General features: G+C 37.4%; 1 protein-coding gene across 2 annotated transcripts; it reads left to right on the top strand.

Annotated features, from left to right (window-relative positions):
• Positions 1-11,698: 11,698 nt before the first annotated feature.
• On the top strand, positions 11,699-50,426 carry GC (GC vitamin D binding protein). 2 transcript variants are annotated; one of them, XM_017665021.3, is made up of 13 exons: positions 11,699-11,903; positions 22,958-23,027; positions 23,556-23,688; positions 25,386-25,597; positions 26,703-26,835; positions 27,139-27,233; positions 30,528-30,657; positions 31,681-31,883; positions 32,481-32,610; positions 33,112-33,209; positions 35,171-35,303; positions 41,419-41,473; positions 49,872-50,426. In XM_017665021.3, exons 1-12 carry the CDS (start codon positions 11,846-11,848, stop codon positions 41,446-41,448), a joined length of 1,425 nt encoding a protein of 474 aa, XP_017520510.1. In that variant the 5' UTR covers positions 11,699-11,845; the 3' UTR covers positions 41,449-41,473; positions 49,872-50,426. The 2 variants fall into 2 exon arrangements, with proteins under 2 accessions (XP_017520510.1, XP_017520509.1); XM_017665020.3 differs by lacking the exon at positions 49,872-50,426 and adding an exon at positions 44,932-45,088 and having other exon boundaries at positions 11,700-11,903.
• The last annotated feature ends 10,522 nt before the right edge of the window (positions 50,427-60,948 follow it).

Consider the following 60,948-nt stretch of genomic DNA (forward strand, 5'->3'; position numbering starts at 1 on the left):
TTTCCTTTGTTCTTATACTCCACACATGAGTGAAATCATTTGGTATTTCTCTTTCTCTGCTTGGCTTATTTCACTGAGCATAATACCCTCCAGCTCCACCCATGTTGCTGCAAATGGTAGGATTTGCCCTCTTCTTATGGCTAGGTAATATTCCATTGTGTATATATACCACATCTTCTTTATCCATTCATCTACCAATGGACATTTAGGTTGCTTCCAATTCTTGGCTATTGTAAATAGTGCTGCAATAAACATAGGGGTGCATCTGTCTTTCTCATACTTGATTGCTGTGTTCTTAGGGTAAATTCCTAGGAGTGGAATTCCTGGGTCAAATGGTAAGTCTGTTTTGAGCATTTTGATGAACCTCCATACTGCTTTCCACAATGGTTGAACTAATTTACATTCCCACGAGCAGTGTAGGAGGGTTCCCCTTTCTCCACAGCCTCGCCAACATTTGTTGTTGTTTGTCTTTTGGATGGCAGCCATCCTTACTGGTGTGAGGTGATACCTCATTGTAGTTTTAATTTGTATTTCCCTGATAATTAGCGATGTGGAGCATCTTTTCATGTGTCTGTTGGCCATCTGTATTTCTTTTTTGGAGAACTGTCTGTTCAGTTCCTCTGCCCATTTTTTAATTGGGTTATTTGTTTTTTGTTTGTTGAGGCGTGTGAGCTCTTTATATATTTTGGACGTCAACCTTTTATCGGATCTGTCATTTACAAATATATTCTCCCATACTGTAGGGTTCCTTTTTGTTCTATTGATGGTGTCTTTTGCTGTACAGAAGCTTTTCAGCTTAATATAGTCCTACTTGTTCATTTTTGCTGTTGTTTTCCTGGCCCGGGGAGATATGTTCAAGAAGAGATCACTCATGTTTATGTCTAACAGGTTTTTACCTATGTTTTTTTCCAAAAGTTTAATGGTTTCATGACTTACATTCAGGTCTTTGATCCATTTTGAGTTTACTTTTGTATATGGGGTTAGACAATGGTCCAGCTTCATTCTCCTACATGTAGCTGTCCAGTTTTGCCAGCACCATCTATTGAAGAGACTGTCATTTTACCATTTTATGTCCATGGCTCCTTTATCAAATATTAATTGACCATATTTGTCTGGGTTAATGTCTGGAGTCTCTAGTCTGTTCCACTGGTCTGTAGCTCTGTTCTTGTGCCAGTACCAAATTGTCTTGATTACTATGGCTTTACAGTAGAGCTTGAAGTTGGGGAGTGAGATCCCCCCTACTTTATTCTTCTTTCTCAGGATTGCTTTGGCTATTCGGGGTCTTTGTTGTTTCCATATGAATTTTTGAACCATTTGTTCCAGTTCATTGAAGAATGTTGCCGGTAGTTTGATAGGGATTGCATCAAATCTGTATATTGCTTTGGGCAGGATGGCCATTTTGATGGTATTAATTCTTCCTAGCCACGAGCATGGGATGAGTTTCCATTTATTAGTGTCCCCTTTAATTTCTCTTAAGAGTGACTTGTAGTTTTCAGAGTATAAGTCTTTCAATTCCTTTGGTTAGGTTTATTCCCAGGTATTTTATTCTTTCTGATGCAATTGTGAATGGAATTGTTTTCCTGATTTCTCTTTCTATTGGTTCATTGTTAGTGTATAGGAAAGCCACAGATTTCTGTGTTTTAATTTTGTATCCTGCAACTTTGCTGTATTGCAATATCAGTTCTAGTAGTTTTGGAGTGGAGTCTCCAGGGTTTTTTAAGTACAATATCATGTCATCTGCAAATAGTGACAGTTTAACTTCTTCTTTACCAATCTGCATTCCTTGTATTTCTTTGTTTTGTCTGATTGCCATGGCTAGGACCTCCAGTACTATGTTAAATAGCAGTGGGGAGGGTGGGCATCCCTGTCTAGTTCCCGATCTCAGAGGAAAAGCTTTCAGCTTCTCACTGTTTAGTATAATGTTGGCTGTGGGTTTATCATAAATAGCCTTTATTATGTTGAGGTGCTTGCCCTCTATTCCCATTTTGCTGAGTTTTTATCATGAATGGATGTTGAATTTTGTCAAATGCTTTTTCAGCATCTATGGAGATAATCATGTGGTTTTTGTCCTTCTTTTTGTTGATCTGGTGGATGATATTGATGGATTTTTGAATGTTGTACCATCCTTGCATCACTGGGATGAATCCCACTTGGTCATGGTGTACGATCCTTTTGATGTATTTTTGAATTCAGTTTGCTAATATTTTGTTGAGTATTTTTGCACCTACGTTCATCAGGGATATTGATCTGCAGTTTTCTTTTTTGGTGGGGTCTTTGCCTGGTTTTGGTATTAGGGTGATGTTGGCTTCATAGAATGAGTCTGGAGTATTCCCTCCTCTTCTATTTTTTGGAAAACCTTAAAGAGAATGGGTATTATGTCTTCCCTGTATGTCTGATAAAATTCTGAGGTGAATACATCTGGCCTGGGGGTTTTGTTCTTTGGTAGTTTTTTTATTACCGCGTCAATTTCTTTGCTGTTAATTGGTCTGTTTAGATTTTCTGTTACTTTCTGGGTCAGTCTTGGAAGGTTGTATTTTTCTATGAAGTTGTCCATTTCTCCTAGGATTCCCAGCTTGTTAGCATATAGGTTTTCATAGTACTCTCTAATAATTCTTTGTATTTCTGTGGGGTCCGTCATGATTTTTCCTTTCTCATTTCTGATTCTGTTGATGTGTGTTGTCTCTCTTTTCCTCTTAATAAGTCTGGCTAGAGGCTTATCTATTTTGTTTATTTTCTCGAAGAACCAGCTCTTGGTTTCGTTGATTTTTGCTATTATTTTATTCTTCTCAATTTTATTTATTTCTTCTCTGATCTTTATTATGTCTCTCCTCCTGCTGACCTTAGGCCTCATTTGTTCTTCTTTTTCCAATTTCAATAATTGTGACATTAGACCATTCATTTGGGATTGTTCTTCCTTCTTTAAATATGCCTAGATTGCTATATACTTTCCTGTTAGACTGCTTTTGCTGTATCCCACAGTAGTTGGGGCTTTGTGTTGTTGTTGTCGTTTGTTTCCATATATTGCTGGATCTCCATTTTGAATTGGTCATTGATCCATTGATTATTTAGGAGCATGTTGTTAAGCCTCCATGTGTTTGTGAGCCTTTTTTGCTTTCTTTGTACAATTTATTTCTAGTTTTATGCCTTTGTGATCTGAAACGTTGTTTGGTAGGATTTCAATCTTTTGGAATTTACTGAGGCTCTTTTTGTGGCCTAGTATGTGGTCTATTCTGGAGAATGTTCCATGTGCACTTGAGAAGAATGTGTATCCTGTTGCTTTTGGATGTAGAATTCTGTAGATGTCTATTAGGTCCATCTGTTCTAGTGTGTTGTTCAGTGCCTCTGTGTCCTTACTTATTTTCTGTCAGGTGGATCTGTCCTTTGGAGTGAGTGATGTATTGAAGTCTCCCAGAATGAATGCATTGCATTCTATTTCCTCCTTTAGTTCTGTTAGTATTTGTTTCAGATATGTTGGTGCTCCTGTATTGGGTGCATATATATTTATAATGGTTATATCCTCTTGTTGGACTCAGCCCTTTATCATTATGTAATGTCCTTCTTTATCTTTTGTTACTTTCTTTATTTTAAAGTCTGTTTTGTCTGATACTAGTATTGCAACACCTGCTTTTTTCTCTCTGTTGTTTGCCTGAGATATCTTTTTCCATCCCTTGACTTTAAATCTGTGCATGTCTTTGGGTTTGAGGTGAGTCTCTTGTAAGCAGCATATGGATGGATCTTGCTTTTTTATCCATTCATTCTATTACTGTGTCGTTTGATTGGTGCATTCAGTCCATTTACATTTAGGGTGATTATTGAAAGGTATGTACTTATTGCCATTGCAGGCTTTAAGTTTGTGGTTACCAAAGGTTCAGGGTTAGCTTCTTTACTATCTTACTGTCTAACTTAACTCACTTGTTGAGTTATTATAAACACAGTCTGATGATTCTTTATTTCTCTCTCTTCTTATTCCTCCTCCTCCCTTCTTCATATGTTGGGTGTTTTGTTCTGTGCTCTTTTTAGGAGTGCTCCCATCTAGAGCAGTCCCTGTAAGATGCCCTGTAGAGGTGGTTTGTGGGAGGCAAATTCCCTCAACTTTTGCTTGTCTGGGAATTGTTTAATCCCTCGTTCATATTTAAATGATAATCATGCTGGATACAGTAGTCTTGGTTCGAGGCCCTTCTGTTTCATTGCATTAAGTATATCATGCCATTCTCTTCTGGCCTGTAGGGTTTCTGTTGAGAAGTCTGATGATAGCCTGATGGGTTTTCCTTTGTAGGTAATCTTTTTTTCTCTCTGGCTGCCTTTAATACTTTGTCCTTGTCTTTGATCTTTGCCATTTTAATTATTATGTGTCTTGGTGTTGCCCTCCTTGGATCTCTTGTCATGGTAGTTCTGTGTACCTGTGTGGTCTGAGAGGCCATTTCCTCCCCTAATTTGGGGAAGTTTTCAGCAGTTATTTCTTCAAAGACACTTTCTATCCCTTTTTCTCTCTCTTCTTCTTCTGGTACCCCTATAATACGGATATTGTTCCATTTCGATTGGTCACTCAGCTCTCTTAGAATTCTTTCATCACTCAGCTCTCTTAGAATTCTTTCACTCCTGGAGATCCTTTTCTCTCTCTCTGCATCAGCTTCTCTGTGTTCCTGTTCTCTGTTTTCTAGTCCATTAATGGTCTCTTGCATCTCATCCATTCTGTTTTGAAGTCCTTCCAGAGCTTGTTTTATTTCTATATTCTCCTTCCTTAGTTTTTGCATATTTCTCTGCAAGTCCATCAGGATAGTTATGACTTTTGTTTTGAATTCTTTTTCAGGAAGACTTGTTAAATCTATCTCCCCAGGTTCCTTTCTCAGGGAAAGATTTAGCAGATGCTGAAGCTGTCTGGGTTAGTCTTGTCTGGATCATATTTTTTTGCCTTTTCATGTTGATAGGTGCTATTGACTGTCAGCTGGGAGGGCCAAACTTTTCACTTGCTACTGGCCTTTCTTTACTGGGACAACTGCGACCTCTAGTGGCTTGTGTTGGGTAATTGCGTGTAGACTGGTTCTTTGTGTCTTGCCCGGCCAATATGGAAGAAGCTCCCTTGCTGGGGGTGTGGCCAGCCTTAGGCTGCTTCTCTGCTTTTGCAATGCACCAGAGGGGTAATGGACGGGGGGCTATTTAGCTGTTTACCTCTGTGAGGGGTCTCAGAGCTGTTGCCCAGGGGGTTAGTGCACCCAGTTTTCCCTGTAATTTCCAGCTGCTGGACTGTGACCTTTGTTTCCGTCCAGCTGTTGCATCCCTGTCCCTTTAAGAGTTTCAAAAAGCACTCGCTTTTCTTTGTCACAGGGGCATCAACTTCGGGACCCACTCAGAGGTCTTGCTGCCCTGTGTCTCTAGTTTCCAGCCCTCCACGCATGCACTGTGTCTGCGCTCTAGTGCAGATGGCTAGGGCTGGGTGTTTAGCAGTCCTGGCTCCCTCTCCCTCCCCACTCCAACTCCTCTCCCACCGGGAGCTGGGGTGAGCGGCACTCGGGTCCCACCAGGCCGGGGCTTATATCTTACCCCTTTCACCAGGCGCTGGACTCTCACACGTGTGGATGTAGTCTAGCTGTTGTCCTGTGTCTTCTGGTCTCTCTTTTAGGATTATTTGTATTTTCAAAAATATATGTTTTTGGGACTGTCCTACTCATGCCACCATGTTGGCTCCTCCCTAGAGCTGAAGATTTTAACACCTATCTCTGTTTTCTTGCCCTTTCCAACTTCTAGAGGATGCCTGCATTTTGGGGCTTATGGACCCTTTCATCTTCAAAGCCAGCAGTCACACCTCCCCAAACTCTGCTTTCCTCCTCACATCTTTCCGACTTTAATCTTCTGCCTTATTCTTCCACGTTGAAGGGACTCTTGTGATCACATTGGACCCAACCTGGATAATCCAGGAAAATATCCATATTGTAGAGTAATCTGATAAGCAATCTCAATTTCCCCTTGCCATGTAGGTAATATTCACAGTTCCAAGGATCTTGGATTAAGACATCAGCATCTTTTGGGGAGGAGGGGAAGGAGGCATTATTCTGCCTATCACAATTAGTTTCACAAAATTTTTTATTTCTTGTCTTTTCACTTGCCCGTAAAAAAAAGGAAATTCATGAAAACCAAGATAATCTAAGATTCTTCTTGGAGAAAATGCATTATCTAATATTTTAGCTAAGGTTACAAAATTGTGAGAAACACACTGGTTCATACTTAATAAGTAGGCAAAAGAGAACAGCAAAGCAAGGCTTTAATGGTGGTCTTGCAAGATCTGGTGTCTGGTAAGCAGGCATACTCAGGGCGGTTACAACAAGGAGGTTATTCCTTAGCACGTGAGTCCCTCCTCTGGCTCCTCATTGGCTGAGTACTACAGGGTTCACATTCTTTCCCAGACATCACCTAAGCAAGTTATATCCATATTAGGCTTTCTTTACATTTGTCTTAATTTTTATTGGCTGGTTCAAAACTTTTTCTGCATTTTTCTGAAGTGACGCACAGCCTGCTCTTCCTCAATCTCCCTCCCCCTCCCAGCAAGAGTGACTCCCTGGTACATGTTCTGACATGTAGGCTTCCTGTAAGTCCCCTTTTGTTAGCTGTTAATTCCTCTGGGAATGAATAACATTTAGTTTTATTCCATTTGTAACAAATATGAGCCTGAAAACTTTTAAAAACCCATATAATCCAATTTAAATATCACCTTCATTTAGTCACCTTGCTATCCTTTGCTCTTTAGAGTCTTGCTTATTAGGGAACGCATAGGAACAACATTATTAGAAACTATTAATAAAGGTTAACACAGTCTCTGAATACTAACACATTTTGAGACCCCATTCTATTCTTAGAAAGTATTTTAAAATGTGGAAGAGAAATATCATGTACATTGTGAGCACATCAATGTGTTCACAATGAACATTGTATTATAAATGGGTTCATTTTCTCATTCCTTTCTTTCATCTTCTTTCTCCCCCATATTCTCATTTTCTCTTTATCAGCCTCTGCCTCTATAAATGCTGCCAAAGTATACTACCATTGACAATGCTATAAAAGAGTAACTGCACTGTTTTAATACTCAGATCTGTTTTAAAAAATTACTTGGCTCCAGTGTTGGAAAATAGCTGAGCAATAAATTCCTATAAATTTTTTATTAATTACCTGAACCTAGACATCTTTTTTCTCAAAAAAGCTAAGAATGTCTGACAGTTCACTAGTTATGATGAGATACTCATAATAGTGATATAGAATTTTTTATTCCATCAAACAATAGAGGCAGAAAGAGGTATTGTCCAAGGTTATTGATGAAAACTCATGAAACTTGTTCCTGAATTCCTTTTTCTTTCTTCTTTTTCCAAACAGAAATAAAATTGTTTATTTCTAGTCTGAAAAGGCATTCCTCTTAAATATGGTTCTTTTCAGTGACATATTTCTTTATGAACATGTTCTTGGGAGAGTTATGATTTAGTTAGCAGTTTATCACATAAGACTTCTTAAACTAATACAGCCTTGGTAGATGGAACCTGGTAGTTTCTCTAATTTGAGCTCAAATTTTCCTTTTAAAATAAATGAAGCCCTCTTGCTTAATAAACCCATTTATGTTCATTAGACTTTCTAACTCCTACTCTCTATTGAATATATATAATAGACTCTTTTGTTTTAATACAAATGAGTCATTTGTAGATTTACATGAAAATCCAAGTAAAAGCAAACGGATTGGCTTGTTCATCCCAACAGTGATTCATTCAAATTTTACCTGGATCTCAATGAGCAAAAGCAAATTATAGATCTATCATAGTCTTTAATATTAAACACAGCATTGACAAACTTACACCAGACGTTTAAATTCCTCCACTAAACTGATTATCACTGAGGACTTACCACATTGAGTTTCTGTGCGAGGTGCTGGGAATACCTAGATGCACAAGTTGTAGTAAGAGCAGAGCACAGAGAAGGGAGGCTCAGTGCAGCCTGAAATTCAGGCCTCGTCTGGCCTCCAGAGCACTAGATCAACATGCCTTACTCAAACACTCAAAATTCCCCCAGAATACAACATCTTCCCCAAATTACGTGTGTCCGCCAGTGCATTCTGGACCAGAAAATGTCCTTAATACTCACCTGTTCGCTCAAGCCAGAAATCTTGGGGAATCAGCTCAGATGCTATTCCTCCTTCTCAATTTCTAGTTCCCTACCACCCCTAATTCTGTCTTCCAAGTAGTCACCTCTCCCATTGCCAGTACTAAGTCGCGTCGTCCCTTGCCTGGACTTCTTAAAGCAGCCTTTGAACTGGATTCTCTGCATCTACTCTTATCCTTCTCCATTCTCCGCACAGAATGTGGACTCACCAGTCAACACATTTATTATTTTGATTTCATTATCTGCCTTCCTAACTAGATGAGAAGGTCCATGAGGTCCATGAAGGTCTATGTGCCATTGTAAAACCAACGGCTTTGCATGATACCTGGAATAAAGTGGTGTGAGTAAAATATCTGTCAAGCGAAAGCTTTCTTCTACTGAAAGAGAGCAAACATACAAAATGGAGCCAGGGGTCTTCCAAGGAAAAGAGTGTAACAAAGTCCTTCAGAGGCCCTGCAGCACAATGTGCTGATTGAATCACAAATGGTTCTGTACTAAAGTTTAATATATAAGGCAAAAAGTACCTTACAGAGATAGGTAAGATGAAGTCACTACTTTTAAAGCACAGACATTTAACTGAATGGTCACAAGTAGGGAGGCTTGAATGCTTCTAACTGCAAACAGTAGCAATGCAGCTTGAATAAACCTAAATAAAGAGGGAGATGTATTATAAAGATAATGGAATTCCTCATGGGAGTCAAGAACAGGAAAATGGTTGGGCAACAAGAACACTCTGCAATCTAGGTTGTGTGTAGGCCCTGTTCCTCACACAATCTGCACCTCAACTTGGAAGACACTAACATTCATTTGATCAGGTCATTTATAAGAGAAAGATAATGCACTTTAATGCACTTTAATAATACAGAGAGAATCTGATTGTAAAGAACACACTGACAAAATTATTTTGAAAAGGTCATTTCTGCTATAATGGAAGGGTTTCTAAGCAGTCTGCAACAGCATGGAAATGTTAAAAACAATGCTTTGCTAAAGAGTGTAAGATCCAAGAGTTATTAGATCTTAGATGAGGAGAATGTGATAGGAAAGAACTAAAGATGGGATTTATCTCACAGTCTTGCCTAGAACTAGCCTTCATTAGAGAAAAAACTATATTGCTTCTGAAGCCAACATCAAGAGAAAGAGAAGGGAGACTACTTCAGATCAGTTCTTTACAGGCAAAACAACTCCTGTGAAATTCCAATGGTTAAATACTTAATTCTTTAAAAATTATTTAATGAATTCCTTTGCTGCTTGTAACTGCTGTTGTAACAGAGTGTCAGATTTGACTCATTCTTTTTTTCCCTGTTACCCCCATCTGACTTACTGGAGAAGTCTCAATGTAACATGAGACTTCTCATTTAAGCCAGTTTTAGAATTGTTTTAAGTAATGAACATTTGAGAGTTAAGGAGGTACATAAACAAGACTGAGAAAAGGTCCATGTATCTATCTACTAGCACATGAGTGCCAATTTTCAGTTTGAAAAAGATAAACTCAACCAGAAGAATGCATTGGTAACTTGTGGAGGGATTTCTCAAAATGAGATGTTGCAATTCTTGCTACATGTAGTTTATCATTAAACAAAAGTGGTAGTAGCTGTTATTGCAAAAGCAGAGAAAAAGTTATAATTTTTTTAAGAAGTGAAACAGGCTAATCTTATACATGGTAGCAAAATTAATGGGAAATAATTGTGTCTTTGAGTGAACTAAACATCAAAAGATGACTGAAATACCGTTAAATACTATACAAAGTACATATTTTATTATCTTAAAAATGGAAACTACAATATGTTATCAGCTATTCTCCAAGTTCCGGGTTTCTCAGTTATTTTTAGACACACATTGGCACTTTTTTAGATTTTATTTCCAAATAATTTAAAAACTAAAACACATTTTTAATTAACTTCCAAAGCAAACTAGGAGTTTAGCCAAGGAAAAATTTAGAGTACTTGTGATAGGCAGGAAGTTGATCTTTGAACAGCATGTATTAGGTCCTGGAACAGCAAGATGAACTTCCCATATTGCCTCTAGCAGTACTTACAGTATTACAGTATGTTCTCTTCTCCTCTATCATAGTATTTCCTTTAGCCTTACAGAGATATCTCTGCTTTGATCTTACTTAGTTTCCTTCTCCAACTAGCTGGAAATCCAACATTTCTGGACCTAACACCAACTATTTTGTTTTTTACAAGTTTTTTTTATTAAGGTATTATTGATATACACTCTTATGAAGGTTTCACGTGAAACTATTTTCAATATAGATGGAGGATCTGTCAAAAATGTGATAGCCTAGCACACCTTGAGATTTTAATGAAATCTCTCTATGCAATCAATCCTTACCTACTGCATTAATATTGGAATTCTAAATCATTTATCTGTGCTGATCTTAAACCTAGAAGACAGGATTGGCTATAAGATTTTCCACCAAGTTCCAGTCTCATTAATTCCAATACCTTCTCAAATATAAATTTGGAGAGCCAGTGGAGAAAGAAGGCAGTAACTAGAAAAAAAAAAAAGGAACAGCTAATATTAATGCACATTATCACGTTTGGTGTTACAGTAAACCCTGCACATGGATTATCTTAATTAAGAATCTTGTGACAAAGGTTACTAAGAATTATAACCATTTTGCATATGACAGACTTAGAGACAATTTCCCAAGTTACACACCCAACAAGAATTGAGCAAGGATTTGATTCCAGAGCTTGTGTACCAGCCCTTTTCTGACCCTGTTTCCAGAAATGAGGACCACTGCAAGAACCAGGGGCTGACCCGATTCCAATGCGGGGATGATGATAGCTACCAGTGCCTCTCTGGGCAAGTCTAGTTCCCTCTTCTACAAAATGAGTGTATTAGATACCATGTCTACATGCCCAGTGAGCTCTCAAGTTATATTTACCCTAAAGTATACTAATTACACACCATTAGTAGGAAGAACTTTAAGTTAGCTATAGGGAGTCCAAGATTTGCCACTAACTTTTGTGATTTGGGCAAGTCACATAACCTTCCAGTTATTTGCCTCACTTTAAGAGTTATTTTTAATAAGTATATCAGTGTTTCAAAAAGTATAGTATAGCACATATACATAAAGAACTATCCCATCATTGTCAATTAAATTCTATAGCACTGAAATTATGTATCAGAGCAATTATGATGTCTGTTTCTCACTCTTACCTCACCCTTACTTAAAAATATTTTGTCTTCAATATTTTAAAGTAATATTTTATTTGTAGTAGGTTAACAGAGAAGGACAGGCAGACAGGGACAGGGAAATAGAAGGACAATCTCCAAGTTTCCATTTATACATGAGAAGGGTAAGGAATGGCTAAAGGAGACACATAACCCTAGAGAGTGTGAGTGGGGGTGGGGTGGGGAGAGTAGCGGGAGGAGTGATGTGCCCAATACATTAAGTAAATTTTAGTGAAAAGCAGCAGTGGGGTGGGGGAACACCTCTGTAAACCCTGACTCTTCACAGCTTCATGAAGTTAATGATTAAAATCTCCTGAATTTTCCCCAGCGTGTCTATTTGCTTTGATTGATATTATTTTATCTCTTGTGGGCCAAGGATGACTAGTCTTGCTTCTGTGTAGAGATTAATAATTGATTAGTTCATGGTTGGGAATCTCAGTAAAAGGGAATTGGTTACTTTGGGCTGCCACTTTTTCCTGGGTAGCCTGCAGGAGACGGGGACACTGCAAAACTTGAAGGCAGAAAAATGAAGAGGACCCTGGTTCTCCTGCTTGCTCTCACATTTGTGCATGCTTTAGAGAGAGGTAAGACTTCCAGTGATGTGACCATTTACAAGAACTCTTCCTAGTCTAATTTCCTGTTATAATTTTACATGTTAAAATTATACAAAAGGTGGAAAACAAAAGGATTGGTGAATATGTTGTGGAGAGTGGGAAGAATTTGAGTTCAAATGTGGCATACAGCATTCAACTAGAATTGCCAAGAAGTCAAGAAAATCTCATTAAAAAAGTATAATGTGTCAGTTATCCTGATTTTTTTTTGTAAGATCTAGAGGAAATGATTTGAAGTTAGTTTCTTAGTTAAAAGACAATGCAAATGCAGGTTGTGATCCTCACTTTTTTCCCCAGCCTTCACTTACTGGCACTGAGAGAATATATCAATGATGCACGATGTCAACTGAGATTTCTTTGACCATCTTCAAGGAGTCCTATACATTTAATATTTGAAAATGTGTTATAATTTTAAAAATATACCACATAAAAGAATTTAATAGTTTGAAGCATGATCAAGATAACTGAACTATATTTTTCATTGTTTATTCTTCAAATGGTATTTCCATCTTTGAACAATGTTTAAAAACCTTTCTAAGTGCTACATGCTGAAATTGTGTGAAACATACAACTTCATAAATTTTGCATATTAGGAATTTCCCATAATCAATTTCAATTTACTTTTATGGATGATTCTTGAATGCTTATAAGGGTCTCTGCATTTTTAGATGGAAAAATTAAAATTTTCATTTAGTATTGTCAGTCAATAGCCTCACCCAACTCATAGTATTAATATTCATATTAATGTATTTAACCAGTGAAATAATTTCAGGAACTATTGGTTATGAATGATGACATTAATAATCTTACTGCTACTTTTCATACTCTTTTTACATTCACTTTTCTTTGATCTCACTTTTGTCACTAAAATTATTTCCAAGTATGTCTTAATCATAGATCCTTAAGTAAGCTATGGTCCTATGTAAGACTACAAAGTCTAACAGAGAGTAGGGTATAAATAAAGTAGTGTCCCTTACAAGACCTTTGAGTAGGCCAAGTTCCAAAATCCCTGAAAGCTTACTCCTTTGTTCATGGTTACTGTGGGGTGGACCTGAACTTGAAAACATCTTACTGAAGCAGGTTCAATTCAGGATCTCTAACACACAGAAGGTACAGAAATGGCTGGGCCCTGGAATAATATGTGGGAGCCAAAATGTGAGACAGGAGTCATCATTTTGCACTGCTGACTCAGCAGATATAAACTGGCTTCACCCCAAAGACTTGCAATATCCTTTGAAGAATAACAGCATTCTGCAACCTCTATTTCAACAGCTTTCAGCATTCTTTCAGCCTCTGATGAAAATTTTAAAAGTCTGAAGGTCTGGACTCCACAACAAACTTCCCTTAGGTTACCTAGGTGCCATAGGTTGGAAAATATCCCTTGAGACGTAAAATATATTTGTAAGTAGTAAATACCCAATATTTGGAGACAGCAGCCCTGACCCATCAGCCATTCTACAACACCTGAGCATGACCCAAGGACCAAGTGAGTGATTCACCTGGAAGCTAGGTGTGCTCCTTCCTGGCAGAAAGTTACAAAGGGTACAGGTTAAAGGAGCTGTGAGGAGTCTTGGGTGGTGGGGGATTGGCTTGGGTTGCAATTCCCTCTCTCTGTTAAGTTCTAGGGAGCTAATCACAACCCACAGCATTTATCTAGGACACCTTTTTCTGAAGTGTAGTTCACTCAAGATTCATCTTGGAAAAATGTTTCTGTGTCCAAAAGTATTTAAGAAAAAAAGCTGTATGTTAATCTGTCTTGGTTAGTTCACAGTTCAAGGTCTTTTTTGTCCTAAAGGTTCTGAGAAATCACATAAGAAAAGTTAACCTGGAGTTTCCCAAATACACATGTACCTATACCCCATGGAAGTGTTGTTTGGGAGACTTCAGGTCTAAAATGGATGCTGCTACAGCTCAACATGAACATCAGCTCCTCTCCAGCCAGGCCAGCCCCCTCCCATCAGACAGCCCTGGGGATTTGTTCACATACCCACGGGTACACCTTGGAGAGAAGAGCTTAGCAAATGTGCCAATCTGGATGGTAGTCCAAGAAAATATTCACTTTAGCTGCCCCAGCAGTGGCAAGAAGGCTGTGTCTGCCATTTGCCTCTATTTGGCTTCTTTCCTCAAGACTGAAATGGATACAGCACTAATACAAACTGTATCGTGCCCTTCCCAAGAAATAAGCAAGAAGGCTCCTGACACAGCTACTCGGTTACCAGGGAAATAATGCTACAGGAAATAAACCACTGCAGTTTATTAGAGCTGTTGGCAAGAACAGGATATTTATTATGGTTGTTTTTCATTTTGCTTTAAGCATCTCTTTCTCAGCATGCATATTTTCACTAAACATGATATCAAACACCATGAAGAAAGTAAGTCTTCTTTGGGTTGGTGGGTAAGCTGTATTTTTTCCTTTTTCCACTTGTTTGTCAAAACAGCCCTAGACAATATGAGTTATCCCAATCTCCCAACTCACCATTGAATCAAGTTTATTCTCTACAAGTTGTCCCTTCATCAGTAGCCATAATAAGAACAAAATTGTCCTAGATTTGATTCAGAAACAAAGCTATACAGAATGCCAGGGAGAAGTAATTTAGGATAAGTAGGTATCTTCTCTATTTTCCCAGGTATGTCTTTATATCTTTTCTGCAAAACCTACATAATGGTTTTTGAGGAGGTGACATAGGATTTGAGATGTTCTTGATGGAAAGAAGACAGCCATGCAAAGATCTAGAAGTGTGTTTCAAGATGGATGAAAGCTAGTGCAGAAGTCCTGAATTAGGAAGAAGCATGGTCTGATCCAAGTTCACAAAGCAGCCAGAGCGAAAGCATAAAAGAGGCTTAGGCAGGGGGGAAAGGAGGAGGAGCTGAAGTCAGAAAGGAATGCTAACCTCCCTGGAAATCAATAGCAATGTTACACTTCCTGTTGTAAGGTGCAATGCTAAGCATGCACTCACCATCTGTGTGGGGCATGGGGATATGTACATGTACTTTACAAGACCACAAAGTTAATCTGTATAGGGAAGAAAAGAAGAAATCCTTAAAAGGAATCGATTGCCTTCGCTCTGGGTATATATGGTCACTTAACTTCTTTATTGTCTCTGCTACCCTTCTCCCTCCTATTTCCCCCCAGTTCACTCTGCTTCAGACACAGTGGCCTCTGCGCTACCCACACCATGTGTACTCTGCTCCTCAGGTTTGCACTAGCTCCTCCCACCTTTTAGAACAATGACGCCCCCATACCACATGTCTTCCTTCCTCTCCTGGTGCATATGCTCCAAGGTCACCTGTAAAGGTTTCCTTGACACACCTACCCAAGTAGCACCTACCACTCCATCTTTCTTCATCCCCTTACCCTGCTTTTTCTTTTCAGCATTCATTGCCTTAACTTAGCACCAGCTGTTGTCTATTGTAACAAGAATGAAACGTAGAAGTTCCAAGAAATCAAGGTCCTTATTTTTGTTCCTTTCTATAATTCCCAGTTTTAAAACACAATCATATGTAAGTATTCAATAAATTTTTTTTGTATAAAACCACAAAGTTAGGACTGTGACAGTACCAACGTAAGGTAGTTCTGAATATTTAAGCAAAGTTCAATGTCAGGACACATAATAGGTACCTGGAACTCTATAATAGAAATTGAATAGCAGCTCTATAATAGAAATAAAATATTTATAAAGTATCTACTGTAAAGCATTGGCACTAGATTTTATACACAGAATAAAATTGCTAATATTTATAATGTGCCAGTATGTTGAAAATCTTTTGGATAAAAATCTGTTTCACCCTTACAGTACCATGATGAACTTAGTACTATTATCCCCATTTTATAAATGAGGAAAACTGAAAGAGAGATTAAGTAATTTATCCAAGGTATCTGAGTTAAGTAGCACAATCAGAATTTTACATCAATTAGTTGGATTTACAGACACAATGCTCACAATCACTGCTTTGCTGCCTCTCATAAGACAGATTTCTGAAATACCATCTTTCACTAAATCTAAGAATGACAAAAGAACCAGTCACTAACACCAATTTAGGGAGAATTAAATGAAATTCATGCTGCCTTCTATGGTCATCCATAACTGACCCAAATTCCTGTTCTTCCCAATTCAGTGAAACTGGCTCTGTCCTCTAACTTTCCTGTTTATTTCGCTGGACCGTCACCTCTGAATTATTTATGCTCAAGCCTGCATAGCCACTTTGAATTTTATTTTATTCATATTTGTTGTCTGTGTTGTTATTTCCACTTTCTATACATTACAACCCTGAAATAAATGAGCCTTGCACAGAGCATTCTGCTGTAGAAGCCTCCTCCGTTTCCCTTTGTTCCTCCCCTTTACCCTCTACAGATATCTAGCCCAAAGCTACCTGTGAATACTCCCTGCCACCTACATCTTCAGACACTGTCCTTGTCCGGGCCCTTGGTCTCCTTCACATGGCTATTGTAGTGGCTCCCTAACCAAACCCCTGCCTATCCCTTTCTCAATGAATTCATATTAAATACACTAAAAAATCTTATATAATGTGGTAAGCATGGTCCAAAAATGAATTACATAAAAATCAGGATCACTATTGAGAGATGAATGAAATGGTGAGGCTGAGCTAAGCAGCTGGCTGGTGGGATTTGAGGGATCAGGCAGATACAAATCCCCCCGCCCAGCTCTGCTCTCTGTTTAGAGTCAGCTGGTGGCTGATGAGACGTCATTAAATCATGAGTGTTTGGTAGGCAGAATATGGGCCCACATCCTGATGCCAGTCACCTGTGACTAAGTCAGGTCACATCACAAAAGGGAATTAAAGTTGCAACTGAAGAAATGGTTGCTAATCAGCTGACCTTACAGCAGGAGAATAATGCTGGATTATCTGGGAAGGGCCAAAATAATGACAAGGGGCTTTAGAAGAGGGAAGCAGAAGAAAAGTCAGAGGAAGATGTAACTGAGGGGAAATGGCCCAGAGAGAGGCAAAGTTGCTGACTTTGAAGATGGACGAAGGGGGCCTGGAGCCAAGGAACACAGGCTACCACTAGAAGCTGAAAGAGGAAAGGTAGCCAACTCTTCCCCAAAGCCTCCAGGAACAACCCAGCCCTGCGGACACCTTATCTGAGCCCAGGGAGACCATGTCAGACTCTCCAACAGAATTGTCAGCTTTAAGCCTGAATCTGTGGAAATTTGGTACAGTAGCAATAGAAGTCTAATACGGTAGGTACCTGGATCCCGTGACAGCCTGGGACTTCACCAGAGGAGCACTGTGTCGAGGCATCTCACAGTTGGTAGACTACTGTCCTACTGGCCAGATCCAGGGAGAACTGGCCAGGCGATGACTAGGGGGCGTGCTCACTCATTTCCCTGCTTCTGGGAGTTTTCTATTTTTATCTTCTCTTCCATATTTCTCTGATCAGAAAATGATTTAGCCTACCACCTGAGAGGAAGATCCGAGCAAAATCACATGATAGCCATATCACAAGGGTATATAGTATCTGATAATATATATTATCATTTGATCTTAATATAAAGTTGTTAACATACATTGAGTACTTACCACATGTTAGACAGGAGATGTGCTAAGCATTTTTACACAGATTAACATATTTCACAGAACAACCTTATGAAGAAGGTACTATTCGTCTTAATCCAAGGTCACTCTTCTTGAATAAAGCTATGAGTTGGCCATTCCCCTACATGAATATGTTTCAATAGATACCCTATTGCCTTAAAAACAGTGAGATGTTAGCTGTCAATTCCATGTTTAAGCCCCACTCTTCAGTTTCCTTATGGATTACTCATTCCCCCGCTAGGACTTGTGACTTTTTAACTCAAGATAGCTCTTCATATTATTCTCTCCACTTAAAATTCCTCTCCTATTTATGCCTGTTAAAATCCTGCCCATCACTCATAGTCTGATTCAAGTAATAATTCTTTTCATGAGGTTTTCAAAAAGTCTCTTCCATTCCAAAGTTTCATAGTGTTTTATTTCAACCTCTTCTACGGCAATGATCACCACTGGTGCTGTATATTATCTCTACCAGACTTGAGTTCCTGAAGTATTGGTGGCTTCATATTTTCTTTTGCATGGTGCATTTTTCTTATATTGCTTTAAAAACTAAGCTCTGCAATGCATTCCATTTCCACATCAATATGCACAAGGTATCATCCTCACTCATTCCAACGGTGAAAGAGGGAAACTTGTTCCCCTATCTCCACCCTACAAAAGCATTTGTAAATAACAAGATGTGAAGGGGAGAGGAGGTGGAATGATATGCATGGAGGAAGACTTGTCTGGGACTTAGTGTTCACATCTGTGTAGACTACCACCGGCAATGAACCCAATGACATCATGCGTGAGTGGATCTATGAAGTCACCCTCTACGGCCATTGTAGTTTCTGGGCAACTGACCCAATGACCCTGTATCTTCTACCATTTTTGAATTTTGAAAATCTGAAATGAAGCTCCATTTGTTCCACTGATGGCATCCTAAGAAGTACATTAATTTCTTCTAGATTGGTTAGTGTATAGTTGTCATGTAGGGCTCTAGATTTAGTATTTAAAAAATTGAATTTTTTTCCATTGACTCAAGTTCAGGAAACAACACACCTGCCTGCATATATCAATACATCAATATGAAAAACCAGATCAATGCTTTATATAATAATGATTCAGCATGTCAATGGAAATGAGACCCAATATGTGTCTGAAAAATGAAATGAGAGATTATCGGTTCAAATAACACTTCTTCCTTAGCAGTGTTTCTAATGATATATCAGTAGTTTTTTTTCCAAACACCAGGGCAGCTTCCTAAACCAGCCTAGCACAATGTTTAATTTCTCAAGTAAAACCATTAGTCTGAAATCAATAACCAGCTGACTAGTATGAACATTACAAACTATATTCTTAAAATTTAACACACATGTACATCAAATATACTGACCTTTTCTGACACAAATGCATCAGGGAAGAACATAAATAAGAATGCCAAACTAATGAAATTACAAAAACACAGAATGCCCAACAGCTCTGAAAACCCATAATTCTCCAGAACACAACAGAGAAATAGGAACTTAGGGCAGTTCTTAGCATCCTGTATAAGCATTTATTCAATTCAGTGTTAATTTAGGGTCCCTCCACTGCTCCTGGCATATAAACAGTTTCTCTAGGGGACCAAATTGGTTTTAGAGAAATTCTAACAGTAATAGTTTCAGCATTCAAATATACTTTTTAGCAAAGTTTGTACCAAGAGAGTGTCCTATTATCTATCCCCACTAGATTCAGAGTTCCGTGAGGGGAGAGATGGGTCTATTTTGCTCTCCATTGCATATTCAATTCTGAATCCAGTGCCTGGCTCAGAGTAAGTCTTCAGAACACATCTGTTGCATGTATGAATGAATATTGTCAGCTGTGCTGGAAGAGGTGAAGTGCATGGAGCAGTAAAGATTTCCTGAAAGTAAGTCTAATTTGTTTTCTTAAGTCCAGAATTAGACACAGACTTACGAGAATGTTTCACAATACAGATGGAATGGACATGCTATTGCAAAAACCAAAAATTCTGTTAATGAAATTTGTAAACATTACCCCAGAGGGGTCACTTGATGTGAAAATGATTTCACCAATGTCACTAGGATTATGCCAATATTTACTGGGGCTGTATCAAAGTCCAGATTGCCTTCTTTATAACCACATGGCACAGTAAAGAACAGTATGTCATAAACCGCTCATAATATAATTAAATCCTGTGATTCAAAGTGAGCTCAACTGGCATGAAAACATTTGTTAAGCTATATGCCAAGGAATGAGGAATCAATTTGTAATAATCACAGTGCAAATTATCTCAGTATCTGTTGTTTTCAGAAGATGAGAAAATGATTAACATATTTGCTTAGCCTTATAAGTTATAGATATCTTTGGATGAGATTTTTTTTTAAATCAAATATATTTTGAATAGTCCCCTGAAACATACATGGTACAACAGCTTCCTCTGTAGGTTACTTTCTAAGAGCAGTTTTAGCCTTATATTTAAGTCTGAACTTTCAGAATGCCTCCCTTTAGGTTTCCTCCTTTGCTTCTGTCATGCTCTAGGCTGAATGTTACAGGAAAAATGACTCCAGAATCATTTCGTATCTGTAGCATATCTAGTTTCTCACTTTCCTGTTACCATTTTCATTCTAACTAAAGCCTAAAACCCATGGATTCTAATGTACTTCTGTGCAAATACTAATTGATTTAGTTAAAGCTATTTAACGGGATAATCTGCAGGGTCCACTTACGCTACATTCACATGCACTCACACATCCCCATACACATACATCCTGAATGAAATTCTTTCTTGGTGAAGTGAGAAATCTGAATCTGGAATGCTAGTAACAATTAATTCTTTAAGTGGTCTAAGGTACCCCATTTGAATATGACCTCTTCAATTTTATAAGGAGAGTTTACTAAAAGTTAACTCCTTTGCATTAAGAAGAGAAAGAACTTACTAGAGCTATTTTTTTGTAGCTAAAAACACATAAGCTTTGGGAATAAAGATTCCATATAATTTTTCCATACATATTTGCTTAGCCTTATAACTTATAGATCTCTTTGGATGAAATTTTTTTTAAAAGGATTATTTTTATAATCCTTGGAAGTTGTCTTAAAGATTGTGAGGATACAATCTTGTACTAAATTCAGGAATCCTTAGTATATAGGGTTAAACTCTATTTGAATATTTTCAGGACAAAACAAACTCATTTTTTCAAAAGGTTGTTCATCACTTCAGTTATTAGTTAGCCTTACTATAAAATTCCCCCCCCCCCCCATTGAGGTAAAATCTACCACCAGCCATTTTTCCCAGCTCTACCTTAGGATCAACATAAAACAAGTCTATTGACATCCTAATGGTACATCTCTTCACTATGGGAGGACAGCTCTACCCTAAATTCTTATACTATATGTCCTAATCTTCAGTTCCATCGAATAACATTAGTGATTAAAGGAAGTTTTCTAACTAATTTTGACCTTTTGAAGCTGTGACAATATCCAACCTTGTAAACTAGTCAATAAATTCCAGAAAATGTACTAGATGTGAAGGTTTTCAGATATAATAGGGGTTCACTGCAATTGGCTTTTATACTCCATTGGCTATTAGGTTTATCAATCCTACTGTCTTGTGCTAATTTCCAAGAAAATGTGGGATTTGAGCAAGTTATTTTCTACCTTCTATGTGACTTTGATGGTATTTGAATGGGTCCCTTATTATAAAGTGTTGCTTAAGAATGTCTTTATCTCTCAATTCTGATTCTTTTCCCTTCAGTAATATACTTCAAGTAGTCTACCTGGAAGTTATGGGGCAACAGCTTCCTCTACTGGAAGTTTTCACCAGTATCAGGCATTTTCACCACTCAATCTAAAAAATCCTAAAGAGAACCTTTTTAAAAGGAAAAGATCACACACACACACCCTTCCCCAGCCCGTATCCAACCACCTCCACTCCAAACTAAGAATTTCTACCCTAGCTTATGTATATTTACTCTTCTGCAGAGCTTTAACCATCAGAGGTGAGAGGTAAAGGCATGACAACCGCTGCCTGACCCAAGGTGGATTTCCCAATAATAAATCCAGGAGGAAAGGTTATTAAATGTGAAAAACACTTACCAAAGAAAAGAAACTGGGCCATTATATACTTCTGTTTTCCTCAAAAGATAACAAATAGTTGAGAAATTTCCTAGATTTACTTGCATAAATGGTGAATCAGGGAAGGAAGACTTTGGCTGCCCTTCATGCTTCCACCCCTTCATCCATGTAGTAGACGTGCTGGACAGACGGGTCTCAGCATCAACAAAGAACTCATCTCCGGTGGGAACCCGCTCTTCCCAACCACTTGAATAGACTTAAGAGTGGGTTCTATGATTTTTCTATTCACTCAAAAAGTCCTCTGGTCCTTTTGAACATCCTTATACAGTCATGGGGATGTCTGGTTTAATAGTCAAAAATTCTTAAATTCATTTAATGTTGAAGCTGTTGGTCCAGATCAGGCCTGTTCCGTGCTGTTGCCCGTGGTGGCAAAGGAAGACATGTACACTTTCCTCTGCCTCTTCTCTTCTCCTTCCTCCTACTCTCTAGACTGATTTTAGCTCTTTCAAGGAAGGAAGAGGCCAGCAGGAGAGGTAAGCTGAAGGGAGAACTAATTCAATGGGCAGCTACTGTTTCCTTCTGGTTATAGGAGATGTGACATTTCTTGTGGCTTCTTCAGAGATCTCTCACATCCAGATGGTGCCTTAAGACTTCCCTTTGGCCCTCTGAATTTCAGATTGCCTGCCTCTGCTCAGAGGTGTCCCACTGAGAACAGCTCACCGACCTCTACATGGCCCTTGGAGGAGGGGAGTGGGCACGTTTAAGACAACTGCAGGCCAGTCTCTAATCCTGCCTGATTAACATCAGGTCCACAGGCCACAGCACAGCTTTTCACTTACAGCCCTTTCCTTTGTTGCCCCAGGTCACTTAACGAGCTTCTTTCACCCTTTAGATTTCTTTAATCTGAATCAGACACCTGTCCATGATACCCCAAACTCCAAGGGTCACCTATCAAGTTCTGTGTCTTCCTTGAAGCCCCTCTCACTATGCTTGAGGTGAGGGGAAGCACTTTCCACCATTCCCCCAAACCCACCATACTGATGACTTTCTCCAAAAGAATATTTTGCCTAATTTCCATCTTTTCCCTTAGCTGAATTCCTAGCTTCCCTTCACAGAGTCTGAAGGTGGGTAATGGAGCAAGGGGGCCAACCCCGGCTCTCACACAGCTCCTTTGAAGTCCCACATTAGTGGGGAAGCTCGTCCCTTGGGGATGGAGATACATACTCCATGTACTTTCAGTTGTTTCTTTCAAAGGCTTAGATGAAGATATCTAGGAATATCTAATGAAGATATCTAAAGAAGATTCTTTCTAAAGAAAGTAGGGAGGGGTAAAGTCCCATTTTGGTTTTATTATAAAGATAGGACCTAAGAGAATTCATTAATAAGGAGAAGATACAAACAAGTCTATTTCTGGTTCCTAGGCCGAGATTATGAAAAGGAGAAAGTCTGCAAGGAACTTGCCAGTCTGGGAAAAGAGGACTTCGCATCTTTGTAAGTAGGATGTAGTCTCTCACTCTCTTGATCGTGACCCTGAATGAAACTACGTTTTAGGTAACTTTAGTCTGACTGAACTGATCTCTACCATCATAAAGAGGAAAGAGCCCCATGGTCAATGTGGGCAGAGATGTCAGGTGAGTAGAAAACATAAAAAGATAATCAGTGAAACTATTGTTCCTATGGTCTAAGAACTTGTCATGTTTATTAATGAGTTAAAAGAGAATAAGTAAACATAGTTTTCTATGGTAAATTAAAATTCAGATAGTACATGTTAGGATTCTAATAAACAAAGGTAACCAGGTTCAGAACAGTTCTGTTTGGAGGGCTGAAGAAAGGAAAGAGAATCTGAGGCTCCCAAATCCTCTTCCTACTGCTTTACAAGGTAGGTTTACCTAGGACAAAAATTTCTTTCTATTAATCAAGAAAATGTGTACAATATTCCTTTAAAAATGTTGGACTTCCTATTATGTCCAATTATAAAATTTTTAAATTTTAAACATACTGACTTGCTTTGCCCCTCAGGTCAATGGTCCTGTACAGCAGAAAGTTTCCCAGTAGCACATTTGACCAGATCAGTCACCTCGTGAAAGAAGTTGTCTCTTTGACAGAAGCCTGCTGTGCGGAAGGGGCCGACCCTGACTGCTATGATGAGAGGGTAGGTTGAATGGCCGGCCATGTCTACCGTAGCCCATAGAAGGAAGCCAACACTGGCCTTAAAGCCGAATCTTGGGGAAAGCTTTGCCACTCCGTCTACCCCAGGTTTGGGGAAAATAGGAAGCATTTATCCCTACAGCCCAGACTTATGTTCACATAATTAATCAATTTTGCCTATTAGTTCTACAAGGTTCGAATCAGAAAACAGTCATACTTTGATTCATGAACCTTTTGAAATAATTCTAATACATTCTTAAAGGTTTGGATGTAGATAGGCTTTTAGCATTCCAAGACTGGTACCAACTACCCCAGAGTAATATAATGTTGGCTAAACCACTTTGGGGTTGAAAGTTGCCCTATATATATTAGGTTTCAGGTTTTGTTCCCTAAAATATATATGCAGAAATTAAAATGCTGAAACGATGAGGTTCAAAATACAGACCATAGCTCAAAAAAGTGAAACCACAGGTGTTCCTAGCAATTTCCTAATGCAGTCGTCAGACCCAATGCAAATGACATTAGATGCTCCTTGAGAAGGGCCTCTACAGAAAAATGCCTCCCTGCTCAAGCCTGCAGCTGTTAACTACTCCACAGACCTGATTAGAATATATTCTAAACAATGATTTTCTTACCCATTAATTGCTTTATCTAGCCCTTATCTACTAAGAATTTTTTGTTCATCTTGTCCCACCAAGAACTACATTCCCTAAATTCTTAGAGTGATGGAAGGTAGTTGTGGGAGAGAATGAGATGTCTACTTCGGGTTCACATAACTGATTCATTATGTTTTCCATATTGATAGGAAAGATCTTTAGAAGTTTTTTCTTAAAAAGATGACAAAGTTAAAAAATAAGTTTAAAAATGTCAAAGTACTTGTCCCCATGTAAATCCCAAATTTTTTCCATGATGATAATTTCTATTCTACATTTTCATTCCAAATATCAAATTCTTCCCCCAAACAACATTTTGTTGCTATGATTGTTTGGGTGACACTCTCACCATTGGCTTAGTTTGCCCACATGTACAAGCAGATCAGTGCTGAGATGGTCAATTAAATTGCAGCAGCGTTTTCGTTCTGTGCTGTACATGAGAATAAATGTTGGGGCTCTGGGGAAAGCAAGACTCAAGACTCATCTTTGACCTACTGAGTCACAATTTCTGCATTGTGTAGCTCAGGTACTTTCTACATATTATGATTCTAATACAAAAGCAGGCCCAAGAACCACTGGGTAAGAATACAAACCAATGTCAAAGATTAAAACAGTCAAGTTAGTAAGAGTCTGCTCATTTAATACAGGGAGAAGAGGACAGAGGGAGGCCCTCCTCTTCAATGGGGTCTGCAACAGAAAGCAGGTAGCAGATCCTCTCAGGCTCACACATGGAGATTTAAAATGACCTCCCTCATCCTCAGAGATGTTAGTATCTTCATGGAGAAACACTGCTAGAGGATAAATCCTCTAATGGCTGCAAACACAGTCCTACTCAGGAAAGTTCCTACTCAGCCATTCATTAACATAAGACCCTGTATTTGCCTATCATTATGCAATTTATATTAACAGATCATCTCATGGAGCTTTCAGTGTGGACAGTTTAATGAGAATTTTTAAAATTTAAGACTAACATGTTTTACTGAATGGAGAACTACAAGCCTGGAAACTTGCATTTACAAGTTAACTTGATTTTCTTCTGTCATTCTAGACCTCAGCATTGTCTGCCAAGTCCTGTGAAAGAAACTCTCCATACCCAGTCCATCCAGGAACGGCTGAGTGCTGCACCAAAGAGGGCCTTGAGCAGAAACTCTGCATGGCTGCCCTGAAGCACCAGCCGCAAGAATTTCCTACCTATGTAGAACCAACAAATGATGAAATCTGTGAGGCATTCAGGAAAGATCCCAAGGGATTTGCTGAGCAGTAAGCAGGTTTCATCATAAGTAAAACATTAATTAGGGCATAAAATCTCAGAAGTATGTCTGATCTAACCCCCTATTCTACCCAAACATCTCTTCCACAGCAACCCAGGCAATTTCCACTTGACTCTCACCTACGATCTCACCCATCTGTCAGTGGTAATTGTTGTAAATACACTTCTCAGACAGAGAGGAAATCAGAAGTCCCGCTCATTCGTCCTAGTTCTCTTATGTGAAGCAGAATTCCATGTGTCTCCTGTCCACCTAATGTTCAAGTATAGGACATAAGGACAGCAGCTCTTACGATCCCCACTTATGCTAGGGATCCTTGCATATTCCCTCTGATATAATTGTATTGCTGTGCATTTTAAATATTTCCAGCAAAACAAAGAATAGTTTTCATTCCTACAACACATCTCCAGAAATAGTTGTGAACATGACACGTTGTACCACATATTACTTTGACCTTATCATTGCTTAACACCTATGAGGAGCCAGATCATATATTGATTCTTTATATTAGTCTTAGAAGATAATTTAAAAAGGGGGAAAATCTGTAAACAATGGAAAAATGTATATATAAAAGTTAAAAGCAATGTCATTCAAATTGACTTTAAAAGAAATCAGGGTCATAATTTTATAAAAATTGGTTGACTTGCCCATCCCTGTACATTTTCAGAAATCTTGCCAAAGATTTCAGAGTTCCTTTTAAGCCTTTAGGGCTTATGCTCCCCCAAATCAGTATTTCAACAAATAAGCAAACTTTTACACTGCAATTGTCTAGAATAGTAAACTGAGATAGATAATGAAAGGTAAACCCATTACATTCATTTAAATTTGTTCCATCAACAATAAGCAGCTACCACGGGCCATGCACCTCATAGGTATTAAATGAATAAATGAACAAACGGCCCCTCCTTTAAAGTAATCCAGATGGAAATGCAGGGAACAGCCTTTCAAAATTTTAAATAGTGACCAGAATTCTATCTTTAAATCCTTGTGCTTTCTAGATATTAAGCTAATGTAATATACATTCTTTCTCAAAATACAAAAAAGCCGATTTTGTTTCCCCACACATATTTTAACCAATCCTATTTTCCTTCCCACAGATTTATGTATGAATATTCAATTAATTATGGACAAGCTCCTCTGTCACTTTTAGTCAGTTACACCAAGAGTTATCTCTCTATGGTGGGGTCCTGCTGCACCTCACCAAGCCCAACAGTATGCTTTTTAAGAGAGGTAAGTATCATTTTATTACATAGTTATAGTCTATTTTTTTCCTTCTTTTAAAGTCATTCCACTTAAATAATGGTAGAAGTGCACATGCTGGAATCAGTAAGTTCCTAAAATGCCTTTCTTGCATTTTGTTAAATGAAAAAATATACAGTCCCTTCTGGTAAAGAAACATCAGTAAGTTCCTTTGGTTCGGACTCAGTTTTCTAGTGATCAAAAAGTCATGATCATAGTCTCTTTTTGCCTTTCATATGTAGCGCTTTCAATGAATCGTGATTATCTAATGAGATTCTGTCACTTATTTTCTAGAGACTCCAGATTAAATATTTATCACTTCTCACCACCATGTCAAGTAGAGTCTGTTCACAATATGCTGCTTATGGAAAGGAGAAATCAAGGCTCAGGTAAAGTTTAAGCACCATGCTTAGATAATTGATTGTGCACTATTTATCCATACTATTAGAATTCTTTAAGACAATGTTGATAATAGGAGGTGTAGTGTATACTCTCACACTCCACAACTCTCAAAAATATGACCCACTTTTTTTTCTATATGCAAAATATGAGCAATAAGGAAGAAGTCTGCATTGCAAAACATGAAATTTATTTTTAATCAACCTTTTCCATACATTCTTATGGGAAAATGGTGGACTATAAACATTATTCCTTCAATATTCATTTAGCATATATTACAACCACAAAGGAAAAATAAAGCTTTTTTTTTTTCATCACCTGTTACTTTGCCCAAGTTTTCTTGGGAAGAGACTTCCCAAACTATTTGTTATATGATGCTTTGTGCTACACAGTGTATCTCTTAAATTTCATGGGTTTATTCCAATTACTTATTTACTTTATTTTTAACCTTCACTTTTATTTTCATATAGCAGTTAATTCTGTTTTTTTATTTTGATAGTTTCTATGTTTATGCTTCTTTCATATGTCTCCCAGACATCTAGATTTGTCAGCTTTATCTTTTCAGTATACCTAATCTCTTTAATTCCTTTTATTCTGATCCAGAAGATTTTTTTCCCCTGTAATGTAATGAAATAATCTATTTTGTGCTGGCACCAGATCCTAAAATTCCCTAATAGAAAGTCGTTTCATGAGTCCTTTAAAAATAATCTTCCATTAGAACCACTAAAATACTAAAAGGCATTTTCTCTAGACCTTCCCTTTAGCTTTACTTTTGAATAAAGATAGTGTATTTGGCAAATAGAACATAGAGACTTATAATATAAAGCCACCTATAAAAATATATCTTAGTCATTAATTTATACTTACATTAGTTTCCAGGAATTTACTCAAAAGGAAATAGCACTGAATATGAACAAAGATTTAGATACAAATATTAGCCACAGTTTTTAAACAGAAAAGACTTCCCAGATGTTCCTAGAATAGAGAATACTTAAATCAGTTATGATATATCCATATGAGATAATGCCATAGAGTTTGTTATATAAAAAAATATTTAATGAAAACTAAAAAACATTGCTAAAAACAGCCAAAAATAAATACAATAGACATTTCTTGCTCATGGATTGGAACTATAGTGTTAAAATATCCACACTATCCGAAGCAATCTATAAAAATCAGTGCAATCCCTATCAATATCTCAAAGGCAATGTTTTTGCAGAAATAGAAAAAAGCATCCTTAAATTCATATGGCATATCAAGGGACTCTGTATAGCCAAAACAATCTTGAGAAAAAGTTTGGAGGGCTCACACTTCCTGATTTCAAAACATACTGCAAAGCAACAGTGATCCAGATGCTGTGGTACTGGCATAAAAAGATACAGACCAATGGAACAGAATAGAGGTCTCAAGCAAATCCTTGTATTTGGCCAAAGGATTTTTGACAAGGGTGCCACAACTACACAATAGGAAAAGAGTCTGTTTAACAAATGATGCTGGGAAAATTGGGTATCTCCTTAGAAAAGAACAAAGTCAAACCCTTACCTTATACCATGTATTAACATTAATTCAAAGTGGATTCAAGACCTAAATATAAGACCTAAGACTATAAGATTCCTAGAAGAAAACATAGGCAAAATCTTCAGGATGTTGAATTTGGCAATGATTTTCCAGAAATGACACCAAAGTATAGTCAACAAAATCAGAGACAAATGGGACCACAAACAAATTTCTGTACATTAAAGGAAATAATCAGTCAAGCAAAATGGCAACCTACAGAATAGGAGAAAAAAATATTTATAAGTCATATATCTAATAAAGATTTAATATCCAGAATGAATAATGGACTGCTACCACTCAACAAAAATAAATTGAGTAAAAAGAACTGAACAGGCAATTTTCCAAAAAAAAAAAAAGGCATAAATGTCCAACAAGCATTTGAAAAGATGTCCAGCATCATTAATCCCATGATAGGTGCAAATCAAAACCAAAATGAGGTCTCATATCCACTAGGATGGCCACCACCAAGAGAACAGAAAATAGTAAAATAGTGTTGACCAATGTGGAGAAATTAGAATCCTTGTACACTATTGATTGAAAAATGACACAGCCATCATGGAAAACAGTATGGAGAGGTCCTCAAAAGTTTAAAACAGAATTATCATATGATCTAGCAATCCCACTTTTTGCATATATATGTCAAGAGGAATTCAAAGCAGGACCTCAAAGAGATATTTGTACACCCATGTTCATTGCAGCATTATTTGCAATAGCCAAGATGTAGAAGCAACCTTAATGTCCACTGACAGATAAAGGGATAAAGAGAGACTTACATAGATACAATTCAACCTTATGCAGCCTTAAAAAAGAATCCTGTTACAAGTTGCGACATGGGTGAATATTGAGGACATTATGCTGAGTGAACTAAGTGGTTATAAAAGGACAAATAACAAATAGTACAATTTCACTCATATATAGTATCTAAAGTAGTTGAAATCACAGAAACAAAATTAAAAGCTCATTTCAAAGGGGTGTGGTGGTGGTGAGGGGGAGCAATCAGTACTTAAAGGATGTAGTTTCAATTTTACAAGATGAAAAGATTCTAGAGATCTGTTATATAACAATGCGACTATACTTAACATTACTGAACTATGCACTTAATATTAGATGTGTCATCTTAACCTGTTTTATATATTTGTTGCCACAATTTTAAAAGGATATTTAATGACATAGAACATAGTCCTGATATATTAAGTGAAAAAGGCAAAATGAGTAGAACACAGCATAATTTCTTCTAAAATACTTAATACTTTGTAAGCTTTATGAAATACTTCAAGTAATACACCAAAACATCAACATTTATTAACTCTGTGATCTAGGGCTGTAGGTCTTCATTTTTTTTATGTGTAGTTTCTAAATGAATTTATAAAAACATGTTTTAAGAAGACTATGAGGGGCTATAAAAGCACACCATTGGCCTTATGCACAGAGACATTAGTGTTTTCTTTACTGCTGTTTAAGATCTAACATTTTAAAGGGATTTGCCAACTCTGAAGATCCAACCAGAAAAGCTGCATATCAGTATTGAAAAATATGAAAATATTCATTGGGGATGACTGAATTTGAATAGTGGCTTCCATACGTAGGACCCATCATTTAGCAGATGTGCCCCTTGCAGCTATTGAGACCAGAGTTGAAAGTGTGGTTTTCTCCAGACTGTATGTTCATAATGAAACCAAGAAAACTAAGAATGTGGGTAAGCTAATGATTCATTTGTAACTGTTTAGCCATCTCATAAAACTAGCCCAGAAAGTGCCCACTGCTGATCTGGAGGATGTTTTGCCACTCGCTGAAGATGTTACCACAATCCTCGCCAAGTGCTGTGAGTCCACCTCTGAGGACTGCATGGCCAAGGAGGTAAGAGGGTCCCCATCATGACCATCCTCATCACATGCCAGGTACTGAGCAGCAGGCACTCTTCTAAATTGCTTTTTACATGCTCCATCTCAATGGATCCTCAGACTTCCTATGAAATTTAACTCCATTTTGCACATGGGGAAACAGAAGATTAGCAAGGATCAATAATTCAAAGTCACAACAAGTGGCAAAATCTATACATAAGTACAAGATCATCTGATTCCCAAGACCTTACTCTACCTACACAGCCCAATGCAGTATCCACTAGCCACATATGGTTATTTAATATTTAGGTATAATTCAAGTAATTTAAACTTGTTTTTTGGTAACACTAGCCACATTCCAAATGCCCAGTAGTATTGGACATACCGGTACAAATCATTTCATCATCACAAAATTCCATTAGATGACACTGCAACCATTATACCTATTATAATTTAATGGTAATACCACCCCCTTTTTCATTAACATAATTCTCTCAAGTAGAATTTGAACAGTTGTTTTAGAAAAGGTCACTCCACATCTGTGGGCCTTTTTAGGAATAGGTATGTTATGTTACCTGGTCTTTTTTCCACTAAGAATACATGTCTGTGTTAGTAAGTATTTTTCTATCTCCTGAGTTATAATGGCTAAGTAGAACTCTACTGTATAGCTGCATTGTGTGTACTGTATCTGTCTACCTAGATATACCATATTTTTATTTAACCAGTCTCCTATTGGATTTAGGTTATTTCAGTTTTTCAGTATTTTAAACAACTTTGCCCTTATAGCTAAATTTTCCCTTCATCCATAATTGTTTGTTGGAAGTAAGCTCTTAGAAGTCAAACTGTACATTTTAAGACTCTTAGTACCTATTGACAAATTGCTCTCCAAAAAATATTTTACCAATTTACTTCCTAAGAACATTTATACTGACTTGTATGTATACCACTCCAGAGCTTATAAGCCTATGTAAGCCTTCCTTATTTTAATTAGACCAACTAGGAAAACTAGTAATGCACAAACTCATAATTTCTTTTGTAGCTGCCTGAATACACAGTAAAAATCTGTGACAATTTATCTACTAAGAACTCTAAGTTTAAGGACTGTTGTGAAGAAAAAACACCCATGGACATTTTTATGTGCATTCACTTCATGCCAGCTGCCCAGCCCCCTCAGTTGCCAGATGTTGAGTTGCCCACAAGTAAACATGTGTGTGACAAAGAAAACACCAAAGCCATGGATCAGTGAGTAAAATATATTTGAGTAATTGTTTTCTTGACAGTATTGATATTCACCAGCATTAGATAACAAACTACACAGAATGGTAAACATTTATCCATTTTCAGCCAAGAACTAAAATATACCATGGGTTGCACACACTGCAAGTTGCATATACTACCAGTATATGCATACTCATGGTATAAAAATATTTCACAAAGCTTGAATTAACAGGTCAGAAAATCAATTACCAGTATTATAAAGCAGAATTTAGACTGAAACTCTAATTTATATCTAAATACTCATCATTTTTATAAAGGACAGTTCTATGAAGTGAAGTGGATACATGCTTATATAGATATGTGTGTGTGTGTATAGTAGAGCTTTAATTCAGTATTACCTAGTCACAATTCAGTATTGACTTCAATGCAACTATTAATAGTTTGCATTTCAATAGGAATATTGTTTGAAATCCAAAACCTGTTACAATGTTTTAGCTAAACCTTTTTTTTAATAAAGATGCAAAACCAGGTGCTCTTTTATAATAGACGTCAAATTTCAAAACATGACAAACACACAAAGCAACCCAGGCTAAATAATATCTCCTTTCTCTCTCATGCCAGGTATGTGTTTGGCCTAAGTAGGAAGAATCAAGTTCCAGAAGTATTCCTCAGTAAAATACTTGCGCCAACCCTGAAAAGCCTTGGCGAATGCTGCGATTCTGCAGACTCTACCGGCTGTTTCAATGCAGTGGTACTATTTCTACATTGTCCTTACCAATGCTGGACTAAATCAAGGGTTGGCAAACTGATACACAAAATGTGGCCCAATGCCTATGTGTACATGGCCTGAGATAAAAATGGTCTTACATTTTTAAGTGGTTTGAAAAATATTTTTTGGACACATGAAAATTTTTTGAAACTCAAATTTCAGTGATCATGAAGTTTAATTAGAATATAGCCATATATTAAGGTTGTATATAAATGATAATTTAATAAAATTTTTAAAAGAATATAGCAATACTCATTATTTATGGCTGCTTTTGTACCATATTGGCAGAGTTAAATAATTACAACAGAGACTATATATGGCTTATGAGACCTAAAATAAATACTGTCTGGCCTCATATAATGTTTGCCAATATCGGGTATAGAAAAACTCCCCTACTGATACATTGCATGGAATTCTGATTTAACATCTCCTGGAAGAGTGTTTCAAGACAAATAATTTTGTTATGTAATTGTTTTCTTGCAGGGCCCTCAACTGAAGAAGGAACTATCTTCTTTCATTGACAAAGGACAAGAACTGTGTGCAAATTATTCAGAGAACACATTTATTGAATACAAGAAAAAGTAAGGGACTTGTTCTGGCTGTTTCCTCCAAACTTATCAATAATACTAGCCTGGTATTGTGATTTGGAAGTACAGTTGAAGATTTATGATGTGCTAACTGAGCAATAAAAAAAGGAGGTATGATTAAGAGTTTTAAAAAGCAGTCAGAATCTACATTCTGTGTATGAAGAAAGTGAGTTCTGCAGAAAATAGGTCACGTGTATATCAGGTGAGCGGTCATTAGAACACAGCCCCAAAAGTGTGATTTACAAGATCTGCAGGGATTTGATTCAAAAAATACCAAGATGGCCCATATAGTTCATTCTTGTCCTAAAGCTATCTGTAGATGCTGCTTTAAATGAGAAACTATAAAACTGCTGAAAAATGGTAACTTTCATGACATTCTGTCTGACAAGAGGACATACGTGTAGTGCTACTGATCACCAGCGTGTATTCTTTATAAATTGGAAATACACATGTCAACCATCAATAATGCTGAACAATAGCATGTTTCTTGGAAGAAAAGAAAGCACTTCTTAATAAGTGTTAACTCTAAAATAATAGGCAATAATGAAAGAAGTTTTACTGTCTCTGTTGAGACCATATCATTCCCAACTTTGTTAAGTGAATTTCTTACATCTATTTCAAATCATCTTGATCAACATAGGTCTCAAGTAAGCACAAATCAAACTCCACAAAAAGACAATTCTTAAGTATCCCAAAAGTAGAACACCTATTTCAATGACGTCCATGAAGTCTGCCTTAAAAAAGCTCTAAAGAAAATGAAAAATTGTGAAAAACTGAAGTTCAAAAGGTTGTTTCCCAGTTAATTTATTAATTATATAATTAATTTTCCAATATTATGAAGTTGGTATAGACTATAAAACAGATATTGCAAGATTAAGTACTTTGCCAATAGTTTTGAACTCCAGGATTGCATGGAAAATATAAATTACAATATCTTCAAGGACTTGATTTTAAAAAAAGTGTTAGCCAATAGTTCATTAACATTCTTGTATGATGATTGATGATTCATATAATATTGATGCATTAAAGATGTCAATGTAGAATTAATTTCATATTATTAAATTAGAGAAGACTCAGACAACTGAGCAACGGTATTTGAATCCCACACCCCCATGCCCTTTTTCAGTTCCATCCCCATCCTGAGTTCCTTTTGGTCTGACTTTTCCCTGCTCCCAGCTGGGATAGTTTCATTTCAATAACAGTTTTATGAACAAATTAGTCCATCTCACCCTCTTGTACTCTCCCAGCATCTACCTTACTAACCCCAATTCTAGGTAAATTTGGGTCTCTGTTACCTCCCACTGCTGGGATGGCAAGTATTTCTTGGAGAAAGTCATAAAAACAGCCTGAGTTGTCTCTGAGGAGGGTAGAGAGTTAACCAAGGTCACAGGCCACTCCAACCAGGATGGAATCAAGAGAAGTCCTACCACTGTCTTAAAAGTGATATGGAGAGCAAGTTAGTGGAAGAGTTGGAGACAGGAGCCAAAGTTTCTTACCTTGTATTCCATCACAGCTGGTTGAGAAGTGAGGGAAACTGTAAAATATGAGAGAACAGAAAAAGTTTTAAAATGGCATAAAGTTCTAGAAGGGAAATATTCTTTAAGGAGCTTGAAATTAAGATCTGGAGAGAAGATGAAAGGTCTGGGAGAACAGAAGAGGATCTATCCATGGTGATATGACTGAGTGGACAAAAGGGGAAAGGCTGGAATTCAAATTCAGCAGCAATTTGTATGTTTACTTTCATGATCTCAAAAAGAAATGGAAATCTCACTTTCTTATCTCAAACTGAGTCACTAAGAATCATTCCACAAAGATTTCCTTGAAAAGGACAACTATTTTTGTTTTTGTCTTTTATTGCTAATTTAAAAGCAAAAGATCTAAAGTGGCTGTCATTTTGCACTGCAAATGTGTACAAAATACATCTGGTAAAACCTTACATAAAAATGGTGTTTCAGATTGGCAGAGAGATTAAGAGCAAAATTGCCTGATGCCAGTGCCACGGAACTCGAAGAACTTGTTGATAAGCGCTCAGACTTTGCCTCCAAATGCTGTTCCATAAACTCACCTCCTCTCTACTGTGATTCAGAGGTCAGAAAATTTAACCCTCTACTTAAATCACTGCACAATATTTTAAGAACTTATGTGTTCAAAGTCACTCATGTTTTTGTTATTGAAATGCCATTATGTGGCAGACTTTTTCCTGATAATTTCATTGTAAAGATGACAAAGAAACAAATGGCTATTCCCATGCCCTGCTAATATAAAAGCAAACTGAAACACTGCAAAAATCATGAAATTTTACAATAACAAAAGGGTTTGTGAATACAGGCAGCAAAGTGTATTGCACTGTTTTTCAAATTGTAGGCTGTAACCTATTAACAGCTTTTTTTAAATGCAAGAAAAGAAAAATAGAGTAGAAATAGTCCATGTCACATAGTGAGGGTGTTTCATGAATTTTATTTGATATATATGTATATGACATACATGCATGTATGTACATACAGGTATCAATAGGTGAATTGATATACTTTTAGAAAAAGCATCATACTGCAATTTGTCTTAATTATCAAATTTTGCTTTAATGGAACACAAGAAAAAATGCAACTGAGGAATTACTTAAAGTCACATAAATGTAGAAAATAACATAGTAAAGAAACAAGTTAGAAAAAGATTTGATATCAAAATGGAGTCATTTTAAATTACAAATTTCTCTTTAAGACACTACCAATTGGCTTCCAATTCTGAAAGCTAAAGAAATTAGAAGTCTTGTGTCTTCCAAATTCCCTCTCTACTCCTCCTGATGTCTTGGTTCTGAGGTTCCTATTTAAATGTTAATCACCCCCTGCTCCTGTCTCCCACCTCCTCCACTCTCCTCTCCCCCAGCTTCTATTTTCCCTCTTTACCTTCAACTTATTCACATATTGCCAGATCGTTTATTTTTTACCTTGTGCATAACACAGGCAGTTCTAGCCAAACCTTTTGCTTTCTCTGATAGTTGATTATCTCATCCCTTTCACTGCATCTGTGCCCTACTGGTTTTGACCTATAAACCCCAGTGTGAGGCAGATATTTTGTGTTCTATCTTTACGTAGACTCAAGGTGTGAAGGAGGGAGGAGAGCCCAGTTTAGTCTGGATAGGCCCATTGTCAGCACGCCTGTGCTCTGAAGTTCTCTTCAATGTCTTACACTAGGATTTCCTCCATCAAGCCAGTATCTATCCTATTCCATGGGAAAATGTTTTATTGGCCTTTGTCAGATACAGTAAGCCCATTTGCTCACATCCTCCATTTGGCCTATTACTCTCCAATAGTCATTTCAATTATTTTGAACAGTCAAAAGATAAACACAATACTTCATGTCATTCACTGCCGATTTGGACTTATTAGTGACAATTCCAAGAACTTCATCATCTCACTCATTCTGTTTCTGGAATACAGAGGCAGAGTTAAGAAACAACTCTATGCTGTACCAAAATACTTTGCTCACCTCTTTCTGAGGTTCATGGTAAGTCATATCCCTTCCCTACTCTGGCAGTGGTGCTAAGATTATTTTACTAGATCTTACTATTGTTGATTTTGTCATGTTAAGGAAGTAGGATTTATGATCCATTTTTGATCCATCACTTCCGTGTCCTTACACAAAAATAACGGGAATGTAAAAGTCAATACTAATCAGACTACTGTTAATGCCAATTAGAAATCCTTTTATATAAGTTAAAAAAAGAGGTTCAAGAATTTACATGAAATTTTGTCCATACAAACCACGAAAGTAACCAAACCTGGTTTCATTATTCTATTATTTTTCTATTTTATTTCTATTAAGCACATTTGAAAATATCCAAGAACTAAATAAAAATCACGAAAGTTTAAATATCAGAAAAAAACATAAAGGTCACTTAGTGTAACATTTCACTGAGTGGATTCCTTCAGCCTCCACCAATACCTGTAGTCAGTTTATTTGCTCTTAGAGGTAGCCTGTTGCACTGCCGCGTAGCTTCATGTATGAGGACATTCTACGAGTTAAGCCAAGATATTCCCTTTCTGTCTCGTGTGATTTTCTCTACCAACTAGCAAATGTCTCTTCCCTGTTCTCAGGAGCATCTCTTTCATAATTGAAGTGGCTCTTTAAAAATTAGACTGTGTAAAGTGTTTGTGTTTGTGTGTGTGTGTGTGTGTGTGCGCGCACACACACGCGCATGTTTAAGTCTGGGCTCCATATACCAATTCTCAGTATTTCAGTGAAGTTCTGTCCTCTGCTGTACAGTGCCTGACAGCCTTGATCAGTTTGACAATTTGAGCTACATCACCTCATTCATTTTTCTTCTTTACACCCTCAGAGATTATTTCTAGTTTCTACATTTACATTTCAATTACAACCTATTTGTTAATCTTGCTTGTAACAATTTTAAAAGTCAATTCCAGAAGGAAGTAGAGTAGAACAAAAGCCTGTTTTTAAAATTCTGTTGAGAAATATATCATGTTCATCTTTTATTAAAGTTCAACCTATTGAGATCCTAAATAAAAACTGCAAGAGTCAAATTGTTTCGATATTTTGATCACTATTGGCATTAAACGTTGGCCATGAAACAACTGAACAGTCCCTTCTTTTATTACCAACTTGCTTTGAGTAATAGAAAAGCTGAATTTAGGTTGTCTTATCCCAAACAAACAAAATCACCTTACCTGAAGTTTTTGCTACCAGCATAATTTGCTGAGGGTCGCATTCAGTCATTATAAAAGGTCTTTTGTGGGTTTATTTTATTTACCCTCTGTCAAAAGTAGCATGTCTATAACCCTTTCCCGTCCCTTTGTCTGTTTATCCAAATACACATTTTCCTTTTTTCCATTACACAAGACAAATTGAACTTTATGCTTAAAATGCATGCTACCTTTGAGTCTCTTGCTTTTTGCTGAGTTGCTTCTCAGTATATTTTTCATTATAACATATTGCCATTTTAAAATTTTATTTCAACTACAATGATGAATGAGAAGGCGGGTTTGTAACTTTATTTTTTCTTGCTTTACAATAAGTAAATTTATAGCAGTGCTGCTCCTGAGTAGCCATGCTTTCAGTAATGGCTAAAGATAAATGGTGTTGAGAATACTTGTGCACATTCGATTATTTAGAGCACTCAGATCAGACTCTCTGGTGTTTCCATTGTATCTTCCTACGTTGATCTTATAGCTAGGTCAGCAAGCTCACCTCTACTTTCTGACTCTGTTAAGGCAAAAATCTAAGCATCCACTCATCAGTGCTTAGTGTGAATATTTGTTCCATTACCCTACAATATTTGGGCTTTAATCTATTCTGAAATCACCTTTTCCTATATTTGATTGACAATTTTTCTCCTTAAAGGGAAGGCCCATCTACTACATTCACTCCAACTCATATCCAGGGATCCATTTCTACCTGCCAGTTTAAATATACTTGCTACAGCCATTTGAGGAATAGCAAAAGGAGCTTCTGAACATAATGTTTCATTGTGTGGTGACCTACCCCCTACCCTCACCCTGACCTTGAAATGACTAGGAAATAGAATCACCAGTGAAACTTTCTTTTGGTTTCACCATGGCACTTTCAGAACTGTTTTGTTTTGTTTTGTTTTTTAACTCCACAGACACCCATTGACTGCAAAAACACAGTTGCAAAATTAGATTGAAATTTTTTTCTCTCCCACCATCATTCAGACAAGGCATCCCTATTCATTCTCCCATAAACCTATTACTATGCTTCCTCTAAGATGTCCCAGCAAAGTATTAGTGGGCATTAACTATGACTTCCCACAGTTTTAAGAACACCACTGTTATATGCTAGAATTGACCCTTAAAATCTTGAAAACAGACAAATGCAAATAGCCGAGTGGAAGCTGGGCAAAGAGGAGACTGACGGACTCTCCCCTTCTCACCCCCTTTCTTCTTCTCTCTCATACTTCAAGGAAACTGGCATATCCACTATAGTTTGTTACGTCTTTCAGATTTTGTCATCCTCAGTGTCATAGCTAGCATTTATTAAGCCATTATAGTATGTTAATCAGAATACTAAGAGCTTTGCATGTATGTACTTATGGAATAATCTAAAACAATTCTAAATGTTAGGTACCATTTTAACTCCTCTTTTACACATGGGTTGAGTAAGATACGATTCTCCTGTCATGTAACCTTACATAAGTTTATTTCAAGGAGTCTGTTACTCTCATTTCATGTCATTGTTATAGACTTTAGCCCTAATTTAGTTAATGACTAAAGCCAAGTATTGATACCAAAAGACTACTGTAGACTGAAAATCTTAAATTATTGTTCAATAGCAAAAATGGTACCAGATCAGTAGTATTATCCTGAATCCATTCATCCCACTACCTTGGAATCATCTTTCCTTAATTATTTTTCTTTTCCTTCAACAATATCTTTTTAATGGTTCTAAAGTTCCTTATCTCCTAATCTTAAAAAACAAGATACTTTAGACACTATTCCCTAGCTATTTTGCTTTTCCTTCCTTTTACAGCCAAGACTCTTAAAAGATTAGTATATACTCATTTTTTACACCTCCTGTCAATTCCTCAACCCTTTGCGGTATGGCTTCTGATGGCACACACCACTAATGACAAGGTCACACTGACAATCTCCTTGCTAAGTCCAGTAAACATTTTTCAGTCCTTATCAGCCTTCTCTGCAGGATGCTTGATACCCACAACTACTCCTTTCTTCTTGAAGGAATGTCTGGCATCTGTATTATCATATTCTACCTTTCGTCCTCCTATGATTTGTCCCCTCTCATTCTGTTTCACATTGTCCTCTTTGAGCCATCTCTTAAATGTGTTTTCCAGAGTTTTTTCCATTGGTCTTCTTCAATTTCCATGAAACTGCATTTCCCTCCCAGTGTTCCAACCCACAGAAATGCCTTTAATTTCCAGACATCTACCCCCATCTATGATTGTTCACCTCAATACCATGCTTTCTGCCAATTGTTTATGGTGCTCTGCTGTCCCAAACGAACTTCAAACTCAGTGTCTGGAATCTTCCCCTTAAAACCTCCTCTTGTATTTCCTAAACTTATGAATATCACCACCATTTAGCTCTTGTCCAAGATAAAAACCATGATCCCTGTTTTGCCTTTTTTTTCCCATATGCATCCAATTAAATTCAAAACCTTATAAATTCTAACTTCTCAATATCGCTGTCTCCCACCTCCTTTCTTTCTGCTTATTGGTATTTAAATTCAGGCCAATATGTTACCTGGATTAGCAGCTTCCCATTTGGTCTCCTATCTTCAGTCCTTCCCCAGTACTTCACACCCCAACTCTACACTAAGGTCAAAATGACATTTGTAAACACAAAATGGATAACATGGTTGACCCTTGAAACTGAGGGGTTTAGGGGTGCCAATCCCCCATACAGTCTAAAACCAACATAAAACTTTTGACTCCCCCAAAACTTAATAGCCAACTGTTGACCAGAAACTTTATTGATAACATCAATTGATTAATATTTTGTATATGTATATATACTATATTCATACAATAAAACTGGAGAAAACTGTTTTTTCAAATGTTTGCAAATCTCCAAAAATAATTTCCAGTGTCTTTTTTTTTTTAAATCCACATATGTGTTCTCACACAGTTCAAATATGAGTTGAGGGTCAACTGTATATCCCTCTAATTTGTCTCCACTGCTTCTATAATGATTTTTTTTTTTTCACTCAAGAATTGAACCTTTGATTTCCTCCCCAACCTGATCCACCATTACTTCTTGTTCCTCCAGCTTTGGTTGTCCTGAACTACTTGCAGTTTTCCAAGTATATTAAATTTGCTCTTACCTCAAGGTTTTTGCACATGACTCACCCCACATGGCCCTATCCTCACTCCAGAATCTGAGTAAATCTTTCATCAAGCTTCAGGATTCCATTTAGACATCACTTTCTCTGGGAATCCTTCCCTAGCACTCAAGCTTTCCTGTTGTCCCTTAACATTCTGGACATATTCAAAAGTTAGTAGTTACTCTGTCATCATTTTTTTCTTGTCTATATTTGAAACACTAAATTCTTCAAGGGGAAGGACAATATAAAAATGTGAAGAATGACAAGTTTAATATAAAACTGCATTTTGACAAGAATTCTTTGCTTTAAGGTTATAATTTGCATATGCCTTCTGTATGATAGTCTACAAATAAAATACTGATGACTTAGATAACATCCTTTTTCATTTCAGATCGACACTGAAATGAAAAATGTCCTATAGACCTGATCCATGTGTACTGTCTTAGGTAAGTATATTTTTTAAAGCAACAAAGAACCCAGCTTCATACAATATATTTTAAAAATCATAGCATGGGAAGAAGACTATGCAAGTTATTATTCCATTATCTATTCAAACTCATTTTACAGATGAGAATATTAAGCATATGAAAAGTTAAGGAGTTTACACAAGTATACATAACCAACTTCTCGCATATTTACAACTAGAATCCAGGTCCTGACCCTGGTTGTATATCCCTCATGACCTCACATCTAAGATGGCAGTGTGGAGATCATTACAGGGATTCTGAAACACTCAATAGAGAAAAAAAATGTTTAAACAGAGTCCATCAAGTCTTAAAGATAACATAGCAGGGTTCTTAGGAGGAAAGAAGCAGTCTTCAAATTAAAGCAACACTGTTGAAATACTGTCACTTGCTTCTTTCAGATATTACATTTTCACCCTTTAAAAAATGCCTGATGGAGATATTAAGACCATAAAATAATTTAGACAGACCTCCATACTTTACACTTAAGGTGAGCTCAACTCTGCACATTTCAACAAAATATTTTCTCTCAAGATTTAATTGTATTCATTTTAGAGATATTACTTCTGAGATTAAAAAATGATGAAGATAATTGTTTTGGTTTATCTCAGACCTTCACTGAACTGAGGCTTTTCAATAATGTAAAATTTTTATTTTGCTGATTTACTCACTTTCCCCAACATGACATGGACGCAAAAGCCACTTACTAATAAAATTAAATCATTCCATTATATTTAGGCTTTTAGCTATCAACTACTGAGTCATCTGAAACAGTAAAAAAGAAAATGAACACTCAGTGGCAGTATGATAGGGTGGTCAAGGAAATAGCTGTCACCAATCCGGATTAGATTCCCCACTCCAACTATTTTTCTTTGTGAACTTGAGCAAGTTATTTATACTCAAAGCTCAATTTCCTTAAGGAAATTGCAATCTCTCTCTGCACTGCTGCAATGACTAGGGAGATGATGATACATATAAAATAGTAGCAGTAATACTGGCAAAGTTCTTCCTGCTGCTGCTTCTACTGATGATACGAATCCAACCTGAAACAAGTTGCCCTTCCTATATATTCCTGTGCTTTGGTATACAGATATTATGTTCTAAGGGGAAAGTAAGTTCTCTGAATAATTTCTGGGGGGAAATTAAAAGCACACCTGAAACTAATGTCATCAATCATACCTCCAAAACAGTAAAAGCCAAGTACATGCAGTGTAAATATTTTAGAGATAAAAATTGTATCTGGTTTCCGTTGCTGCTAAACTATTTCTTGTCATCCATTTGAATTAATCCACTCTCCGTCTCAATCTGTATTAATCTTTATAGAGTTAAAAATCCCAATGTACAACAGTTACCTCGCCTCTTACTCTTCAAGTTATCTCAAGCTTTAATAAGAATTAGGATTATTTAGAAAACTATGTGAAAACTCTGCCCCTGAGAGTTTGTTTTCACCAGACCATGTTACACTTTAGGAACTCAGTACTTTTCCCTGGTGTCTCACATATATTCTCTCAGGCTCTGGGAGCACGAATTGAAATAGCAGAGGTTATCCTAAGAGAAGGGGCAGCAACACTAATTTGATGGATTAAGAGATTTCTTTTAACCTAAACTTTCAGAAATACTTTTAACACTAAGTCAACAGATGAACTCAATTTTTTTTTGATATTAATGAAGATTCTAATACTGATTCTTCTGCTTCAGCCATCTGCTTTTCCCCTTCTATAGATTTTTAAAAATCATCTCTCCTGTATTAGTCAATAATTTCCTATGGCCTTTAATTAGTCCTTCAATTTCTGTGTCAATTTTTGGCTACCCAAACACATTTCAGTCATCAGTGGGAAGCTCCTAAAAATGAAATCACTCATATTCCTTCCTTAGATTTCAACAACATGCACTGACTCTTCTGAGCTCATTTTTCTTCACTGCCTGCTATTATAATCATAATATGCAATAACAAAGGGCTACCAAACATTGTTGTATTAACAGTTGGATGGCTTTGAGAAAGCAAATACCTTGCTCACAAGATTGTAGGTCTAGGGCACTTGATATCCATAGATAATGGCGCCACAGGCTAAGTGTTTTATTAGGTTTCTAGAACACTGCCAGCCAGTTGTGGTCCCTGGGTTCCAGGGAGAATTTTGTAGCTTTATAGGACAACCCTGGATTCATTCAGTTAGCAGCAGCATTGCCCAAAAGTGACGCAGTCCCAGTCATGAGCTGCTCTAGACCCAGGACTTAATGATTCCAAACACTGAGCACTTTTTCCCCCAGATAGACCAGTCTTTTTAGCATATTGTAAATTGCTTTAGAATATACCCATGTCCTTCTATGATTTTTTTTATTTTAATGGATAAGCTCTTCAATGGCAGAAGTGGCACATGTCATTTAATGGAAAGCAGTTCCTCAAACTATTAAACCCATTTCAGCTGGCTATGTATTTCTTTTCATAGAAAGCCTACCCCTTCTGAGAGACTTGAACAACTTTTAGTAGCTGAAGCCTTTGTCTCAAGGTGTACTGAAAGATGGGAACACCTACAATTTATGTCTTCCAGTCAACAGTTTGATGCTATTTCATTTTTAACTGAAGTCTTATTATATACTTGGGTTGTAATCTTGACCATAGGTTCCTTTGACTATTTTTTCTCCAAGCCTCAAAATTGATTATGGCCACATTTGCATGCCCCATTAGAGAGGGAATTGTTGCCTCTTAATTCCCACAAAGCCAGTTATCTTTTTTCCTTCAGCTTTGGGAAAAGTGTTGCAAACAGATAAAGGAGTTGGCTCATGCTGCAGAATCAGGCTGGATAGAAAATACTACCAGAATCACACTCCACATGGCCACGTGCCTATATAATGAGAGAGACATAAGGGAGCGAAGCACAGATATGTCCACCATCTCATCCTCACTCCAAGGCTTAAACTCACTGAGAGCAATGAAAAATGGAATTTCTTGCTCTGTGAAAATAGAATTATGGTATGACCCCTGTAGTGTATTGGAGGGAAAAAGCCAAGGGGGAGACACATTTGCTTCATTATAAATTAGAAGGTGATTTGATAAAACTCACGCTCACTGCTTTACTTAAATAACTACTGAACTATACCTCAGTCCCATGACCAGGGAACCTCATGTACTATTGATTGCTGCTTTGTTCTGCCTGCAATTATTCATTCTCAGAGCAGGATTGCATCACTAGTTCAAAGAAAAAGAAGAACCTGTGGGATGTACCTTGGCATAACAACAGTGATGGCTTTCTATACAAGTCTTACAGATTTCTTACATTTTTTATTCTGGACCTATCAGGTGGGCTGTAGTGACATATGGGTCATGCTACACAAATTTATCTTTAAATATAAAAATAACTTGACCTTATATGTACCTGTTAAGCAGTATTATATTATCATCCATTAGCTCTGCTTTTCTAACATTTCCATTATTCTCATAGACCTAGAGCTGGAACCACCCCAGGAATGACATCTGATGGCCGTCCCCAAGCAAAACCCCCTGGGGAGACAGCTGGGATACTCCCTGCTTTTTATCAGCAACAATATCTCATAATGATTTGCTATCAAAATAAATTGAAATATAATGCAACCCATAAATGCCACTGAGGTTGGTGTTACAGTATTGATCTTCAGCACCATTCCTGTGAGTGTCCCAAAGATACTGCAGTAGACGGCCTCGATTTCATAAGCCCCTGCTTTTTTCTAAAACATTGAGAATCTACAATTCCCAACACAGAGCTCCATTTCCCTGTTGCCTTACAGGCTTACTAGGTACCATTAAGGAAAAGTTAGCCAGCCTTCCACCATAAACAGCCTGGGATAGCTCACTTCTTTACACAAAGGGGGTGGGGTAGGGGGGGAAGGAACCCTCCTGAGAATACCTTCTTGCTCCCAGCTGCAAGTTGTATGGCATCAATTAGGTAGGCTCTTCCTTGCATAAAGAAAATCTTTGTGGCCTGAAGTGCTTGGGTTTTTTTTGTTTTTGTTTTTTTACTAAAGATAAATCCTCAAAGCAATTTATTGAGTCAAAGTTCTAAAAACATGATTTCAGCTTAATTTACAATATATACAGACTACATATATTCTTTCTGTGTGTCTTCTTGGACCACAGAAAAAGGTGTTCTAACTTAATATATTTTGCTTTGAAAGATCATATTTTCAGCATAAATAACTTTGTGAAACCAATACAATAAGTCAAGGAAAACCTTCCATATTGTATAGTTAAGCAATCTGAATTCAACTCATGGTAGATGTAGATGGTAGAGTTGAAGCACATTTATAGCAAATATAACTGGAGTCACATTCACCAAAATCACCTCCTGGTCACTCCTCACAATTCTGAGTCTCTGCAAGGAGCATTTCATTAAACCAGGTCAATGCCCAAGACGTCAGCTGCCAGGGACTGGAAAATGAAATGCCTGCCCCCTCACAGCTTCTGTAGTAGAAGATGCAGCCCTACCTCCCATAAAGATTCCAAACTAGGAAATTCACCTCACACAGGGAAGCTCTTTAGATGCCATGCAGTAAAAAAGCAACGAGCTATCCACCACATATTTACCATTTAGATCTTTAAAAGTTTTTGCCTTCCAAAATTACCTCACCAAAGCTTCAAAACCAACTCTGTGAAGTAAATACTTTTGATAAAAATACAAGAGGGAGATTGCATAAAGGCAAATGAGTGGCCTCACATAACAGTAAAAGAACAAAACAGAGACTTAGTGTTCAGCATGCCATACAAGATTAATGGGCATACTTGAAGAGTGTGTTGCCTGATCAAAATAGTTTTGGGAGCAATGTAGTCTATCTGCCTTAAAGAGTCACAATTTACCATATACAATTTAATATTCCCTAAATTTAACCACTCACCCCCTTTGGATATCACCCAGAATTATTGCTCTGAGAAATTAATGTTAGAAAGGTCTACTCTGTTCTTATTTAAAAAATTACATTTACACTGTTAAGTACTACTAAATATTCCAGTTTGGTCAAGTATTTTTATGCCTTTCCAGGCATTTTGTCACTAAGTATTCAATAAACACATGATTGAGTAGTACTTTGTTTCCCCCACGTATATTTTCCAGCAAATTCTAAACACCTTTCACCATTTTTTATTCTAAGAATTGCTGACCCAAATATTCCATCATGAATACAGGAATTTTATTTTTAGACTTTACATACATACTCATATATGTATTTGTTCCACTCTATAGGAAGCAGAGATCTTTTAAGAAGATACTACCAAAATTTATGCTTACTTCTTATGCTTCTCTACATTAAAGAGATGTTTTTAAATTTCCATCTGTCAACCATAGCTGATTTTACTACTTAATGTCTACTATATGGGTAGTTCTCTTTTTACACCTTAAATGTCATCTTTTTCCAAAAAACGGGGCCCTCACCATAATAGAAACCAACAATACTTTGTTTCTATGAATAACATTTATAAAGATTGTGCCAGGGATCTCCAGGGAAATAGAATAGGAGATAGAGAAATGGAGAAACTTGTTTTAAGGAATTGACTTACACGATTGTGTAGCTGACCAGTCTGAAGGCTGTAAGGCAGGCCGACAGTGTGGAAACTCACAGTTTTTCCACATTAAAGTCTTGAGATAGAATTCTTCTGCTCTGGGAAACCTTAGTTTCTGCTTTTAAGACCTTCAACTGATTGGATGACACCATGCACATCATCAAGAGTGATTTCCTTTATTTAAAGTCAGCTGGTAGTAAATGTTAATCACAGCTACAAAATACCTTTAGAGCAACGTGTAGGCTAATATTTTGACTAAATGAATGGGCACCACAGCCTAGCCAAGTTTACACATAAAACAACTGTCACATAAACCTTCTGTCACTTTTGTTGTCCTTTACAAAGTTTATAGTCTTTCAAGTTTCAATATTGCCTGTGTTTTTCTGAATCCCTAAGTCATTCCACACATGATTCTAAAGACATTAATCACCTAACAACCATCGCCTTAAATGGGCTACTCAGGATTAGTGTATTAATACCTCCCCTGAAAAACAAAGCATTTTTTGGAGATTTTAATTTGAAAACATACTTCAAGAAAACACATTAAAAATTTTCTATTATGTCTTTTTCTAATTATGTCATTTAATTCAAAAGCAATACACTCTAATGAAGCAATAATTTAAGCAACTTAATAGTTTGCCCAATTTCCATTTGGAGACAAATCACTAAAAATAAATGAGAAGGCTTAGAATATTGTCTTTTTGTGCTTCTGTTCTCCCTTTGAGTGCAGCCCTTCCCAACACAGAATTTTCACACCCACCCAACCTACAGATAAGTGATTCTCAACCTAGCTGCATATTAGAACCATGTGAAGAATTTTGAAGGCAGGAAAAATAAACAGAAGAGTTGCCCAGGACCCCATCTCAGAGCTCCAGATTTAATCAGTCTTAAATGGAACTTGCTGTGCAGCTAAGTCTACAAATCACTACTTGAGAAGCTTGGAGTCCTCACCCAAACTAGAAAAAGGAGAGCACCTGAGGTCAACTAATTAAGTACCTGTTTGCTAAATGGATTATACCTGGCAACGTAAATTTCTAGCACTGTTTTACATCAATCTGCCCTTGCGTTATGAGAATTTTGTCAATTATGGAATGAAATTTTTGTATTCCATTAAAGAAAACCCACTCATAGATAATCAAGTCAAAAGATGTCCTTTCCCAAGGGCTATTTTACCCTTGTCCATTTCTTCCAGGATCTGAGATATTCTTCTCCCATCAGACCAGGAAAGTACCTAATTGTACCTAAAAGTATTACACTCTTGTTTCATAATTTGTGTGATTTTTTGGCAAATTGTAGTTTGCAATTAACAATAATACCTACTTACTCACCCCATACTTCAGGAGTTGGGATTCTGACATTGCTTCTACCCCAGTAAGAAAGTTTCTAACAATGATTAGGTGACTGTGCCCTCACTCTTCAATATCAGAAGTATGGATCTTGCATCTGTTGTGTGCAGCACCATGGAAAAGCCTTAGGAAGGAATGCCTCCTTCAAACAAAAATCTTTGCCTCCACCTTGTGCATGGCACATGTAAATGCAGATGGATGTGCAGACACCAATTCTGAAATCAGGCTTTAATAAAATTGATAGCATGCAATCACCTGGAATGTGCTTACTTTGTGCTGCAGCTCTACTGGTACAGGAAAAGCTTGGGGCCAAGTTAAGAAGATACAGAATGTTCAGTTTTATTTTCAGAGATTATAACAGATGTGTCAACTTTGCAACTTTGTAACGGGAGACCAGATAATCCATCTAAATTTTTCATTTAGTTCCTGAGAATGTTTAAAACTTTGAGAGAAATTCAACTCATTTTTTCTCTTAAAAGATAGTGTTCGTTGTAGAGTATGACGATCTTCTCACTATTAAGCACCAGCTAAGATTGGGTAAGAAAAAAATGAAAAAAACAGTGAAATAGTTCATTTTCTACACACTATTACTTTTTCAAAGGATATTCCTACATTATCTCATCTAATTGACCATCAAAAGTCAGGAGCATCCTTTCTACCACATTCTATTCATTAAGTAGGGCAAAGACCCACCCAGTTTCAAGGTACAGGGGGTAACATAGACTGTATTTTTGAATGAATGGAGTATCAAAATATTTGCAGATGTTTACTTATCTACACAAAACTCTAAGACCAACACATTTGTCTTTGGCAGTGGTCATGCAGAAAATGACAAAGCACTCCTAATGTTGGAAAAATAATGTAAATAGAAGCCTAAATCAAATGTTGACCTGCTGTGCAGAAACAAAATCACCAGTATTTCTAAAAACTATTTTCCATATCAGTAATATGAGAAGTAGTTCATAGAATGAGTTTGGATATTATAAAACTAATCAGATTAAATTAGGAAACTAATGCAGAGTCAGAATAAGGCCAAAAATGCTATAGACAACATAGATGAGAAAAAAATGAATATTGTTTTCTCATCCAGTTTGTCATACAAATGGCTCATTGTCATTTCATGTGTTCCCAATTACGATGTCTAATATACTCAAGTGAAACCAATAGTATACTCAGCCATTACTCTAACTTCTAATTGGTTGTTTCTATGTAAAATAGCAGAGAATTACATTGTGAAGGATTGTCAGTTATTAACTCAAAAGACTGCAATGATGAAATCTATGATTAATTTTAATCAAATAAAATCATACTCTCATCAACTGTCATTTACATAAAGTCAATTACATAACTTTTAATTAGCAGAACTCTATTCTACAATTGTTTCTCTAATCAAAGGCATGGTCATCTAATGCAAATGCTTAAGTATACTGATGTAAAAATTTTACATCCATGCTGTTATTGCCATAAATTCAGCATAGGTCATTGCTTTTGAAAATATGTCTTTCAGATCTTCTAGTTCTTAGCTATTCCTGAAAAACAACCATGAAGCCAGGATGTGCAATGGTTTAGCTACTCAGCTGAAGAGCAGACGCAGTCCTCTCAGGAGCACCTGTCTGAGAGGCTGGGCAACGCCTCCACTCCTCTGCTTAAATTTTTGCAAGTATATGGGAAACACCAAACAAAAGATTGGATTTCTACCCAGAAACTCAGGCTATCAGAGCACCTACCACAAGCCTAGATCCACCCAGAATTTCGGGTGTGCTGCGAGAGCAGTGAGGGCCTCACGATTCATCATTCATCTACTCACAAGGATTTGAGGTCCAGGAAGGAAGGTAAATGACCATTTAAACACCACTGTCTCTTGACTTGCAAACTTAGAAGATGTGATTTTTTTCCACTACTTTATATCAAATATGGTATAGTTGACCCCTCCTGATCAGAGATCAATTTGCACAACTGCCAGGCCAGAACACAATCTGTACAAAATAGGAACAAGCTTTGTATCTTGCCCTCTTCATCTTCTTTTTCTCAATAAAAGACTCCTTTTGCCCATTTAATAAAATGCTAAGAACATCAATGGTGGGGACTTTTCAGGATTGGGCCCTTTATCTATATACAGATAATTAAGTCAACACATTACTTGATTTTAAACCCAACCAGAACACAACTTTCAAACTACAGTGCTATCCATACTTAGTGAGGTTTCATTCAAAGGTGGCATGTTTTGCCTAGTCACCATCCACACTTACCAGCCTCTATTTTAGGTCTCTTACCCTCATTTAATAGCTGGGCTGGAAAGAGGGAACTTGTGATTCATATTTGCTTATTGCAGGTAGTACAGAAAGAAAAGGGATTTGGAAGAAGCTAATCTCTCTTCTCATAACCCACAGCTCATTTGACTTCCCCAGCAGAAAGCTCACCCTTGCAACCATGTTGCAATAACTATACCTCTTCAGAGTTTAAATGGAATTGCATTTCTTTTTTCAAAACCTGAATGGAACATAAAATTTGACCAATACCTCCCTTAGACCCAGGCACACAGAGCCCCAGCTCTGGGCACCCCACTTTAGGGCACCCTGTTCAGCCTTCATCCAGCCAGGACCCTCCACATAAGATCAGGCTACTATGGGGCCAAAGGGACATGGCCATCCAAGAATCCAGTTTTCCTCCTTCCAGACCTCACTCTGTACCCAGGATGCCACACTGCCATGGAGGCTCCTAGCACAGGCCTCCTCTCTAGGTAGGTAGACCACATTGTTGGTGGGCCTAGAGGCAGTCGTTTGTTTAGGCATAAGGGTCACGGTCTGTGCGTGAGTATGTATGAGACCATCACAGAGCTGGACAGAGAGGGAACTGGGAAGGAAAACAGGGACAGGCTATGGGCTGGAGGCTGGCTTTCTGCATTCTGTCAAGTTCTGTTACAGAGTTCAGAGGAATCTAAGGTTTTTAAACTTAAACCTGGATTTTCAGGTTGTATTGAACGTATATTTGCCAAGTTAAAAGGATAGAACATATTTTATTTACTTAACAGCTTGTCAGCTTGATTTCAAACTTACAGATATGTGGACATATGCTCTGTGGGCCTCCGTTTATACTCTTACACCTGGATCTGCAGTTTCCTGTCAGGCCTGTATTTTATAGGTACTGAAATGGGTCAAGTAAGTGACTCCATCCGCTTTTCTCCCCACACAAAACCAGTACACAGCCTCACCCAAACAGGTTTAACAGCATCAAATTGCACCCTAGCTTATCATGACAAAGTAAATCAAGCAGTGGCCCTCTCTCCTCCAAAATCAAGCTTAGAACACTGATAATGTGAAGAAAACTAAGATGATGTGAGGAACTAACAACCATAATAATAACAATTTTGAGAACACTTGGAGAGTCTGAGGCCAAAGAATCCCCTACAGGCTGTCTTGAGTTGGGGACATTAGTAGGAGAGGGAGGTTGAATTGTAGTGGATTCAACCTTAGGCAGAGAAAGAGGAGAAAATCATCTAAAAAGTGCTCAGGCATTCAGAAAAGTTTAAAATCCTAACAAAATTATAAAATACAGTCTGAATAACTGAAAGGACAATCCATGCTCTAGGAGTGAATGACTCACTATCATAAAAACATCAATTCTCTTCAAATTTATCTATAAATTAAATGCAATCCCCCTTTAAAATTCCAGATGATTTTTTTTATCAGTCACTTAAAATCCTTATATGAAAATGCATACAGAAATATAAAAGTCTACAACAAAGAAACATAAAAAAGAAGAGTGATGTGTGGAATGTACATAGCTAGATATTAAAACATAATACAAAGCCACATAAACAATACATAATAAAATAATATGCAAATAGTTAAACACAATAGAAGTCCAGGTATATGTAGGAACTTAAAACACTATAGTAGTCACATTAGAAATCAATATGAAAAGGTTATTTTGCAAATGGTGTAGAATTTTGCTACCATATGTAGAAAAATTAAATTGGAATCCTATCAGCACATACCAAGGTAGACTACGACTGCAGCAAAGACTCTAAAGTAAAAGAATAATTCTCTGGAGTTAAGAGAAAAAACTCAGGTAAATATATTCATAACATGGTGGTTAAGAAATGCCTATTCATGAAAAATTCAAAAATGACAAACCATAGGTGGAGTATTAATCAATTGTAATATATCAAGGAGCTGTGTTCAACAAAGGATACCAGGGGTAAAGTTCACAGACATAATGCAGATCAATAATGTATTTGTAACTTTAAAACCAACAAAGCATTAAAATTTAGAAAATGTAACAAAACCCATGAAGGAAAAAATTAAAATGCAACAATCAAATGAGCAGGTGGAGCAGAAGTATTTTCAGAGTGGTTACCCTATTTTATATAATATGTAATGGTGGATAAATGACACCATGCATTTGTTAAAACCCATAGAACTATAGAACACAAATAGTATGCATGCAATTTTCAAAGATTTCTCAGGAGGTCAAGGATCCTAGGAAAGAATGCAGACCGTGACAAGAGAATCTCACTATATTACAGACGTATGAAACAACTTCACCAAAGAAGCTGGGGAAAAGGGTGTCAATCTACACAACTTTAGAAATAAATGGAGCCTGTATGACTAAAGGCAAAGAAACTACCCATTAGCACTTACTCCAGTTCATCTTATTTCCTTTGGGGATATGTGTTAACAATTCTGTTACTGCTCTACATAAAACAGGAATTGAACAATTAAGTGGAGGATGGTAGTAGCCAAGCTTCTCATAGGTAGAATGAAAATTTACAAATAAACAAGGAGAGATTGAAATGGTCCATGTGGCAATGGATTAGAGTGGGAAACACCAGGCAATGGATTAGAGTGGGAAACACCATAAGAAGTCAGATGCTTACACAGAGAAACATTTATAGATGTGCACATACACAGGGGTTAGTATGTATACATATGTTCATTTGCTCTGTCAGTTGAGAGGGCCTAAAAGAAACCATAACCCTGCAACAATGAATACACCCAGTACTTGGATCTTGGTTTCTAATACTGTTCTCCAATAAAAGGGGCTAGGAATCCTTGGAGAAATGGCTATTCTAAGACTAGAGAAGGAAATATTCAAAATGAGCTTAGACAGTTTTGCAGTGCTTGAAAGAATGAACGTGCTCAAAAACAGAATAAAACAAAACACAAAAATTAGGGTAAGTCAAAAGGACACAGGAGCCAATATAAAGAGTTTCCAGTGGTCAAAGCTGAAACAAAATAGATATGGTAGCATATGAATGTATACAATGAATGTCCATAAATTAGCCTATACTACTATAAATAAATGGTTGCTTAAATTAATAAATAAGAGAGAAGAAACAAAATCCCCCTGCAGAAGAATTACAAATGAATTATTGAGATAGTCCCTCTTAAAGGGTAGGGAGCATAACTTCCCACTCCTTAAATGTGTGGCTTTGCGTAGTGACTTCCTTCCAAAGAGTATAGCATATAGAAGGGAGGAAACGAAACTTTACGGTGGAGAAACCTGAAAAATACTGCTTCAGCCAGGTGATCAAAGTCAACATTAATAGTCACCAATCATGTAGACAGTACATATCCTTGATATGATGGAATGAAAGTGAAACTTCATTTCTGTGTTATTCCTCCTAAGAACTTATAAACTCAGTTTATTAATGAGAAAAACATCAGACAAATCCCAGTAGATGGACATTTTGCAAAACACCTGGACCAATATTCCTCAAAACTCTCATTATCATCAAAAATAAGAAACTTCTGCAAAGCCATCACAGCCAAGGGGAGCCTAAGGGGCCACGAAGACTGAATGTGCTGTGGCTCCCTGAGTGGGGTCCCAGGCCAGGAACAGGACATGAGGCAAAACCCAAGGAAATCTGAAGGAACTGCGGTTGGTTCATGACAGCAAATGTATCACAGTGTGGAGGTGCTAATAATGGAAGGTGCAGGGGCGGGGGCGGAAATGTGGGGACTCCCTGTGCTATCTATCAAACTTTCTCTAAATCTAAAGCCATTCTAAAAAATAAAGCCTATTAAGAAAAAATGCAGTTTATAGATGAGGAAATCCAAAAAGGCTTACAAGCATATAAAGGGATAAACTCACTTTTTATCAGAGAAATGCTAATTAAAACAATAATGAGATATTTTACCTCTATACAACTGAATAAACTTGAAAGGCTGGATAATGCCAAGAGTCGGTGGAGATTTGGGTGAAATGATCCCTCATATACTGCTGGCTACATGCTCTGAGAGGAATCTAGCAGCCTTCAGTCAATTACACATGTGCATAAACTCTGACCCCATATTCTGCTCCTCTTTCTCTCTCTATAAACTATATGTTTATTATTGTCACAAGGGTCCACAGGAGAACATGCAGGAGGATGCTTTTGTAGTGTTGTTTGTGGAAGCAGAGAGTCAAACAAAAAGTGGATATTTAGCTCTAGTCTAGAAGATTAAACATGGATGCATACTATGGAATATTACACAGACATTAAAGACACCAGAACATGTACATATAGCAACATGGATGGATCTTAAAATCATAGTGCCAACAAAAAATACATGAAGCACAATGGTGTTTTTCACACAATACCATCTAAATAAATTAAAAATGCATTCCTGCAAAACAAAATTTCCTATTTAACAAGAACAGATACAAAGAAAGTATGCATAGGGAGCACATAGCAGGGTGACTAATAGGCAGAGGGAAATGAGGTAGGAGCTCTAACACGAGAGTGGGGCCTTACATGAGCCAAAGATGATAATGTTTATTAAATGAGAGTATGATCACCATTATTAACTAAATTGCAAACCTGAGATCCAACAGGAAAGAAAAAATATTCTAATTCAGTTATGGAAATTAGGTCTGAAATCTCAAAGTGCTATTCCAGGACTTTATTACTCCCACATGACGTACAGTCCAGGTCCACAGTGACTTTTTCTAATGGTCTGTGACAATGGTTGAGTGAAATGAGGAAGATATTATGTGGTATCCCACGGATTTCTCCAATGCAATCCTCCAGGGCTCCGAGGCCCACATCTTCTTGGCACAGCCCCAACCTGTCATAAAGATACCAACTTCAGAGATCAGTTGTGCCCACAGTCTCCACCCAGGAACCAGTAAGCCAAGGACTAGTCTAGAACTTAGCATTGTCCATGTACTGTTGAAGAGCTGCCTATTTGACATTTTCTCTTCTGATGACAACCAATTTTAACACCTGTTGAGAGAGAAAGGGAGACGGCTCCCCTAGCATTAGACTGATCTTGGTCATGCTGGGGTAGCATAGTCCCCACAGAGAACAGGGCAGAGTTAGATTCAACACATTTACAGGAAACCCTGCTTTTTCCAAGACACTGAAGAACTATTCTTCAAAGAATAGAATGAATTCTAAATGGCTAGAATGGAGACTGGTTCAAGAGAAATGTTATCTGATTCATGGTCCCACTGAGCTAAGCCTAGACTTAGATTGCATCAAGATTTCTAACGAAGGCCCATTAATAATAATTATTTTGATCACTGAAAATTTTTGCTTACTATGTGCCAAGCACTGTTCAAAATCTTTAACTGCTCTATCTCATGTTCACACACACATAAACTTCTATGAGATAGCTATAATAATTATGCCACTTTTATAAATCAGAAAATTGACACACAAGGACACTAAGTGATTAGCTAAAGGCTACTCATTAATTACTGGTGGTGGAGTTGATATTCAAAGCTGGGCAATCTGAATTTCAGAGCCCAGATCTCAACTTGTATGCCCCACTTGTCTCTGCCCACTGGGCAAAATAGTTAAGGAGAACAGCCTCTCTAAATTGTGCCCAAAGTTATAATAAAAGAAACTTTTCATGATTTGGCCAGAAAGGCATTTTCTACTTATATATTCTAATAGCCAAGCTTGTTTCATATTTTTTTCTGGGTCCAAAAAATTTTAACTTTTCTACCTTCTTCCCTCCCTTCCTTTCTGGTGCTATTATAAAATTGCTGAAAATATGGTGGAATTTTTCAAATGTTTCCAGCATTCTGAAAAATGGAAATGATAACCAATAATAAGATACTTGATGATGGCTCCCACCTGTGAGAATGGCTTGGCGAAGTATATCCAGAAGGTAGAGAAAAGAGGTAAAAATTAAGAAAATCTCCATAATCTCCCATATGGCCAAGATAATCCAAAAAAGGGACAAGAATTGCTTTTCCTTGAAAGAAGCCTCTGTTTCTCTATGTCCCAGCTCCTCTGCTGTTTTTCAAAAGAACACCACCAAATAAACAGTTCTTATACCCGCAAACATACAGTACATTGATTTAGGTAAAAGAACTGAAGAGACAAACTAGCAAATGTGACAAAGAAGAAAGAATCCACCACTTAAAGTTATTTTCCATTTGATGCATAGATTCAACAAACCAACTCTTCGAAAATTTTCTAAAGTTCACTGTGGCAGAGCTTGTATGCTACTTGATATGCAAAATAGATTTATCAAAAGTAGAAACAAAAGTCTGGTTTTGAAATAAGCATCTTAAAAGTTTTTAATAAAGCTCCTCTGCTACTATGACTTTAATGCCATAAAGTATATTTTATATGATGTATATATACTATATTATATATACTCTAGCAACGATTTTTAATTTTTAACTTTATGGAAAATACTGACCAGCAGTCTACTGCCACCTAGTGTACTTCTCAGCTATCGTAAATTATCAAGTGCCCAAGAAATTGAAATTTATTCTAGTGTTAGCCTAAGAAAAAATGATTATTAATATAGATAGAGGTATAGGCAGAGCTATAAAATATACAGGTATAGAGATATAGATATATATCCACATTATTAGACACACCACTTTTCCCTTCCATTAATATGACTAAGTACTGTTGCTAAAATAGAAATGAGTGACATGGTAATGTGCTGAGATCCTCAGAATACATCAGGCAAATATTTTGATTTTTGATTCTGTGAACTGAAATGACCTTTTCTCTCCCACTGGTGGAGTACCAGAGGAAAAGAGCAGCGAACTGAAAGAGAGGAAACCAAGTTTAATTCCATTTTTGCCCTCATCACATTGTGTGACCTGGATCTTTCATTCACTCTCTCCATATGCCCATCTGTAAAATGTAGGCAATGACTAGATAACCTCTACAATTCCTTATTCACCCCATATCCCTGACAATATACTCTGTGTGTATGCATGTGTGCAATGTCCAGTATCTGAAACTTTTTGGAATATTATTCAGTTGATCCACTAGATGGTAGCAGATTCTGGGCTACTCTATGATTGCAGGCAGTCAATTCAACCTTCCTAGCATCTGAGTTCTACTATTAAAGAGTTAATGGAAGAGTTTTGCCTTGGTCACCACAAGACTTGAGTTTTACTCTCAGCTCTGCCATTTATTACTTGTATGATCTTGATTACTTGTATGATTTCAGTTCACAGAATCAAATAAGCCTTTCAGAGTTTCTGATTACCTACCATGAAATCAAAGGACATCTTAAGGATCTAAAATTATAACTGAATATTGTTACCATAGAAAGAACAAGATATGTTTAAACAGTAATGTCCTCTGTTTCTACCTCGAGCCATACAAAAAGTCTGCATTTGGCACAAAGAAAAATTCCATTTTTAATCTATAAGATAAAAATAGTATTTTTGTTTCCTCATGTGTAAAATAGGGAAAATAGTAACTTTAAGGGTTATTATAATGAGTAAATACGACAAGTAAAGCAATTAATAAATGTTAGCCATTATCGTTTTGTGTGTTTTTTAATTATTATGACTTTGTTCAATGGCATTTGGACTCCCTCAGACCTCCCTTCTCTCCCAATATTTGAAGGTATAAGCTTTAGGCCAATTCTCACTTATAAGGTCAGAGTCTGCACAGAACAGCACATGGGGGCAGAAGTAGCTCATGGAACACTCTCTAAGTTGCTACAGAAAGTTCCAAGCCTTGGATCTGTAGGTCCTCAAGGAGTCTAGATGCTCTGCCTTAATCAGTCTTCACTAGAACTCCTTGAAAGAACCTGGAGTGATAGCCTGTAGTGTCTTGGACTCCCCCTGAAGGAATGGGGAGTCAGCCCAAAGGCCTCCGGGTAAATGTGGATGGCTTTCAGCCTTAACAAAATGCTACAAAGACTAGTACCTCTAAAATATTACCTAACCTGGCTTGCAGAAGCCAATGTCTCTGGTTCCTCCTGAATTGGCTCAGTTTATTCACAAAATCATCAACTTCATGACTTCTAAATAAAACTACTGTGTTACATATTGTGTGACAAGAGTTGCCATATTCTCTTAGGTATTTGTTTAAAGCCTTGAAGACATAAAATACTGAAGAAGCCAAAGATATTAAGTCATCCAAATAAACAAAATTCCTAGAAGCACTGTGGTGTTTTGACCTCATTAGCTATCATCACTTTGAAAATATTTGAGGTTATAACCTAGCAGAATTAAGGTACAAAACAGAACAGAAACTTGATATAGTTACTACCAGGAACCATCTGTTTACTCACCCCACCTCCTTTTCCAAAGAACCACACCAAACCAAATTTCTCTCTCCCTTTTTGTTTTGGTAATTCAGTGTTCATCATATAATTTGTTCGGCAGTAGTAAAGGTGTATGCTGACAACTTGTTTGTGTAACAGGGTGAGTCTGGTCAGGGAATGATGAATCAGAGTACATAGCCCAGCCTAGGGCAAATTTGATAGAAGATGTAGTCCAGCCATTTAAGATCAGAGACAGTGATGACAAAGCCAAACCAGGGGTGAGCTGGGTCAGAAACCTCTACACCCTTTAGATGCCAGCAGGGATGAGGATGAGAATCCTGAAATTTAGGAGCATACCAAAATCTGAGGCTGCCGAGGATGATGAGAGAACTCAGAGAACTTGTGGTTTCCAACTTTTAGAAGGACTCCAAACCCTATAATGAGGCTGTATTAAGAATACACCTGCTGAGGGGATTTAACAAGATGGCAGAGTGAGAAGTGAGACAAAAACCTCTCCCAAAAGCACATATAACATGAAAATACAGCAAATACAACTAATCCTGAAAGAGTGACTGGCAAGAAGATTGCAACAGAATTGCTACATCTAGGGAAAAGAGAAGACCTCATGGAAAAGGTAAACTAGCAAAGCCATTATCTGGCAGGACCCAAGCCCTCCTCTGACCCCAGCTACTGACAGGAGGAAGAGAAATGGAGCAGGGATGGAGTAGAAGCTAAGGACTGCTAAATATTCACCCCTGGAGACCTGCTCCAGGAGCATGAACCCACATTACATGGTGCTTTGGAGATTAGAGGACTTGTAAAACAAAGAAAGGTAGAATACTCAGAGAGTCTGAGATTCCAGCAACTTGTGAAGAACAGGTACCTACAACCAGCCACTGCAGGAAAAAAGAAATGTGGGCACTTTGAAAGACTTTCCAACAGTGAGAGGGCTGCTAAAGCAGCAAGGATTACACAGAGCTTGCTGCTCAGGAGAAAGGACAGGTGGACAAAATCGTCCTGGCACACTCCGCCAAGCAGGTTAGGAATGTTCAGGAGCTTCATGCACTCCATCCCCCTGGCTGGCAACACAGCACCGAGGCCCCCCACTGCAATACACATCCTGCCACTCCGTCCTCCAGCCAACACCGGTTTGCAAACCTACTGCCCCTGCCATCGCACCAGCCAGCAGGGGGTGGCCCCACCTATGGCAGCTACAAGGGCATAGAAAAGAGGCTTTTCCCTGTGTGCTTTTCTCACTGGCCCTGGTAGTGGAGGCAGACACTGCAGCTGGGAAACAGGAAAGAACTTTTTCCTCCTGGCAGGCACTGGGGCTGCATGCCTGCAACCCCCATCATGGCTCCAGGGGCTGGGCAGCCCCAGAGAGTAGAGTTTCTGGTCACTAGAGGGCACCACTTACACAAAATTATTATTTCACAGGAATCATTAAAAATGTGAAATGGCAAAAGAACCTGGTACAAACCAAAATCCCTCAAACAACAGAAAGAGGGCTAAGTGAAACCAAAATCAGCAATCTTCCTGATAAAGATTTCAAAATAAAAATCATGAACATGTTCATGGAGCTACAGAAAAATATTCATGATCTCAGAAAGGACTTCAAGAGAGAAAAACTTTGAAAAATACAGTATCTGAAATGAAACATACAGTGGAGGAATTTAAAAGCAGATTAGATGAAATAGAGGAGAGAGTAAGTGGAACAGAAATTAGAGAACAGGAATACAAAGAAGCTGAGGCACAGAGAGAAAAAAGGATCTTTAGGAATGAAAGAATATTAAGAGAACTGTGTGACCAATCCAAAAGGAAGAATATTCACATTATAGGGGTGCCAGAAGAAGAAGAGAGAGAGAGATAGACAGTCTCTTTGAGAAAATAATTGCTGTAAATTTCCACAGTCTGGGGAAGGACAGATTCTCTCATGCCATGGAAGTGCACAGGTCTCCCAACACAAGGGACCCAAGGAGGACAACACCAAGACATATAATAATTAAAATGCAAAGATTAAGAACAAGAACAGAGTATTACAAGCAGCCAGAGAGAGAAAAAAGGTCACATACAAAGGAAACCCATCAAACTATCATCAGATATCTCAGTGGAAACCTTACA

The sequence above is a fragment of the Manis javanica genome, chromosome 5, assembly GCF_040802235.1.
Source record: "Manis javanica isolate MJ-LG chromosome 5, MJ_LKY, whole genome shotgun sequence".
In the NCBI taxonomy this organism is placed as follows: Eukaryota; Metazoa; Chordata; class Mammalia; order Pholidota; family Manidae; genus Manis; species Manis javanica.

What these genes read in the sequence shown, in the direction of transcription:
- GC (XM_017665021.3), top strand. Translation starts at nt 11,846, where the DNA reads ATGAAGAGGACCCTGGTTCTCCTGCTTGCTCTCACATTTGTGCATGCT. An exon ending in CAGTATGCTTTTTAAGAGAG is followed by an intron (nt 26,836 to 27,138) that starts GTAAGTATCATT and finishes CTTATTTTCTAG; the next exon opens with AGACTCCAGATTAAATATTT. An exon ending in AAGGAGAAATCAAGGCTCAG is followed by an intron (nt 27,234 to 30,527) that starts GTAAAGTTTAAG and finishes GTAACTGTTTAG; the next exon opens with CCATCTCATAAAACTAGCCC.